General features: G+C 46.6%; 1 protein-coding gene and 1 pseudogene across 3 annotated transcripts in view; one reads left to right on the top strand and one right to left on the bottom strand.

Annotated features, from left to right (window-relative positions):
* The first annotated feature begins 48,013 nt into the window (after positions 1-48,013).
* Positions 48,014-68,559, top strand: LOC311246311 (ataxin-1-like). Of its 2 annotated transcripts, none has more exons than XM_084336461.1 (3): positions 48,014-48,129; positions 60,177-62,318; positions 62,762-68,559. In XM_084336461.1, the coding sequence occupies exons 2-3, from the start codon at positions 60,525-60,527 to the stop codon at positions 63,425-63,427; spliced, it is 2,460 nt and encodes an 819-aa protein (XP_084192587.1). In that variant the 5' UTR covers positions 48,014-48,129; positions 60,177-60,524; the 3' UTR covers positions 63,428-68,559. The 2 variants fall into 2 exon arrangements, with proteins under 2 accessions (XP_084192587.1, XP_084192586.1); XM_084336460.1 differs by lacking the exon at positions 48,014-48,129 and adding an exon at positions 49,113-49,482.
* Positions 68,560-70,606: 2,047 nt separating this feature from the next.
* LOC311246546 (GMP reductase 1-like) overlaps positions 70,607-72,089 on the bottom strand; it is a 22,771-nt pseudogene continuing 21,288 nt past the window's right edge. Inside the window, exon 10 of the transcript in view lies at positions 70,607-70,787. The product of the transcript in view is annotated as a GMP reductase 1-like (transcript). The remainder of the gene's footprint in view (positions 70,788-72,089) is intronic.

The following is a 72,089-nucleotide window of genomic DNA, read 5'->3' as shown; positions in this document are numbered from 1 at the left end:
GAGGATTGGTTCATTCCCCACCACACGCTCCGCTCCTTTAAGGTACTGTGTTGATTGATGCATTCCCCGCCACACGCTCCGCTCCTTTAAGGTGCTGTGTTGATTGGTGCATTCCCCGCCACACGCTTTTGGAGCAAGTATCAATTCCAGCGCGCACCTGTCATAGTGTTTGATTAGCGCCCCAGAGGCTTTTTATACTGGGACTTCCCTTCAATCGATTAGAGGGGCACCAATAGGGCACGTCCTCTAATTCTTTTCACTCAAAAAGGCACTTTTGCCTGACATTATTTAACCATCAGGGCACATGGTAAAGTTTAACCATTGGAGGGGCACCAATGGGCACGTCCTCTCATTTTCGCCACTCAAAGGGGCATTTTAGTGCAATGTTTTCAACTGTGGGGGCACATGGTCACGTTTAACCATTAGAGGGGCACCAATAGGGCACGTCCTCTAATTCTTTTCACTCAAAAAGGCACTTTTGCCTGACATTATTTAACCGTCAGGGCACATGGTAAAGTTTTACCATTGGAGGGGCACCAATGGGCACGTCCTCTCATTTTCGCCACTCAAAATGGCACTTTTGCGTGACATTATTTAACCGTGGGGCACATGGTCAAGTTTAGACCATTGGAAGAGCACCAATACGGCACACCCTCTCATTTTCGCCACTCAAAATGGCACTTTAGCGAGCGTTTTTCTACCGTGGGGGCACCCCCCCCCCCTGCCCCCCTCCTGAGTCCGCCAGTGTGAGATTGTGTGCAAAATAAATTGGCTGTTGTTTTTTGGTGAAATGCCCCTTTAATGTTTTGGATTGTGTGGCTAGTACTGAGCTGGATTTGGACACAGAAAACCACCCTGCTTTGTTCTGTTATTCCCATGACAAGGGCCCTGTCAACATCTATTAAAAAAACGACTGAGCAAAAAAAATATATATATATTCTTGGCCACCTCTATACCCTCTAATTATGGCTATTCCATTATTGCATTATCACAGTTATTATGACTTTGCCGCCCACCCCGAAACCCCCACTCACTCTCGGCCATCTTTGAATGAAGCATCATCCTTTATTTCTCATTAACCCTTTCACTACCACACTACCAAAGGGTTAACCCTTTCACTGCGACAATACAGAAGGTTAACCCTTTCACTTCCACACAACAAATGGTTAACCCTTTCACAACAACACTACAGAAGGTTAACCCTTTCACTACCACACTACCGTCTGTACTGTGGTAGTGAAATGTTAACCTTCTGTAGTGTGGTAGACTGGTATTGAAAGGGATAAGGTGGTTATACGAATCTCATTTTCATAAATGTCTTGCACCACACCTGCACCCCATGAATAATTGATACGGCTGTCCTGTTGCAACCTCTAACAACACCTTTCTGGAGGAGAGGGAGAGATGGGATTTCAAGGTTTCAGACTGACATGCTGTACCTAATTGGAAACCTAAAAAAAAACCACATGAATTGAGCATAGATTGAGATTAATTTATCCAGCGTCGTTAGACATTTATTTCATCAATGGCATTCAATTTTATTATTATCTATTTAATCAATTGGGTTGACTTTTGCTTGAAGACACAGGCTTGGTGTTATTTGAAATATATGGTCATTCGTCGATGTGATTTTTCTTTAAATAAAACCAGTCCCTGTGTGATGTACCTTTTCATAAACTAATCATATTATTAATTATTTTGATTCATATTTTCTTCTGCCCATAGCGTTGATTGTTGGCATGTGTTGCCGCGCCGATTGTGTTTGGCCCCCGCTAAGTGGCAGCTTCAGCTGACAGCCACAGATGGTCCTCCCAGATTATAGTTCCTCCGCAGAGCGCCCCCCCCCCCCCCCCCCCCCCCATACTGCTGCTGCCATGCACCACGCCATTACTATGGCAATGAATGGAATAATAGTGTTTCTCAACTGGTGGGTTGCGACCCAAAAGTGGGTCGCAGGGCCATTTTGAGTGGGTCGCGGATGTGTGTGAAAAAAAAAAAAAGTCAAAAAAAAAAAAAAATCTTTTAATATAATCTTTTTTTTTGCACTACCTATCTTTGTGAAAGTGGCTTCTCAGCTCTGGTCCAGCTGAAGACAAAGCAGAGGAACAGATTGGACATTGAGCATGACCTCAGAGTTGCTTTGTCTACCATCACCCCAGACTTTGAGACTCTTGTCAGGAGCAAACAACATCTGCAGTTATCCCATTAGTTCCCTGGGATGTTAAGCTAAGAAGTCTGCTAAGAAGCATATATTATTTATTATTATTTTATTTCATTGTGTTTTTAGCCCTAGTTGCACTTTTGTTGCAACCCCAGTTATCCCATTAGTTCCCCCAAACTTAGGTATGTTATGTTAAGCTAAGAAATCTGCTAAGAAGCATATATTATTTATTATTATTTTATTTCATTGTGTTTTTAGCCCTAGTTGCACTTTTGTTGCAACCCCAGTTATCCCATTAGTTCCCCCAAACTTAGGTCTGTTATGTTAAGCTAAGAAATCTGCTAAGAAGCATATATTATTTATTATTATTTTATTTCATTGGGTTTTTAGCCATAGTTTTTGTGTTTATTTCATGTTTTTAACAGTGCATGAAAGATTGTGTATTACTGCAAAAAAAGAAAATTGAAATAAATCATAGTGGTTAAAAAATTTGGGTCGCGACTTAATGACTAAGGAAAATGTTGGGTCCCGAGGCTAGACCAGTTGAGAACCACTGTAGACCGCTGCACTTACGCGTTACATGGAGCTTGTGGGGGGGGGGGGGGGGGGGGCGGAGGGATACAAATGAATGAATGTTGATTAGAGCCTTAGCTACAACCACGTACGCGTCTATACTTTCCGTAGCCGCATTTCTGGCAAGACGCTCTCTGATTGGCCGACGCCTGTTTCTACACTGGTTAAGCTTAGGCACTCTAGAGCATGGCGATAGAACGCCAGGTAGTTTGCAGGCTGTTCGACGCGGAAATGGGCAAAGACACAGCTTGTCACGCGATTGGGCAACAGTGGCCAATCAGAGAGCGTCTGCCAGAAATGCGGCTACGGAAAGTATAGATGGCTTGAAGCCTTTTTACAACGCATCCGCGTTTCCGGGTTCCCGTTTTGCGCTCTGATTGGCCAGGTCATGTGACATGAGCGCCAATCGTGGGACGGCAAGTTTCTACACTGGTTAAGCTTAGGCACTCTTCGAAGTTGGTTAAGGTTAGAGTTTGTCTTAGAGCGTGATGGCAAGTTCTTTCGCCGGTTAAGCTTAGGCACTCTTTCGAAGTTAGTTAAGGTTAGAGTTTGTCTTAGAGCATGGCGATAGTTTGCAGGCTGTTCGACGCGGAAATGGGAAAACACGCTATTGGGCGCAGTGCGCACATGTCACATGACCTGGCCAATCAGAGCACCGGAAACGTGGATGCGTTCCCGCCCACCTCCTCCCCAGCTCTCTCTCATGAGCTCAAAATACCGGAAGTGTTGCGGTGGTCTAGATACCTATACAGCTCGCGTGTATGCTTTCCGCAACGCAGTTGTGTTTCCGCGTTGATCTGATTGGCCGCATGAGCCGCGACAAGCCCCTCAGCCAGGCAGGAGTACTAAGCTCCGCTTAACGCAATTTATACAAATGGAAGTATTGATTTCGCCGTAACGAATCATTAAAAAAATATACCGTTAACTGGAATATGTTGTTTCTTTACACATATGTTGGATTATGTAATTGGTTTGTCATGACAAACCAATAAAAAATCGCGAATTAACCGGTGGCTACAACAACAGTGCACAGTAACGTTAATATAATTACATGCATCATTGTTTACAATGAACGGTGGGGCTAATCGAAAGGACTGGACACGGACAAGTTAAACAGCAATCAATTAATTTAATATAACAGGTAGTTCGAGCTGCATTTTCGTGCCTACAACCACACCACAGCCACAATAGCTATGGAGGGATTCGCCGAGCAACAGACCGGCCGTGGGTGGAAAGTGAAACTTAGCTATCCTTCACAAAAGGCATGCAGCGCTAAGTTACAGTACGGATAAATGTATTTCCAACCGCTCTCAAAGAGCACCTACGGAAGGCTGCAATTCGAAACTGCCCCCTGTAAATATCCAACCCCCAACCAACCCCCTCCAATGTAGTTTATTCCCCCTCAAATGTATATACTGTAGCGCTGAGATAAAGGAGTCGGAGGCGGTGTCTCGAAGTTGAACCTAATCCCTTTATTATTCAGCAACATAACAACATGTCAACGCAGTCGAGTTGATAGATACAATGAATGACCGTGGCAGGAAGTGCCACACACAATATCGTCAGGGGGGAACTACTATTCCCAACAACAGTTCTGTGTGAATTATGTACAGTCACTACACAAGCCCCCCCAGAATTTACCCATAGTCAAAATCCCCCCGGCGTGGGGGAACAATTGCCCGGCCTCGGCGTGTGCGGAAAACCGGGGGCGAGGAGGGCGGAGCGGTGTAAGCGGCCATACCCTCTCCGACACCCGGGGGCACTGGCATCGGTGAGGCTGCTGGTGGCTCCGTGGGAGGCGGCTCCCGGGGCAACGGTGGACGACCCCTGCGGGGGGGAAGGGCCAACTCCAAAGGTTGGGAAACGTCCACGTGAGCAGGCTTGATCCTGTCTATTGACACGGTCTCCGTCCTACCGCCCATGTCGACCATGAGGTCCTTATCACCGTGTCGCAAGACCCTAAACGGGCCATCGTAAGGGGGGCGTAGGGGCCCACGGTGCGCGTCGTGGCGAACAAAAGCGTACTCCGCCATGTGCAGGCTGCGCGGGAAACGGGGGTACCATGCTGCGACGTGGGAATCGGGGCGAAGGTCTGAGCAGCTTCCCGCAGGGTGGAACGTTGGCTGGCCGCGGACCAAGGGGTTGTCGCGTCCGGAATAAAATCCCCCGGGACGCGCAATGTCTGGCCGTATAACAGCTCCGCGGACGAGGACTGCAGGTCTTCTTTGGGGGCACTCCTAAGTCCGAGCATGACCTAGGGCAGCTTATCCACCCAGTTGCCGTCTGTCAGGCCTGCGCGCAGCGCTGCCTTCATGGACCGGTGGAAACGTTCGCATAGCCCGTTGGCCTGAGGGTGGTACGCGGTGGTACGGTGCAGCTTAACCCCAAGGCCGCTGGCGACTGCGTTCCAGAGCTCCGAGGTGAACTGCGAGCCCCGGTCGGAGGAGAGGTCGGACGGGGTGCCGAAACGTGCAACCCACGTGCTGATAAAGGCGCGGGCCACGTCGGAAGAAGATGTCGAGGCGAGGGGAACGGCTTCCGGCCATCGGGTGGTCCTGTCCACCATAGTGAACAGGTAGGTAAACCCGTGAGAGGAAGGAAGCGGGCCCACGAGGTCAACATTGACGTGGTCGAATCTCCTCTTGGGAACTACGAACGTCACAAGCGGGGCCTTGGTATGTCGGTGCACTTTAGCCCGTTGGCAGGACACACACGCGTCGACGCAGGTCAGCATGTCTTTCTTGAGCCCTCGCCACACACATTTCTGTGACACCAACCTTCCTACCGGGGTGAGACAGGTCGTGCACCGCCTCGAAAGCCCGCCTGCGCCAGCATATAGGGACCAGCGGCCGGGGGTGCCCGGTGGAGAGGTCACAGAGCAGGGACGCGCCCGAGCCGCCAATCGCGACGTCCCTGAGGCACAGACTCGTATCCGCTGTCCTGAGGGCCTGGATGTCGTGGTCGGAGGCCTGTTCCGAGCCCATGGCGACGTAGTCGAGGCCCAGTTGCACAGCTCCGATGACGACCCTGGATAGGCAGTCTGCGACCACGTTGGCTTTCCCTGCGATATGCCGTATGTCTGTAGTGTATTCGGAAATATACGAGAGTTGGCGCTGTTGTCGCGCGGACCACGGTTCAGCCACCTTGGACATGGAGAACGTGAGGGGTTTGTGGTCGACGAAGGCCGTAAACTCCCGGCCCTCCAGCATGAAACGGAAATGGCAACGAGGATGTCGTCCAGATAAACAAAAATAAACGGAGCGTCGAGTCCATTAGTCTCTGGAAAGACTGTGCCGCGTTCTTAAGTCCGAACGGCATCCGTAGGAACTCGAATAGTCCGAAGGGTGTTACCATCGCCGTCTTCGGGACGTCCAAGGGGTGTACCGGCACTTGGTGGTAACCGCGTACCAGGTCTACTTTTGAAAAGAACAGCTTACCCGCCAGGTGCCCTGAGAAGTCCTGGATGTGGGGGACCGGGTAGCGGTCTGGCGTGGTAGCGTCGTTGAGGCGCCTGTAGTCGCAGCGCGGTCTCCATCCCCCGTCAGCTTTGGGCACGATGTGCAGCGGCGAGGCCCAGGGACTGTCCCAGCGTCGGATAATCCCCAACCTCTCCATGTTGGCGAACTCTGACCTAGCGACTGCTAGTCTGTCAGGGTTGAGCCGGCGGGCCCTAGCGTACACGGGAGCTCCTTGAGTCTCGATGTGATGCTCGACTCCGTGTTTGGTGGTCGCGGCCGAGAATGTAGGCTGTGTCAAGCTGGGAAACTCCCGCAGTAGGCGTTGGTACACGTCACCTTCTGCGAGCGAGCTGGCTAGCCCGCTGTATACTACCTCATTGCGCATACATGTCAATGAAGCATATGTCTGGGCGTCTACCAGGCGGCCGTGCCTCACGTCCACGAGGAGCCCATGTGCACAGAGGAAATCCGCCCCGAGTAGTGGGAACGAGATGTCGGCCGTGACGAACTCCCACGTGAACCGCTGTCCCCCAAAACACAACTCCACGGTCCTCGTGCCGTAGGTGCGGATAGGGTTACCGTTGGCGTCTCACTCTTTCTCGTGGACATCCTTCCTTTTCTCTTATGTCTTTGAATTGTCACCTTTTATTTTGTTTTAGACAGCTTTACATCCCTTTCTTGATATTATTTGACCGGGAGCTCTTTCAGTGATCTCCTATCCACCCGTCTCAAAACCGGAAGTCTTCAATATCCTCCTGTTACAGCAGATTTATGTACACAGCTTCAATATAAATAAAATAATAATAATAAAAACAGCTGTATGTGTAAACAACCCAACCAGAAATGACTGAACCAGACTAAAATGAAAGACAACAAGCACCTGTGGACTGCGCTGGTCTGACATTCACACATTGACCTTTCTTATAATTAAATGCCCGGTCCACCACGCAGTAAAGCTGCCTCGCCCTGACTGCTGTGCACCAGTACCCTAAAGGTGATTAAAACACAGAGCACATCCAATTGTCTAGGATACTAGGATAGTGTCATGTACAAAGGTCTGATGACCACATAGAATAGAAACTGAAGCAGGCTGCACATGAACAAAAAACAGCCCCTCTCAGTAGATGCTTTTAAAACAGTCCCGGGCAGGTAGGAAACAACACAAATGCGCTTTCAAATAGTAAATTATATTTATTAGCTGTGGTAGGGATTGAAACCTCCACTTGTAGTATGAATATATATAACAAAGGGAAAAAACAACCCACAAACAATTAACAAACAGGGAGAAGGGTAAGGGGAGAACAAACAAGATAATAGGTAAAACACAAGTGTTGGCAAGGGCCAACACAGTATAAAATTCCCTTGGGGAAACAGTGGCAAAAATGGCCTAAAGGCCAACAATATATATATAACAATCCCACAATGGGGAATCCACACAAAGTGGTAATATGTACTGTGCACTATAGCTCCACACAGGGGAGGCAAAAAGGCAGAAGGCCCAATACATAGATATATATATTAACTAATTCCACATGAGTGGCAAGTGGCACAGAGGCCACAATATATATATATATATACACTTACCTGGTAGCAACAACAACACAGACACAATGCCTACCAGGCAAGTAGTGTGAACATGAGAACACACAATAGTGACAATAAGGCCAACACAAGATCAATCCACACAACAGTGGAAACAAAGGCCAACACAAGATCACTCCACACAACAGTTGGTAACAATGGCAACCCCACTCCACTCTGGTCACTGGCAATTGCCAGAATGAGGCGCCCAGACGTGTGTGTGCTGTCAGGTATTTGTCCACCCGTCCCTCTCGAGGTGATTGCCATCAGCTGTCATTCATTAGGCAATCAGCACTCTTCAGTGTAGGGACGGGCGGCACCTGACAAGAGAAAAAGAGACAGCATTAGCTATCATGCTCACACACACATCACATACAAAACATAACACATTAAATATACTAACCTGATGTTCAGATGGTGTCATAAATACAGTAATAATGGTAATGACCAACCCACGTACCCATGTACGTCACAGATAGTTACAAAGATACTTACAAACATGTTCGAGAATGAGGTCCAATATGTATGCAGCAAGTGCACATGTAGGCCAAATGCATCAGTTCAGGAGGTTAATTAAAGAAACAGTCATCAGGATCATATGATGCTCTAACATTTATTTACGCTTATTTACGCGTATTTACTCTCAAATTAGTGAAAGAAAATGTTTGTGCGCTTGTATATTAAGGGGTCCCACTCCCTACCAAAGCTCAAATCAAATCTACACCCCTGACCCCCCCCCCCCCTACGTGCTGTACCACACTGTATGTGAAGTGTCCTGTCTGGTGTGTGAATCTCCTGCTCCCACCGCTGACTCTCTGACTCTGGGAGTGCTGCAGGCACCATGGAGAGCCCACAGCTTTCTCTGGCAGCCATGTGTGTCTATCTGGTTGCAGCCACATGGCAGAGGGACGAGGCATCAAGGCCAATAGCCTGCAGTGAAACGTCTGAATTAAAGTTGCTTCAGAGACCCGAGGACACAATGGAGATACGGTCAGTCTGAGGACTGTTTTTAGAGATGCGTGTCACATACGTTTGTGTTGAAGTGCCACGAAGTGACCCTTTTTGTATTTTGACATCCTGTTCTCTCTCTCTGACTTGTGTCTCTTGTATGATGTAATATATTAAGCATTATAAAGGATTAAATATAAGTATGTATTATAAACTTGATAACAGGACGAGTAGGCCTCTGATATGACGGATGTCTTTTTGTATTCTTATATAACCTGTATAACTATATATATATAATATGCACAGTCAGAATGACAAGAGAAAAGGCCTCTGTGCTGTGAAGCACAGAATGCAGGAATGTGGTCGCAGAGCACTGGCCTTGACAGAGGCAGGGAGAGAGGCAGAGGGAGAATGATGATGATGATGTGATGTGCAGAACATATCCACCAATGTATATGAGTACTGTATTGTACATGTATACGTATGTATATCTGTATATATCTGTATATGTATATATAGGCGTGTTAGGCTATTCATGCGAGAAGGACCATGTACTGTATATTGCAGCAGTCTTCCTCGTCTTCTTCTCTTACTGTTAGTGGAGCCAGGAATGTGGCAAACATGACGTAATAGGGGCTTTCCACAGCCACAAGTAATCTGTTACTTCTCCAGTAAAAGTAACGACTAGAAAGGGAGGAGTTCATCTTTACTGAGTGTGTTATGTGTTATACGTTGATTGGATGGTAGAAATGACATCACTATATTTGGACCAATAGTAAAGAGGTCTTGATATGATGCAGGGCCTGTATAAAAAGGCCAGCTCGCTGGATCCCGGGCAGATTTTCAGATTTTTTACTTCAGACACCATTCTTATAGCGACAGATACCGTTGAGCGGTGTATTGGAACGGGATCTGTCAAGTTTTCAGGGTGGCGTCCCTAGGACAAGACTCTGTTTTTTTAGATCTCTAAATGACAAAGAGAGTTTTTGCTATGCTAGAGAAGAGATGTTTTGTTTTATACTTCTTTTAACTGAATTGGACATTTCCAATGCAGTCTCTTTTGTAACTTGCTTTTTCTAATTAAAAATAACTTTGTTATAATACCTATTGAATTCGTGGACTGCTTTCTACCGCAATGGGTCACGACGCTGGCCTCGCCCTTCTCTCGTCTGAGGTAACGGTATAGCTATATCCTGGAAGCCATGCAGATTGAATCAATTGCTGGTTACTGCTTTTCAGCTAAAGTTATATAGAGGATATTATATATATATATATATATATATATATATATATATATATATATATATATATGGCACTGTTTGTTGTTTGCGGGCTCCGGTATCTCTGTGTTCGACGGGCTCCATCGGGTTTGTGGGAAACTGAGAGTCTAGTCACTGCAGGACCGGACGATCGGTGCCACGGATCGATGGATCTGTCGAATTGATAAGGGGTACTGGAGCTTGCAAATAATGATTAAGTGTTAGTACGCTAATATTACACTATTGGCAGTAGTAAAACTTATTAAAAGAGAAGTAATATCATCAGGCTTTCAAATGAGTAGCATTACAGGCCCTTTCGTAAAATGATGATAATAATGATGATAATGATGATGATAATAATATTATTGTTATTATAGGCAATAAGAGTTCTCCCAGACATACATTCGGTTTATTACAAACAAAGAAGAGGTTAACAACTCTTCTATGCTTATATTTCATATCAACTGGATATAACTAACTAGTGACTATGAAGTAAGCTTGATAGAAATAGTAATTGACCCGAGAACTTAGCGAGTGTAGCACCTCGCTGGGGGATATCGGGCGGCCACAGGGTTATATCTCGAGTAAGTGACCTGAGATAGCTAGAGACAACCCATCGGCATTCAACAGTTTGTTATGTCTATGTTTGTTTAAAAAAAATTGTAAAATAAACAAAACTATCCTTTCAATAGTCATTTCAAAATGGCAGTTGTTGGTGTTTGTCACTCAAAGAAGTCCAGGCTCTACCCACTTGGCACTCAGGCCCACCCAATCACAGGCCTTAATTTTATAAACGAAAAAGAAAGCAAATATGAGATCACCCAATTAAGAGGAGAAGAAGAAGAAGAAGCGATCATGATTAATTGCATGATTGTCCATAGTTAACTGGGATTAATCTCACATTTCTTGTTTGTTCAAAATGTACCTTAACCTTTCACTACCACACTACAGAAGGTTAACCCTTTACTATCACACTACAGACGGTTCCCTTTGTCGTGTGGCAGTGAAAGGGTTAACCTTCTGTATTGTCGCAGTGAAAGGGTTAACCCTTTGGTGTTACGATGGGTGGAACGTTTAGATGGCATGACGGTGGTAGAGGTGAGTAGAACCCAAATGCAGACTTAGACACGAGGAGAGGCAGTGGAGGGTAAGAGAGACGAGGCACGAGTCGAGGTTGTAAATAACAAGCTTTACTGAACGTAGCAAGCGATTAACGTTACAAGGCTTGGCAGAAAACAAAAGCGAACTTCAAACTCGAAAACAAACTTCAGCAATGCTGGAAAACGTGGGCAAACAATACATGATGAACGGACTCACTGGGAAATACAGGAAGCTTCACAGGAGGTACACAAAGTAGACAGCACACGGGGACAAGGGTAACAGGAGTAATGACCCAGCAAGGAATGCTGGGCCGACAACACTTAAATACACAGACTAATTAGAGACATGAAGGTGATTGGTAAATTAGACACAGCTGGGTGAATCAACTAGCTATAGGGCCTGAGCTGGCTGTCTGGGCAGTGTTAACAGAGCGAGAGCTAGCAGTACTAAATGTGGAAGCTAGGCTAACGGCTATGCTAGTAGCGTGGACTGTGTTAATGGAGCCGGAGTTAGCAGTGCTAGCTGGGGAAGCTAGGCTAACGGCTATGCTAGTAGCCTGGACAGTGTTAACAGAGCGGGGACTAGCATTACTAGCTCTGGAAGCTAGGCTAATGGGAAATACAGGAAGCTTCACGGGAGGTACACAAAGTAGACAGCACACGGGGACAAGGGTAACAGGAGTAATGACCCAGCAAGGAATGCTGGGCCGACAACACTTAAATACACAGACTAATTAGAGACATGAGGGTGATTGGTAAATTAGACACAGCTGGGTGAATCAACTAAACAGAAAACATAACAGGGTTAAACTGAAACATGACAAGACCAAACAACACATAGATACAGACACAATGGAGACAAAACTAGATTAGACAATGGGGCACAGCACAGACAACAGATGAACAAACAACAGATTGGTGATGACAGACATGTTATTTTTCAAATGTCTATTACTCTTATCAACATGGGAGTGAACAGATATGCTTGCTTTATGCAAATGTATGTTTATTGATTAAAATAAATATCCAAAATGACAAATATTGTGCAGAAAAACAAAGGTACTGCATTTAGCATAAAATAAATATGTTGCAAATAATCATAACATGGCAAAGCCCACTAGGCAACAACAGATGGCCACATTGACCTGCTGAATGTAACATTGTTGAGTAATATGAATAAGCAAACAATGTAGTGTCCAATTTTACTCTCATAAAGGTTCACTAGAACATCCCCTGTTTTTTAAGCATTACAACCAAACAGACCTCAATGCAGACACATTGTACAACAGGTATAAGCTACAGTTCCCATTACTCAAAGATCATTCCCTGGATCCCTCACACTTCTAAAGCAAATCACACAATGTAATTGTGTCCAACCTCACATGGGGAAAAAGAATTGTCACAAAATCATCCCCTTCTATGTGGAATCAAAACAGTGTCACAAATCCAACAGAATGGAGTCCAGTGTTAATCTCTTGCCAACCTTTTGCCGACTAATATCCTTTCGTACAGTAAAAACTGAGGTTCTCTCTCTCCCCCTCTCACACAGTACCGTGTGAGAGGTTATTTTCATTGTCTGGGCAATGGGCATATTGGAGGACAGACGCATACACATTTAAATTTAAATTCTTTGTCAGAAGAAGTCGGTCACCAAAATGACATTAATTCAATTAAATAAATAACAAAAAATATTATTTATGTATTTATTTATAATTTATTTATGCATCAAAAGAATTAGTGACATTAACATCTTATTAACGCACTAATCTGACAGCCCTACTTCATTGCCGTGTATATTTCAACATATTATACGAGGAATCTCTCCTCTGCGTTTACCCATCGCAAGTATCAGGGAACAGTGGGAACAGCCACAGTCCACTGGCGCCCGGGGACTCAATCCACTTCTACTGTAATGCCATTGCCTTAATAAGTCAAGGGCAATGGTAGCAGTAAGTACATAACATGCATGTCTTTTATGGCGTGGGAGGAAACTGGAGCACCTGGATGGAACCCCAAGAGAACATGCTAACTTCACACACAACAGCTAGTAGGCGCTGGCCGCCTCAGACCTACTCCTATCCGAGCTCCGGGAGGGTCATCAAAGAGAAGCCGCCTATTCTCGGTCCTCGCTCCACAATGGTGGAATGAACTTCCCACCACAGTTACGACAGCCGAATCCCGACCAATCTTTCTCTGTCGACTAAAAACACACTTCTTCAATCAATATCTGAAAGAAAACCATAAAATAAAAAAAAACACTAACCTTCTTACTGTCTTATACTACCATGCACTCCTCCTACTATACTAATATCTTATGTCTATGCACTCAATACTGCCGCACCAAAGTTTCAGCACTGTTTGATCATTGTTACTCAGCTGAAAGAGTTCTACCCTTCCTGGGTACTACACATGTCATACATAACTTGTAAGTCGCTTTGGATAAAAGCGTCAGCTACAGTAAATGACAAAATGTAAAATGTAAATGTAGTAGGCCACCTGTCACTAAACACTGCTTCAGTTATCTTTGGTTATGTGACTATTAAACTAAGCTCCTTGTTTTTTTATTTGATAGGTCTGGTTTATTTCTCAAGTGGCGATGCATTTCACAAATGTCAGCAGCCTGCAAATGCCGCTAACTAACACACAGGCCTATTTCAAGTTCAAGTTCAAGTTCTTTAATAGTTGTCATACAGAAGTACAGAATACTTTCATACAAAATGCTTCTTACTGTTACGCTCCAGAGACTGTGCTAGACAAGATAGTATCAAATAACATAATAACATAATATAGCATGAATTTAGAAGAAGAAAATGAGGTCACAGTGTTCGGTATAGACATATGTACAATGTTCTGAGTTACCATATAATATACAATACACAATACTATGCAGTGTACTAATGTACAGTACTATCTAGTGCAAAGCAGAAATGGGATGAGGTACAATTTTAGGTACAATTTACAGTAAGGTGTACGAGTTGTAGTGCAATCCTTCATCCATAGATATAAAGTGTGGGGAGTGGGTGCTACAGTGTGTTTGTTTAAAGTGGGTGTGTGCTATAAGTGTGTGGAGTGGGTGCTACAGTGTGTTTGTTTAAAGTGAGTGTGTGCGTGTGGATGTGTGTGCTATGTGCGTTTGGTGGTTGTTGTTGTGTAGTGTTCATTCATTGTTCGTTTAGCAGCCTGATGGCCTGGGGATAGAAGCTTCTTCTGAGTCTTTCTGTGCTCGCCTTGAGACTCCTGTATCGCTTGCCTGACGGCAGCAGTTCAAAGAGGCAGTTGTTCGGGTGACTGGAGTCTTTAATGATTCTCTTAGCCTTGCCCTTGCAACGCTTGTAGTAAATGTTCTGGAGGGTGGGGAGCCCCCCTCCAATTGTGCGTTCGGCTGAACGTGTCACTCTTTGTAGTCTGCTTTGGTCTTGTGCAGTGCTATTCCCAAACCAGGAGGTGATGTTGCCGGTCAAGATGCTCTCTATTGTACATGAGTAGAAGTTCTTAAGGATCTTCTGGCTGACTTGGAACTTCCTTAGGCGCCTGAGGAAGTAGAGGCGTTGTCGTGCCTTCTTCACAACACTGTTAATGTGTGTGGTCCATGTCAAGTCCTCGGATATGTAGGCTCCGAGGTACTTAAAGCTGTTGACTCTCTCAAGCGTCTCAGAACCTATTAAGTATGATTGGTGTTGTTATCTTGTTATCTTACACCTACAGACGTATTTTGGCTGTGCCACTCATTCCAGGTGTCTTCAATTCATGATGAACTAACGGTTCTGTAGCTGAAATGCTCCAGAGTGTTGTACGGTTCCCTGTGTCTGTGCCTGTTGGTATTCCTCTGGAGTGGAGTCAGTAATTACAGGCTGGCTGGGTTCTGCCTGAGTGAAGATGTCTGATGAGTGATGACTGGGTGAGACAGACGTTACTGCTGCTCTATCCTGGAGAGACACACGGAGACAAGGGCACACGCTAGTTGTTCTCTCTTTCACACTCACTCACTCACTCACTCACTCACTCACTCACTCACTCACCCACTCACTCACTCACTCACTCACTCACTCACTCACTCACTCACTCACTCACTCACTCACTCACTCACTCACTCACTCACTCACTCACTCACTCACTCACTCACTCACTCACTCACTCACTCACTCACTCACTCACTCACTCACTCACTCACTCACTCACTCACTCACTCACTCACTCACCCACCCACCCACTCACTCACTCACTCACTCACTCACTCACTCACTCACTCACTCACTCACTCACTCACTCACTCACTCACTCACTCACTCACTCACTCACTCACTCACTCACTCATTCATTCTCACACACACACACACACACTCACACGCAGTTAATTGATCCGAGGAGAATGTTGAACAGGATGGATTGAGCCATGGCTGCAGGTCTAGAAGTGAACTTATTTTTATTTATTTATTAGCCAGTTAAACAAGATATGGACATCTGGTCCAGTGCACCGTTTTGATTTAGCGTGGCAATAAATGATAAATAAAGACATTTTCCAGTTTGTGTTCCCCGTACTGGACGAGTTATTTCTCCTGCCATCAATCTTCTGTCCGATCCGTAGTGGAGAGGAGGACAAGCTCTATTTGGTTCCAGGTTTATAAATCCATGTGGCTAAAGAGAGACAGATGACTAGTGGCACAGAGAGGATGCTGGGGAGGGGGTTCACAGCTCTATTAACACATTCCCTGCCACAGTTATATCCATCAATGTAGCCTCACTGCCACCACTCTAAGCCTATGGAGATGTTCACCTTCTTTGCAGGGCTATAACCTTTTAAATTGTATTGCTAAATTGACATTACTATGGCCCATTCAACATCGATTATCTATCGTTCAGGATGTAGGAACGTTATACTTTTTCATTCATAGATTCGTACAAAAATACCTTCTAGAATATAAGTAACCATACTATTCTACTCCAAAAGCTGGTCAATTTCAACTTCTCCATAGAGTTCCTCAACCTCTTCAAATCATACCTTTCATTCCGTTCCCAACTTGTCAAAATTGAAAATCATAAATCTACTGCCATCTGTCTGTCAACTGGTGTCCCGCAGGGCTCTGTCTTGGGTCCAATCCTGTTCAGCATGTACATTAACGATTTGTCTTCTGTGTGTGTGATGTACTGATGTATGCTGATGATACAGTGATCTTTACACACGGTAAAACCACAGAAGAGGTTGCAACAAAATTGTCTAATGTCATGGTGAATGTCACATCCTGGCTTAAGAACAGCTGTTTACAATTGAATGTCTCTAAGACTGTCTGTATGTTCTTCTCCAAGGGCCACAGAGAAGTTGCAGAGCAGGATATCTTCATCTCCGGTCAAAAATTACAGGTAGTATCAGAATATAAGTATTTAGGATTACACATAGACCCAAACCTTAGCTTAAAAAATCACATAAAAAAAGTCTGCAATAAGGTAAAGTTCAGCCTATCAAACTTCAGGTACATAAGAAACTTCCTTTCAACCGAGGCAGCAAAGCTATATTTTCATTCAATGGTTCTTTCCCACATCACATACTGTTTGATAACCTGGTCCAATTCACATTCCACCATTCTGAAACCACTTCAATCACTATACAAACAAGCAATAAAGATTCTAGACAAGAAACCATTCAGGTACCATCATTGTCACATTCTAAAAAAATATAATCTACTCAGTTGGGAAAACCTGACTCTATATCAAAACGTCTGTCTAGTTTTTAAAATAAAGTGTGGATTGGCTCCTCCTCCTTTGTCCGGTTTCATCAACCTCAAGTCTGCCTCAACCAGGAACACTAGAGGTGCGGCAAGGGGGGACTGTACAATCCCTTTAAAAAAAGTGTATTTGGCCAGGCCGTCTTTTCATACAGAGCATCCCACCAATGGAACTCAATTCCTCAAACAATTAGAGTGTCCACATCATACCATTCATTCAAGTGCATGGTTAGGGAATGGCTCATTGAAAACCAGCACTGTCAACACTGAGGTGTCTTTGTGTTTATGTGTGTGTGGATATGGTGCGTCTGTCTATGTCTGGTCTCTTAATATGTGATGTGCTCTGTCCTTGTGTCCATGACTGTATTGTGACCTGTATCCCTATCGTATGTCTATGTGCTTTTGTTGTGTTTTTATTCTAATGTTATTTATCTTGATTTTATTCTGTTTTTATTGCTAACCCTTTTTTCACACAGGATTTTAGCCTGTAACTTCTGGCAGGGGGACTGCCAATGAAAAATTTGGTGCATTTACATCTGTAAAATGTTTTATTAATGTACACTGTCCCCCTTGAACAAATAAAGTAAACCTAAACCTAGAATATAAGTATGTTTTTATCGTTTTCTGCAGTAATGCTATAACTCTGCCGAACGTGAGTTATAGGCATAAACGCATATATAGATTATCAATTGCCGTTTATTGTGAGGATTGGCTCGTTCCCCGCCACACGCTTCTTCAAGGTACTGTGTTGATTGGTGCATTCACCGCCACACGCTTCAGGAGCGATTACCAATTCCATCACGCACCTGTCGTAGTTTGTGATTAGCGCTCCAGAGGCTTCATATACTCGGACCTTCTTTCAATCGTTGTCGGGTCGTTTTGATTACTACTGCTACTGCCTGTCTTCCCCCCGTTGTTGTGCCTCGTCTACTTTCCCTCCAGGACATCTTTGGATCGCCGCTGGTGAATATCTTGATCATCCGTTTGGAGCTGCGCCTCATTGCCCGCTTTACGCGTTTGCGCTTTGGTGAGTTTTGGAAACAAACCTTTTTGGATAACACTGAAGAAGTACCGTTTTGTTTTGTACTGGACTCAGCTAAATTGTGTGTTTGGATAACACTGAAGAAGTACCGTTTTGTTTGGTACTGGACTCAGCTAACTTGTGTGTAGTTTACACCGAAGATCAAGTCACTTGTATTTCATACTGGACTCAGCTAAGGGAGGACTGAACTGCACTGCCTCTGTGTACTGTTGGACTGTTGTTGATCTCTCTCTCTCTCTCTCTGTTTCCACTCCGAGTTGGATCTGGGAGTATCTGCAGAGCCGCAGCGGCGCCTACGCCGATTCCCCACCTCTAACACCGGGAGGATCTGCAAAGCCGCAGACAACTCTGCCGAAGGCATTCTCCTTTGTTGTTGATTCAGATTTGTTATTTGGCTCTTTTTGATTCTGTAATAAATACGCCCTAGTGTTTGGCTAACTCTGAACTACCTGTCTGTGCCGTGCTGTTGAGGTTGGTTTCAAACCCTAACATTACGACCCGACCATGACGACCTCAGCCGACACAGACAGAGTCAGAACAGCGTTGGCGGTCCAGATTGAATTGACCAACGACCACAGCCTACAGTTAGGTGCGGCTGCGGCTGCTGTACAGGAGCTCCGAGCCCAGGTCCTGCCTATTCAGGAGTCCCTTGGCTCTCTGGCTACCCTGCAGACAGCCCAGGGTAATCAGCAGGCTGATATTCTTCACCAATTACAAACTCTGAGTGAAGCATTTAACGCCCTGCTTGTAACCCCACCTGCTTCAGGAGTCTCGGCCAGAGCACCACCCGCAGCCGTGGCAGGCCCCGCGTCTCCCGATCACGCACCTCGGGAGCCCCGTCTCTCCGAACCATGGTTGTTCAATGGTAACTTCGAGGATTGTGCCACATTCATCATGCAATGTGAGTTGGTTTTTCTTCATCAACCGAGCCGATTCACTTCAGAGGGAGCCCGAGTGGCTTACATGACTAACCTGCTCTCAGGCCGGGCAGCACAGTGGGTTACTGTCTCCTGGGCAATGAGGGCTGATTTTTGTTTTTCCTACCCAGACTTCGTGGCAGAGCTCCGCAGGGTTTTCCACCACCCAGCCCGTGGCCAGGACCCAGGAGCTCGGTTGGGCACCTTCCGGCAGGGCAGTGGCGGGGTCACCGACTACGTGCTGGAGTTCAGACTGGCCGCAATGGAGAGCAGTTGGAACGATCAAGCGCTTCGTCTCACCTTCATGAGGGGGCTCAACGACGCTGTAAGGGACCAGCTCGCGACCCGTGAGGTGCCTGAGTCCCTCGAGGACCTATTCAACCTCGCCATTCGCATCGACGGACGCCTCCGGGAGAGAAGGCGTGAGAGAGCCCGACTGGGACCCCCAGAAGTTCCCCAGACCCCCCGCACTCGTGACGGTACTGCGGTCCGTCCTGCTCCCACCACAACTGGTGGTTCCTTCCCCTCCCGTTCGGTGCCAGAGGAGGAACCCATGCAGCTGGGACGCTCACACCTTAGCCCGGCTGAACGGGAGGCCAGGTTCAGGTCCGGCCTTTGCCTCTACTGCGGCCGGGATGGGCACCGTATCTCCAACTGCCCCACCCGGCCAAAAGACCAGGCTTGCCGGGACCCCGGGAGATCCTGGTGAGCCGTTTTTCTCGTTCCCAGAACCGTGCACCACCTAGCCGTCTGATGAGCGTCACCCTGGCCTGGGCGGACCAACGGGCGACGGTGGAGGCACTCATTGACTCGGGTGCTGACGAGAGTTTCCTGGATTTCGAGTTTGCTACCCAGGCCAACATTCCGCTAGAGGACCTCGTGAGACCCTTGGAGGTGTTCGCGTTGGACCAGCACCGCCTGGCTGACATCACTCAATGCACCTGTCCAGTCCTTCTCACTATTGCTGGTAACCACGTTGAGAAACTCCAGTTTTTTATCACCAGATCCCCTCTTGTCCCAGTAGTCCTGGGCAGGCCCTGGCTCGCGCTGCATGAGCCCCACATCGCCTGGTCCTCCGGTACCATCAGGGGGTGGAGCTCCGCCTGTCATGCCCAGTGTCTTCAGGCGGCGTCCTGTCCCTCGCCCCGGAGCCCCCTTTGTGAGTCGCCCCCGGACCTCTCGACTATACCCCCCGAGTACCACGACCTCGAGGAGGTTTTCAGTAAGTCCCGGGCTCAGGCCCTTCCGCCTCACCGGCCTTACGACTGTGCCATCGACCTCCGCTCAGGGGCTCCCCTTCCCGGCAGCCGCCTCTACAGTCTGACCGTCCCTGAGAAGGCAGCGATGGATAGATATATCTCTGAGTCCTTGGAAGCAGGCCTCATTCGGCCTTCCTCCTCCCCGGTGGCGGCCGGTTTCTTTTTTGTTGGGAAGAAGGACGGAGACCTTCGACCCTGCATCGACTATCGCCAGCTCAACGAGATCACCATTAAGAACAAGTACCCTCTTCCTCTCATGAACTCCACCTTCGAGCCTCTCACCCAGGCTACCGTCTTTACCAAGCTGGACCTCCGGAGTGCCTACCATCTGGTCCATATCCGAGAGGGCGATGAATGGAAGACCGCCTTCAAGACTCCCAGGGGCCACTACGAGTACCTGGTAATGCCGTTCGGCCTCACCAACGCTCCGGCGGTATTCCAGGCGCTCATGAACGACGTCCTTCGTGACATGCTGGAGGAGTTTGTGGTGGTATACCTAGACGACATCCTCATTTTCTCCAAGACCCTCGAGGAACACATCCAGCATGTCCGCCGTGTGCTGGAGCGCCTCCTCCACAATCGGCTCTTCGTCAAGGCAGAGAAGTGCCGATTTCACTCCGACTCCGTCGATTACCTGGGCTTCATCGTGGAGAGTGGCTTGACCCGAGCTGACCCTCGCAAGATCAGGGCCGTGGAGGAGTGGCCGGAACCCACCTCTCGGAAGGAGCTACAGAGCTTCCTCGGGTTCGCAAACTTCTACCGAAGATTCATCCGGAACTACAGCCAGGTGGCGGAACCACTTACCAGGCTAACCTCTCCCGCCCTGCCGTTCGACTGGTCCCCAGCGGCGTGTGCTGCGTTCCCTCAAGAAGAGGTTCACCACCGCCCCGGTCTTGCTCCACCCAGACCCCAAGAGACAGTTCATTGTAGAGGTGGACGCCTCGGATACTGGACTAGGGGCTATCTTGTCTCAGCGGTCGGCAACGGACCAGAAGGTACATCCGTGCGCCTTCTACTCACGTCGTTTCCTCCCTGCCGAGAGGAACTATGACATCGGCAATCGGGAGCTGCTGGCGGTTGTGGCTGCCTTGGAGGAGTGGCGTCATTGGCTAGAGGGGGCCGAGGAACCATTCACCATTTGGACGGACCACAAGAACTTGACGTACATCCGTGCTTCCAAGCGCCTCAACGGCCGGCAGGCAAGATGGGCCAGCTTCCTCAGTCGGTTTGACTTCTCGCTGACTTTTCGCCCCCTGGTTCCCGCAACACGAAGGCCGACTCCCTGTCCCAGTTACACTCCAAGGGGGCTCCAACCACTGAGGACCCGACTCCCATCCTCCCAGAGGCCAGGGTGGTGGGAGTGGTCACCTTGGGCATCGAGGGGGTGGTAAGGCGTGCCCTACGCTTCCATCACGCTCCCGGCAATGTACCTGTTCATCGCCTCTTTGTCCCCGACTCAGTCCGGTCCCGGGTCCTCCAGTAGGGCCATACCAGCCGGTTCGCCTGCCACCCAGGCGTTCATCGCACGTTCTCCTTCCTGGCTCGTCGATTCTGGTGGCCCACCATGAGGAACGACGTCAAGGAGTTTGTACTGGCCTGCGCGGTCTGCGCCCGCAGCAAGGCCTCCCACCAGGCACCCTCCGGGCTATTGCAGCCGCTTCCCATTCCGAGCCGCCCTTGGTCCCATGTGGCGTTGGACTTCGTCACGGGTCTTCCTTCTTCCCAGGGGAACACGTGCCTACTGACCGTGGTGGATCGGTTCAGCAAGGGGGTTCACCTCGTGGCCCTTCCCAAGCTTCCCTCGGCGGCCGAGACGGCGGACCTCCTGACACGCCACGTGTTCCGCCTCCATGGGTTTCCCCAGGACGTCCTCTCGGACCGGGGGCCCCAGTTCACTTCCCAGGTATGGCGGGCTTTTTGCAAGGGATTGGGGGCAACGGTCAGTCTTTCCTCTGGTTATCATCCCCAGACTAACGGACAAACGGAGAGGATGAACCAGAGCGTGGAGTCTGCTCTTCGGTGTGTGGCTTCCGAGAAACCCGCTTCTTGGAGCCGGTTCCTTCCCTGGGTCGAGTACTCCATCAACTCCATGGTCAGTTCCGCCACCGGCCTCTCACCTTTTGAGATATCCCTGGGCTACCAACCCCTTCTTTTCCCTGCACAGGAGTCGGAGGTGGCAGTTCCCTCCGTACAGGACCATCTCGACCGGTGCCGTCGGGTCTGGGAGATCACCAGGACTGCGCTGCTCCGGTCATTGGAGCGCGCCAGTCGTGGGGCTGACCGGCGCCGGGTCCCTGCGCCGACGTACCACCCTGGGCAGAGGGTGTGGCTGTCCGCAAAGGACCTTCCGCTTCGGTCCTCGGCCAAGAAGCTTAACCCCCGGTTCGTCGGTCCTTTTGAGGTTCTGAAGGTACTCAGTCCGGCGGCGGTGAGTCTTAAGCTTCCTGCGTCCATGCGCATTCACCCCGTTTTCCATGTGTCCCGGGTTAAGCCTGTCTCTCTCAGTCCCCTGATGCCTCCTGCTCCGGACCCGCCTCCTCCCGAGATGGTGGACGGACACCCCCAGTGGCAGGTCCGCCAGCTGATGGGCGTCCGACGGCGGGGTCGGGGGTTCCAGTACCTGGTGGACTGGGAGGGATACGGCCCGGAGGAACGGAGCTGGGTCTGTGAGGATTGGCTCGTTCCCCGCCACACGCTTCTTCAAGGTACTGTGTTGATTGGTGCATTCCCCGCCACACGCTTCAGGAGCGATTACCAATTCCATCACGCACCTGTCGTAGTTTGTGATTAGCGCTCCAGAGGCTTCATATACTCGGACCTTCTTTCAATCGTTGTCGGGTCGTTTTGATTACTACTGCTACTGCCTGTCTTCCCCCCGTTGTTGTGCCTCGTCTACTTTCCCTCCAGGACATCTTTGGATCGCCGCTGGTGAATATCTTGATCATCCGTTTGGAGCTGCGCCTCGTTGCCCGCTTTACGCGTTTGCGCTTTGGTGAGTTTTGGAAACAAACCTTTTTGGATTATCTGTTTTTGTGTGTTTGGATAACACTGAAGAAATACCGTTTTTGTTTTGTACTGGACTCAGCTAAATTGTGTGTTTGGATAACACTGAAGAAGTACCGTTTTGTTTTGTACTGGACTCAGCTAAATTGTGTGTTTGGATAACACTGAAGAAGTACCGTTTTGTTTTGTACTGGACTCAGCTAAATTGTGTGTTTGGATAACACTGAAGAAGTACCGTTTTGTTTTGTACTGGACTCAGCTAAATTGTGTGTTTGGATAACACTGAAGAAGTACCGTTTTGTTTGGTACTGGACTCAGCTAACTTGTGTGTAGTTTACACCGAAGATCAAGTCACTTGTATTTCATACTGGACCCAGCTAAGGGAGGACTGAACTGCACTGCCTCTGTGTACTGTTGGACTGTTGTTGATCTCTCTCTCTCTCTCCGTTTCCACTCCGAGTTGGATCTGGGAGTATCTGCAGAGCCGCAGCGGCGCCTACGCCGATTCCCCACCTCTAACACCGGGAGGATCTGCAGAGCCGCAGACAACTCTGCCGAAGGCATTCTCCTTTGTTGTTGATTCAGATTTGTTATTTGGCTCTTTTTGATTCTGTAATAAATACGCCCTAGTGTTTGGCTAACTCTGAACTACCTGTCTGTGCCGTGCTGTTGAGGTCGGTTTCAAACCCTAACATGTATTCCCGATACACGCTATATTACAAAATTCAACTGTATATGATCCTATACGTTATGTGTCATCATGCGCGGATGAAAGGGGGGGGGGTCGTTTATAATTCCGTGATCGTCAGTAAATGCTTTATGTAGTATGGGTGATATATTGATCAGATCGGTTTGCAGTGAAAAGAATAAACAATTGGGCTGAAAATAGCGTCAGAGTCCTCTTGCTGTGCGTCAATGAGACTGGCGGTGAAAGATCCCAGGTATAGGACGTCGATCGCGTAGGTCCATTTCCGGTTTGTATGTCGCAATAAACGCCGAAATCATATTGATTATTAAGTTTATAAAGCGATCGATATGTACTATAGTGTCTGTTGGGAGCCTTGCAACAATATCTGACGGCCGGATGAATTTAATCGACGCACAACAGCCATATCCTGTTTACCAGTGTAACTTGCCCGACCATCCACCAGGCGGCGATATTGAGCCGTCGTTTTTTTTAGCCATAGGGTCCAGCTGCAGCGCCGGAGGTGTATATATGTAATTATGAATGCCATGGCGAAAAAATGAAATATTGATCTGAATATCGCTGTACAGCGTGGTTTGGCAGACAACGCATGGCCGGCAATAACGCTGTACAACGTGATTGGCAGGGAATGTGTTAACATCAGATACATACTGTATGTAACAGTCACTAAATCTCGAGTCCGAGTCGAGTCTCGAGTCCCCAGTAGTGTTCGAGTCCAAGTCTGAGTCACCAAAGAAGAGCCAGAGTCGAGTCCCAGTCGAGTCCCCATTACCCTAGTCCGAGTCCAAGTCATCAAGGTTGAGTCCACTCCACTCTGGCAGTCAAAGAGCTGAGATACAAATTTTAAAAAGCTAATTTGTAAACATAAATGACACAATGGTCACCATTTCAAAGGGAGTTTATTTACTTTGTGACACAATAGCCAAACAAATACACTAGCCATAAATAACTTATGCCAAATGATTAGGGCCTATTACAAAAAAAAGATAAAAAAAAAAAAATTATTTACAAGTCTGAGTCCTCATCTGCACCTTCCGAGTCTGAATGCAGTTAATGCTCGAGTCCGAGTCCAAGTCCTGAAAATCAGTCCAGGACTCGAGTACTACAACACTGGTATGTAATGTACAGTATTGATACATGTGTTGGCCGGCTTGGAGGCCTTTTTCCATTGTTCTTTTGTTTTGTTACATTTTTTTACTTTATTTACCCAAGATATGTTTGCTGAGCACGGATGCTCTTTTTCAGCAACGCCCTGCTTCACACTCGCACAGTTACATACTGTACGTTCGCACCTGGGAGCTGCCCAGTACAACCACACTCTGACACTGTTGGCCACTGAGTAGTTGGGGGGGGGGGGGATAGAACCGGTGACGTTACGATCACAAGTCCGCTTCTCTAACCTTTAGGCCCCAACTGCTCCTGTCCAGAAAGCCAGAGATCAAGCTAGTTTTGAAATCTATCTCTATTTCTAGCTTCCTCAGGCAACCTTCTGTTTTAAAGGAACACGGCAACATTAGTCAGACAAGAAGATAGATACCAATTTCCTCTCTGTGCGTTCAGTAGTAAGCTATCCGGCTGCACGCTAGCCTAGCTTAGCACAAATTAATGGAAGCCGATACGGACCACTAGCCTAGCTTAAAACTCTGGATGAGGTGGGTTTTGGCCCAACAGCTAGGCTAGGTGGTCCGTATCCGCTTTCATTATTTTGTGAACTTGCAGCTGGATAGCTCTCTACTGAAATTGGTATCTATCTTCTTGCCTGCCGCTGGAAAAGATGGTAAGCGCATTTCCCATAATCATGGAGTGTTCCTTTAAGGATAATGAAAGGTCTGATACACACATGAGAGATGAGGAAGAAGGGGGGTGGAATGTGTGTGCGTGCGTTGCTACTAATGGCATCGTCCTGCGATCTGCTCGTCTGCCTCATCACAGCCAGCTCCTTCCTGCTCAGCGAGGAGGAGGAGGACATCACTGTTCCACTTCACCACTGACTGGAACCAAGGAACCGCTGTGAAGAAACAGATCCGCCCGGCAACAGTTCCATTGTTTACCAAACAAATCACCAAGACATTCCCAAAGCTTGGGTCAAGAGAACTCTCTTTTCCACCCTATGCATACAGTAGCATAGACAGAGAGATGAGGGTGGTGGGGTGCTTGGAATGGTGGTCACGGATCACAAAACCTTCCATACCATATAGTGATATAATAGACATATTATTAACAAACATATCATTAAGTTTGTCACGTAGATGGGTAGGTACTTATCCTTGGTCTGAGTTAAACTAGAAATAGCTCCAGTTTTCAAACTCTATGTGGTAGTATACTTTTCACTGTAACTTTAGATTTGATTCTATCTATTCGACACTTTGAGTGCTGACGACATGTATTGTCGTCTTATCATGCCCCCCGTTGAGTGCCGACGACATGAAATGTCATTTGATTTTTTTATTAGCGATCTGAATTCATATTTTATCAACCGAGTCTCCCATTGGTACAGCAGACCCTCTAGGAGCTCAGATGGGAAAATACCGCCCCCTATCATCTATCCCTGTGTAACTGCAGGTCATTCGATTATACTGCTGGATCTGTGGAGGTGGAGCCAACTGGCTCCACTGTGCTGGCAAGCCGTCTGATGAACATGGAAGTGATCACGAGATGGAAAGCAGCGTGGAATATATATTTACAGCAGCCAATAATCAATCAATAAACGCGATCGATATTTGGAATGGCGATCAGGAATTGGAATAATCTTTTTGGAGAACATCTGATCTAAGGTAAGGAGTCTATGTTACCAGTTTTAGGATAATCAGAGCTGTATTCACTGAGATATCAGCATGTGCCGTGTGTGTGTGTGATCTTGAGGAAATGAGAGAATAGATTTTTCAGCCCGCTTCTATAGCGTGCATAAGTACACATATACTATCGATAATCTAGCGTTTATTTGAAAACGATTCATAAATAGGCCGACAAATGACAACGTGTCTAGTGTATTCGAGAATATTCCAATAAATGCCGTTTATGGGGGAATCTTTAAATTTTCCGGAAATGTTCGAGAGAACGATAGCTTTTCGAAATGCTATAAAAAAGATATGAACCGATTAAAAAACAATCAATTTCGACAATGTTGACTGCAAACAAGTCATTGATAAGCGACGGGCAGATTAGACACATAGCCATAATTTAAAACATAGATTATGCGCTTTTAACGCTAACATTGAAGTGGATGATGGCATTCAAGGGGGTAAAAAGGAAAACAAGGCCGGCACTGATAGTGTTAAGCAGGAGCACTTTTGGTGTGGAAACCAAATAGTAGCCCAAATGTCACCCTCTGTTGTGCAGCACCGGTACTGAAGCCTGAGTGGAAACAGGGGGAGGTGGAGGAGTTCATCGAGGTCAGTGAGATTTCGTGCGATTGCCATCTCCCTGAGGTTTGGGATGTTATAGCACTGGCACAGCGTTTTGAAAGGAACAGCAAATGCTCATTGATGACACAAAAGAGTTTCACAAGCTGCTTATGCTACACAGGGGTATAACAGATAATATCCTCCTGTAATATGAGCGAGCCCTGCGTGGGCTTCATGGGCTGACTAGGAGGATCTACATGTAGTATGGCTTAGCGGTAAAGAGGCTGGCCAGTAACTGAAAGGTTGCTGGTTCGATCCCCGCCACTGACAGGAGGGTGTATTCCAGCTGTGAGCTGGTGACTGAAGTGTAGCTAGTATTACAGCCTCCTGAGCCAGGGCCACAGGTAGAGTGGTTGTCTGGTAATCAGAAGCTTCCCGGTTTGATTCCCACTCCTCCCAGGCAGCATGTCAAAGTGTCCTTGAGCAAGACACTTAACCCCTAAATACACCCTTGCATGGTTGGTGTGTGAATGTGTGAGTGCATGAATGGGTGAATGTGAGGCATAAGTTGTAAAGCAGGTGCCAGGTACCTGCCTAAGTGCCCTTGAGCAAAGCACTGAACCCCAAAACTGCTCCAGGGGTGCTGCACTGCCCTGCACTCTGACATGATGCATGTGTGGGAGATTGTGTGTAGGTGTAACTAGGAGGAATATGCGGAAAATACCAAAAAGATTTATTGCCTTGTGTACATTGACAATAAAGTAATCTTCTTCTTCTAACCTCCAAACAGACAACAGACACTTTTTGCTTCCTGAACGTTTTTGGAAACCAGCGGAGAGAGAAGATCACGCTGCTACAGCCTGTGCCGTGCGTGCACTGCGTCACCTGCCTCTTCATTAACAGCACAGTCAGTTGGCCACAGTACGAGGCGTCCACGTCACGTAGGGAGAGTGAACTCTTCAGAGTTCCTTTGGAGGCTGGATTCCTCCTCTTTGAATAGCTCACACCCATTCTTCCGGTTGCCTAAGCTACATTCTGGAGATAATGTGCGTAAAAGCAGCGGCTTGCTATTTTGAGTCTTTTGGCACTGGGACACGTGGGATGAAACACGTTCATTCTAGACTGAAGTTTATTTGCACAGTTAGTACATGTAGCAGAGTTGAAGACGTCTGCTAAGCTATTTCCTCTACTATCCTGTTCATCCGGGAGCCTGCTTTTGAATTAGCTCGATTCTGGTGATCCCTTTCACTACCACACTACCAAATGGTTAACCCTTTCACTGCGAGAATGCAGAAGGTTAACCCTTTCACTGCCACACGACAAAGGGTTAACCCTTTCACAACCACACTACAGAAGGTTAACCCTTTAACCTTCTGTATTGTCGCAGTGACAGGGTTAACCCTTTGGTAGTGTGGTAGTCAGTGTGCGAACCATAGCATAGGGGGGGGGGGGGGGGTGCGCCTCGCAGGGACTGTCGGAGGATACTGTGATCGCAGATGTTACTGTAGCCTGTAGTAGGTAGGCCTTGTGTATGTATGTGACAAATAAACCTCTTGAATCCTGTCATATATTCAATCAGTTTCAGTAACTACAGAACACATAATAGACAACTCACTTTTTGATGTTGTGGTCCGGCCGTCTGGACGGTCTGGGCTTCCTCCACAGCACATTCCATGATAAAAAAAAGTATCCATTTAGTTAGATAGATGATAGATCATCATCCAACACTGTCTACAGTATCTCGTGATTATCTCTCAGACTCCTGACTTACTAACTCCACCGGGCGTTGTCAGAGATATAATAGTCCCCACCGGAGCAGCACCAGCAGCAGGTGTAACGGCATCGCCTGTAGATGATCCCGCCTCCTGCTTCGTGAAACCAAAATTGGTTAGGCTTACTTGTTGCATTTTTCGTTTAGACATTATCCATTCCTGAGTGACCTTATTTACCTGTCAAAACTATCACTGTCAACAAGTCACAGGTTACAACGTGGGTCAAGTTTGATTTGTGCCGTGCGTGCAGGCTGCAGCGCCGCCGCGCTCCGAATGGTAATTGCAAGAATAGCATGCATGTTGCCATATTACGTGTGTGAATTAGTGCGCAAATCATTAATCATACATCCAAAATAGCATACGTTTATTATTATACACGATGATGATACAGAAAATTACAGAAAAATGAGAAATGCATGGCAAAAGTAGCATTTATTTTCAGTAATTTAGAGACCCCCCAAAAATTCGCAAATCATGTTTTCAGGGGAGCTGATGTCTGATCTAAGGGAGCCATGGCTGCCCCAGCTCCCCCGTGGATCGCACCCTGGTGGTAGTGAAAGGGTTACTCACATTTTCTAACCTATAGTTGTTTGTGTGCCTCAATAAAAAGCTAGGCTAGGGGCGCCCGAGTGGCGAACCACGTAATGCGCTGCGTCGCGGCACAGCCGACCCGGGTTCGATTCCCGGACCCGGCGTTCCTTGCCGAATGTCTTCCCCTGCTCTGTCTCCCATTATTCCTCTCTCTCTCTTTACCGGACTGCCCGGTAGTAAAAACCAATAAAAATCTAACAAAAACATAAAAAATTTAAATAAAAAAAAGCTAGGCTAACAAGTGTCAATCTATTACCACCAACCAACTTGCAACTATTTATTTGTGTTATTCTCTCCATAGAAAAGGCAGCCATGACAGAATTCCTGAGGTTAAAATCTTCACTGGCGTCTACAGTAGAACTGCTCTGCGTCGTTCATATTAGATTTGATTCTAATTTATTATACAGCACATCGAAAATAAGTTTGGCATCCAACCAGAGTGCAAATGTAACAGTAAATTGCAATAGTAATATACAATGTACATGTAGCAGGGTGGATTATCCCTGCTTTATGGGAGTGGTTGTACACGGCCACCTGGTAGCGAGAATGCAGCAGAGCTGAGTCCAGCTGGATCCCCGACTGTAGGCCAGGAATGTTGAAGTGGAGGTCGAGCAGCAGGAGTGGATGGGGCCTAGGATTCACTGACCTAGGGATGGTACTCTGGTCCTTCTTGCTTCCAGGGCGATCAGCAGTAGCTCCCCACACACCCACACTTCCCCCAATACTACCTGAGCCCTCCTACACCTGATGGCAGTAAGATGGATGATATATTCGCTCCCCAAAGCAGTACTCTTCCTTAATGATGAGTGGAGACCTTTCACAATAAACTATAGGCAGGGGGTGGGGAAAGGGTTAAACAATAATGAGCATTACCCGGAGAGAAAAGGGTTAGACGAAATGCACATTAAAGACACGCACACAGTGATCCCATTTACGTCTCCTTTACTGGAAGTCTAGTTCAATATACAAATTATTTACTCAAATAGGGAAGTTATTCCCACACTGGGCACCTAGTGCTCTCGCTCTACAATACACATGGAGGGAAGCTATTCCCACACTGGGCACCTAGTGCTCTCGCTCTACAATACACATGGAGGGAAGCTATTCCCACACTGGGCACCTAGTGCTCTCACTCTATATTACAGACACAGTAAGAACCTCTTCCCTTTAAGGGTTATCTACTGTTCCGCTTCGCGGTAGGCGAGCACAAGGTAAAGAGTAAAGGAGTTACATTTTTATAAAGAACCACGCATTATTATTACACTCAAAAGAAATTAACAGTGGGCCCACATTAGCAAATAAAAGTCCTAGCTAAAGCCGGCTTTTTCCCCAAAACAATAAATGGTTGGGGCGCCCCTAGACACTGCTGCCAGCGTTCGTTCAAAGCACCGTTTATCTTCGCCCTTAGAGAGCCTGCGCCACACAGTGAATTGTCTACCGATAACGTTTCAGCACTCGGAGCGCTGCTGTACTTATCCAAGATGGCGGGCCTACTCTCACCACCACTCGTCCGGGTGTTAAGATGGCCGTCGGGAGATCCTGCGATAACAGGCAGCGTGGCGGGGTAGACGCTGGGGCAGGTGAGCTGCTGGGGCAACGGCTTGGAAGGGCTGGAGGAGCGTGCAGTGTAGTGGCGTCCTCTGCTGGGCTGAAGAGGTGGGCCGACACGCGGGCTAAACTGTGGTGCTAGCCTAAACAAAGCTAAGCTGTGGGTCGTGGTGAACCCCCCTGCTATGACACCTATACACAGCTAACGCAAGGTGGACAATATCTACCACCTGGTCTTCGGCGATGCTCGCCTGTTGGTTCATTCACAGTGTCTCTGGCACATTAACCAAACGCTAAGCTACCGCATACTTCTAGGATAACCCGTTGTGTAACTGAGTTTATCTGGCGCATTAACCAAACGCTAAGCTACCGCATACTTCTAGGATAACCCGTTTTGCTGAGTTTATCTCTCGCTTGCTGAATCTCCGGAGCTCCCGTTCCGTGTCCTTCTCCCTCCATGGAAAACACTGAAAGGGAAGCCCCTCCCTCGACACCGCGCTCTGAGCCCGTACTTCTTCACCTGTGCCTCCCTGCCCAGCGTGACCACCAGCGCCCCTGGCGGCAGCTGTATCCTGTCCCACTATGAGGCGTCAATGTTAGGATAGGGAGAATCAAAGAGCACAGCAAGTTAAGTGTCAGTGTCGGGGTAGGGATGATCAAGAGCGGTCAGCCGGTTACACAACGTCCTCGCGAACACAGGGAATGCAAAAGATTAGCGTTAGACACCTTGAATAATAGTCATACATTTTCGGGTGTCTACATACAGATGATTAAACTGGGTATAAAATATATAAATTAGTACTACTGGGTGTAGTGCTAATCAGTATGTACAGAATTGTAGTATTAATATGTACAGCGATACAACAGGTATAAAGACAGTTGTGGTAGTAAGTCATACTGGCCAGCAGCGTAACTAGTAAGAGTAGGTTAAGGAGAGGTAGGATATGTACAGATCTGTCATGACATAATATCTCCATTGTGTGAGCTGAATTACATCACTGTGCTTTCCCCTGTTGTTGCCCCTGGTAACAAGCGAGTCCTGGCAATCTAAGGCTAAGCCGACCATGACCTTATGATAACCTTCATGCAAGTGCCATATTGATAATGTCTCCTCTTGACACTTTTTTACTTCTCAAAGGAACAGGGCGAGATCGGTTTGTTCTCAGAGCTTCAACACAGAGACTTCATTAAATTCCTCCGTGCAGCGTTTAAACGCAGCCGGCCTTCTGATCAAGGTCACTTTGAGCTCCCTCGCCGCGGACGGTTTCTCCACCGCATTCGAAGCCACAATTTAATGACGATTATTACTCCTCCGCCGTGCAGACAGTTTGCAAACCCACGTGTTCAATAAACCCACATAAAGACCCAAGAGAGCGTATAGTTTAAACCAACTCTTCACCCTCTGCAGTGTACCGAATCGCCCCTAAATCGAGAGGTGAGATTAGTGGCACCTGCCCCAGACGGATTTGTTGGCCCTTTGCTCTTTTCATTAACTGCTGAATTCCCAGGCTCTCAATAGGCTCTTTCAGAGTGTCATGCTACACCACCATTGAGCTGGAGACACCCATCTTTCTTAATGGGGACTGTGGAGCAGCAGCCTTGTTGCCATGGCAGCAGGTGCTTTCACATTCTCCCCACATACTGTGGAGTGTGCGCGCTGCTCCCTCCGAACCAGAGCGCGCCACAACAGAGACTGGTCTGCTCTCAGAGGGGACCTAGCCGGGGCTTTTTACATACCGTTGAGATATAAGATGGCCTCTTAATCCTGCCACCCACATGCCACTTTCCACGCTGTTTATTACTAATGCATAGTTTTTCCCATATTGAGCTTTTCTCTCAGACTCTTTGTCTGTTTCATGTATTTTCCCAGGCTTCACGGTAGTTATTCAGAGAAAACAGAGACATTTGGGGCTTTTTGGGACCTAAACTGGCCTCCTTCTCAATACGCTAAAATAGGCTATGTCTAATAAGGGGACAAAGTGATTCAATGTTTTACTGTACACTTTACTGTATATTTTTGGCTGTATATTTTAGAATGTATACATATTTTAGAATGTATATCCTTGACTGTATTTCTATTGTTATTTGTGATTTTTGACTACCTAAATGTTTATTGTGAGCGATCTGTAGTGCTGAATTTCCATCGGGATCAATACATTTACTTCTATTATATTCTATTCAGTGGGTATTTATATACGTCTGTGGGTCCAAACCAGCCACTGTGGGACATTGCACACATCCCTGTGTGTGTACATGCTACCCTATCTTGTGTTTACATGGGGATCTGTCAGTGCAGCATGTCTGGACATGTCTGCTATATTAGCAGTGCCTCACAGTGTCCTGCAGTTGAGTTAGAATACACACACTGGGAGAACTGAGGGTGATGCTTATAACTGTTAACTGGACACTGGATACTTTTAAAGGTATCTGTGTTAATTGTTCGTTTATGAGCTTATATATGTGCATTGGGACTCTGGATTTACAGTGTAGCTGTGCTATCTTTAGAAACACCCAGCACGCACTCTGGTGGCATACTGTATGACTGTAAGTATTGCTCTCTTTATATTTATGAGGTGTGAGGTTGTTATTAAAACATTCCTACAAGAACTTAAATTGTGTTTCACAGTGTGGCAAAAGGTCACATTATATAACCTGCAGCGACTGGAACGCCCTTAGCCATAATTCTGAGGGGTGGGGAGGGGGGATACCAAAGGCATGGGAATTGTTTTGGGTGTGTTTTGCTGTGCTGTCTGGCACTTTACCTCTTAATCAGTCTCTCTCTCTCTCTCTCTCTCTCTCTCTCTCTCTCTCTCTCTCTCTCTCTCTCTCTCTTTCCAACTTTGCATAAATTCCATTGCACAAATCCACATAAAAAGACTATATCCACAATGCAAACGGATTTGAAGAACATTCCACATTCCAACATGGTAATAGCTGCATTCTCAAACACAAGGCATAGGAAGCAGCAGATTCCAAAAGGACTTCCTAACTGTCTCCAAGTTCACTTCCTGGGTCCTCCGCACGACTGATCAACATTCAACATTCACCTAAAACGGCCGTAAAACATGAACTGTTTGTTTATATGAAGGGACAGCATTTATACACAAGTGCTGTGTGCTTACCTGCTGTTGTTGCAAGGTGATTTCATCCTGCAACTTCTGGACGAAACCAGTACCATAGAGAAAGAGGGTGTGTGACCTTTTGAGGTATGATCTATGACATAATTAGAAGAATTAGAAGAATATGTTTAGAACGGGTACAATGTGTCTGCCCTTAGCTTTTGGTGTTGAAGGCTAGGAGAGAGTGAGATAGAGAGAGTGAGAGAGAGTGCACTCTGTTGTCTAGAAATACCACTGTTGTCTAGAAATAGAAGAGCACACACCCACCAGACAGTGTATTGTTTGGTTTCCTGCATTGACTACAGTGAGTTGGTTGTTGGTATTATGCTAACATACTTGCTGTAAAACGAATGACAATGTCTTTGATCTCTCTATCGTCATAGGCCATGTGATTATGCAATGTGAGAATAGCTGATACAAGATAGCTGATACAAGATACAAGCTAAATTACATACATACAGTACTACATACATACATACAGTACATACAGTACACACATACATACAGTACATAGTATACAGTACATACATACATACATACATACATACATACATACATACATACATACATACATACATACATACATACATACATACATACAGTACATACAGTACATACATACTACATACACACACACATTAAACATCTAGTTCAGGGGGCGACAGTGGCTCAAGAGGTAGAGTGGTCGTCTGGTAGTCGGAAGGTTCCTGGTTCGATTCCCACTCCTCCCAGGCAGCATGGTTGCTTCCGCCATCGGTGTGTGAGTGAATGGGTGAATGTGAGGAACAAAGATTGTAAAGTGCTTTGGATAAAAATGCTATATAAATGCACCATTTAGTACATTCATGTTTTAATTCAGTAGTAAATAGCTTATTGTGGACTGTTAATGTCACATATCCTTTCTTCAGCTTTAGAAGTATCATTTGATTGGTTATAAGTGTTTAAGTGCACCCTCTCTTGCACCCTCTCTGAGCGCAGCCAACTCTCTGTAGGCTGAGGGGGGCGTGGCCTTCCGTTCACTAGATACTATAGAGATGCTTGAAAGCAGGACAAGGTTACGTCACTCAGCTAGATGTGATAGTAACCCGAGTAACCAGAGTATATGTATTGTAATATCTTCAAGGAAGCAGATTGGATATCTGAAATGGCTTGATTCTGGTGATATCCATGGGGATAGAGATCAAAGAGATTAAAATCGTTATTTTCACAACAACAGTTCTAATATTTGGGGTAATTTTACATCAGCATACCTTCGGTAAAAAAATGGAACGAGGTTCAAAAACATACATACATACATTTATGAATTAAATATAAAATAAATAAAATAGGATACAAATAAATAAATACACAAATGCCCTCCCCCAAAACAAAAAAAATATATAAACCAAACCAAAACCAAAACCAACTAATAAATTAAAGAAAACTCTGGTCCTGCCATTCACATTCTGAAAAACATACTTTTCATTGTATTGGATCTTTATTCAGTCTGTAGCCCTTAACCCTCTACTTACATTTACATTTAGTCATTTAGCTGATACTTTTATCCAAAGCGACTTACAAGTTCTGTACGACAAGTCAGCAGGAAGGGTACATCTCTTTCAGCTGAGTAACAATGTTCATCAAACAGTGCTGAAACTTGGGTGCTGCAGTGTTGAGTGCATAGTTAAGCATTACATCGCGCGCAGGAGTGTGTTATACTCATTAGATCACGCCTAGGGGTGGTTGTTAGGCCCTACCCACAGCTGTAAAGGAATGTGAATCACTACCCACTTTCAAAACCAAAAGAGAGCACCTACGGGAGACTGCCTAACCCAATAATACACGAGACCCTCTTCTTGGGACCAAGTAAGGTTTCGTTGATAATCCAATGTACAGTTACCCCCCCCCCCCCCCCCCCACGCCTTCCCACCCCCCCCCCCCCCCCCCCCCACCCAACCACCTCCAATGTACAGTTATATATCATACTGGCCATCGCGTCTCGCTCTTTGCCATTATGAGATATCTCTTATCTCCTAGCACCTACTGTGCTCACGAACAAACAATTGCATTCACATGCAAGTGACCAGGCCACGCCCCCGCGTCCTGCTATAAGACGCCGGAGATGGTCACACTATACCTTCCTCTTTTTTTGTTTCCAACACGGACGTTGCAGTGCACTCCATGAACTAGAGAAATTACACAATGTTGGGTTTTCGCCGGAGGTTCACCAGCCCCTGGAATCTCCTCTGCACATCCTAACAGCGCATCGGGCCTGTCCTGGGGGCGTGTATCACTTCCGCAACGGATTTGATTTCCGGGGTTGGCCTGATTGGCCGCGAAGGCCACGTGACACGCTGCGGCCACGCCCCGCGGCAGCGGCCGAGGCGGCAACGCCAGAGGCTGCTGTGTTTCACTGCCGCTTTCCCACTTCAACGCCGCAGCAGCATTGTCGCGCCTAGCACAGTCTCTTCCAGCACACCACACTTTCAGGAGCTAAACTGGCTTCCTGTGGAGGCCAGAGTTACCCAGCTCAGACTGAACATAGTGCACAATATTATAAACCAAAGGTCCCCTAGATACCTCCAGAACTACTTCACCCCGGTCAACGAATCCCACAACCACAGAACTAGAGCAAGCATAGCAAACCTGAAGCCTGCTTCTTTCCGATCCAAACTGGGCCAGTGCTCCCTTACTTTATCTGGAGCCCAGGATTGGAACAAGCTGCCTATCCCCATCAAGCAGAGCTTGAGCCTCCACAGCTTCAAGAGAAGCGTCAGGAAGTGGCTCATGGACAGAATAGAGGAATAGCCCCCTATAGTTCAATCAGTTTTTAGTTATTGTGGGGTATACAATTTTAGCGATAGGTTAGTCTTATAATGTTTTAAATGTATGTGTTTTGTGTTATTGTCGTGTTTTGTTGTGGCCTAACAGCCCTGGGACCATGACGGAAATAAGGGTTTTACTCTTTCTCATGTTATCCTTTGGATCCGTGTTGTGTGTTTTTAATCCATCAATAAAATCAATCAATCAATGTCCAGGTGTGTCTTGTTAGTAATTAGTCTCCCTATATATTCTGTCTGTTCCTGTCACTCCCCTGTCGGTTCGTTTACCTATCCTGTCACATTCATTGTAATCTGCCAGCTTTTGCTGAGGTACTGATTATTGTTTTGTTGTTGTAGTTAAAGCCTTGTGAAGAACAAGTAAAGCCTTTTTTCAACTACACCCCGTTGTGTCCTGCCTGTCTCTCTCTCTCTCTCGTTCCTGTTATTGCTATTGGGTGCACACCAACAACGAATCCTTACCTGAGGAGCCTGGGGAGAGGAGAGAAATGCGACTGTCTCTGCTCCTCTTGACAGTGTGTGGAAGTCTTTTGAGTAAGACACTGAACTCCCTCACTGCTCCCTCTGTGCTCGTGGCAGCGCACTTCTCCTGCTCCTAATCCTAACCTCCACCACCTGAATCTCGATCAACCTTTTCCTGACTGAAGACAGGCACTGTTTTTGTGCTGTGTTGCAAAAGCTATTCACTGGTTTTGCACACACACACACACACATGTAGCGTGATGAATTCTGCGTTGTGTCTGGTGTGAGGTGGACGTAGACACTCAGACAATGGTACCCATTTGGTGGTTGTTTATTTGGCAATCCTGTTAATCAAAACAGCACGTACACAACACATGGCGGCGTTAGCGACCGTCATCAAAGTGCACTCCACCTCTTGCTCTCGTCCTCAACAAACACAAAGAGAGCGCGGGCGCGCACATTTAAAACAGCGCGCCGTCTACAGTCACGACCATTAGATACATTTAGCTCAGTGCAAGTTAGCTTCAGCAAAAACATACAAAACAATATGAAATAAAAGACAGTGTGTAAGCATTAATTAAACCAAAATACAAAACCAACGGTTCATACCTGTTAATCAAAACAGCACGTACACAACACATGGCGGCGTTAGCGACCGTCATCAAAGTGCACTCCACCTGATATTACCAAACAGAATACTGAGTTAGTACACGAATGTACTATGGCTGTTTTTCACAGGGCGAATTAATGTCATTACACAACAGGGTATTTCAGTACCAAAACCAAAACCTAAATCAGTTTTACAATTTATACAAAGCAGTTAAATCCAATATTAGATAAACGGAAGCGCATACCTCTTGCTCTCGTCCTCAACAAACACAAAGAGAGCGAGCACTTCCGTCAGCGTGTGTCTCGTCAACAAACCGGCGAAACCATTTTATACATTAGTTGAACGTATTTACAATACAACAGATATTCAATGGAAAGATATCCTATCTTCTCTAAACCCATTATAAAAGACCCAAAAGGGATTTCGTTTGGAGAATTGGTAACTCAATGTGAGGAAATTAATATGAAGTAATAATCAAGACACCCCTCCATAACACTAAAGTGGGCTCGGTCCACTTTGTTCCACTTTGTTCCTTCAAAGTAAGAGTGTTTCCGTTTTGACCTACTTATTTAAGATAAAGTATAACAGTTTCTGTCCATGATTCTAGCATAACAACTTCACTCTGCTACATACTCCCCCACTGACTTATGCCAGAACATGGACAGTGTTCCCTTCAATCAACTCAACAGCGTAAGTATAAACCAAAGAAACAGAAAATAATAATAAAAATCACAATGAATCAACGCGTCACATGTAACTCAGTGTATTCCCTTAATTCTAAACCTAGAAAATAGGTTGACCAGCTCAAAAGCTATCCGATAAAGGATCAGGAAAAATAAAGGGTAGCGAGCCCCTCACCTAACCACAGGCAAAAAAACATGCCATGTACATATTCATACCATGGAATACACCAAAATTACCAAATCATGTCTAATGCAATAGACAACCGTAACCGTATGACCCAAAGAAAATCAAACAGCAAAATCAATGAAAGGAAAAAAAAATTATGAATAAAAAGAATCACCAAAAAAAAAATTTGAATCACCTTTTAAGATGACAGCAGAGTCCTGACTCTCTGTACAGCCATCGTCTGAATGAGCCTGTTAACTGGCCTGATGAACCTCCCCAGCCTAGTGTAAACCCCTTGAGGTACCCCAACTACACTCGGTTTGACAGTGACAATGGCCGACCCCGGTTCACACACTGGAACAAGTAAGGATGAGCTACAGGGGGCCTTCCCCGGAGCCATCATGTCCTCAGTGCCCGACATAACCGACTCAGGTTCACACACTGGAACAAGTAAGGATGAACTACAGGGGGCCTTCCCCGGAGCCATCATGTCCTCAGTGCCCGACATAACCGACTCAGGTTCACACACTGGAACAAGTAAGGATGAACTACAGGGGGCCTTCCCCGGAGCCATCATGTCCTCAGTGCCTGATTCCACAGTCGTCGTGTCTGACGACTGATCACTGTCCTGATAAACAATTACAGAGTATGACTCCTCTGATTCAACATCTGCATCTGGTCCCTCCATCCAAAAGTGGCGTGGTTTCTTCAGTTTACACTCCTGCTCCTCACCATTATGTGACTCAAGTGTAATTCTATGATGTTGATCACTACTCATGCTCCCCACCTGCTCCTCTGCTGGCCCTGATACACCCATCCCTGTCGTGGTATCTACTACCCCCTCCACACTGGACTCAGGAAGATGAGCAACCCACCGGGCAGTTCTCAGCTCACCCTGATCAGAATCATCTGTCATTTCCTCACTCGGAACAGTGCCAGGAATAGACACCTCAATCTCTGGCTCATCCCATGACGGCAGAGGCAGGAAATTGACGGGCATAATCAAGTTCCTATGAACAGTCTTAATCCTCCCTGTGACAGGATGACGGATACTGTATACATTCAGCCCACTGTTTTTACACACTACAGTATAGACGGCACTCTCCCAGCGGTCAGCTAGCTTTTTCTTGCCTCGCTCCCCCTTATTTGCCAGTAAGACCCGATCCCCCTTCTCTACCGCATGTCCCTTTAACTGTCTGTTATACACCTCAGCTTGCCTGGTCTGTTGCTTCTCAGCATGCTTTTGAGCAAGTGCCATCGCTTCCCTTAGATCCTTTCCCAGTGACTGGACATACTTATCCACATCCACCGTATCTCCATCTAAAAGGACACTCTGAAACATGACATCGACAGGTAATCTTGGAGTGCGGCCAAACATCAAAAAGAAGGGTGGGACCCCCGTGGTCTCATGCACTGTGCAATTATAAGCAAACGTCAAAGTGTTCAACATCTGAGGCCATTTCACCTTGGAACGAGGTGGCAAAGCACGGATCATACTACCTAAAGTGCGGTTTAGACGTTCTACTTGTCCATTTCCCATAGGATGGTATGGCGTGGTATGGGATTTTTCAACCCCTGCCATCTGAAGCATTTCTGCTATGAGTGCACTCTCAAAATTAGCTCCTCTGTCGCTATGAATGCAGGCTACGAAACCATAAACAGAAACAAAATTATTCCAGAGCACTCTGGCCACCGTCTTTGCAGTCTGATTGGGACACGGATAAGCACACGCTAGTTTGGTAAAATGGTCAGTTATAACAAGCACATCAATGGACTTATTATTGGCATCCTCAGCCGACCAAAAGTCAATACACACCAACTCCAGTGGTGCAGTGGTGACTATAGATACCAGCGGAGCCCTAGCCTCGGGCTCAGGTGCTTTGCTCAGTACACACCTCTTACAATGACTCACATATTCTTTGACATCCTTTTCCATGGAGTCCCAATAGAAACGTTGTCTAGTGAGCCACAATGTGCGCTGCTGGCCCTGATGCCCGGCCTCATCATGTACCCCTTGCAGCGCCTGTCCTCTCAGAGCGCTCGGTACAACATATTGAAAGACCTTCTTCCCACTCACAACGTGTTTTGAAACACGGTACAACACTCCCAATTTTGTTGTGAGTTTTCCCCACTGTCTCAGTGTGCGGTTTGTTTCTTTCGACTCATGAACTCTCTCTCTTCGAGATGGGCGGCGGCCTCTATCTACAAAGAATTTGACTCTACCAGTGACAGGGTCCTGGCACTGTTTGTCGTACAATTCCTCATGAGTGAGGACAGGCAATGGGCTCTGTCCCATGGACACCAACCTTTCTAGCTGCTGCACGTGAGAGACTGCTCTCATAGCTGCGCCATCCTCCCAACAGCGATGTGTGTGGAGTACAGCAGATACCTCTTCACGAGATATGCTCCCACTGTCACTACCCACCTCACCACCGGCCTTAATGGAACTCTGAATGGACAATCCTAGGCCCTTCCTCCTCACCTCTGGTTCCTCACAGGTAAGACGGAACATGTTCTGTACGTCATCCACCTCTAAACCTCTAGCCTCCCTCAACAAGACATCATACGAGGTCCTTGTCAGCCTGTGCATCACCCTAGGTTTAGCAAACGGCTCCCTGCTCAGTGCATCAGCTACTGTATTTTTAGGCCCAGGAATGTACTGAATGTCAAAATCAAAAGGTGCCAGCTTCGCCACCCATCTCTGCTCGCATGCATCGAGTTTTGGCTTTGTGAGGATGTACTTAAGGGGATTATTGTCTGTCCACACTGTACATTTATGTCCTCGCAGCCAATGGCTAAACTTGTCGTGTATAGCCCATTTCATGGCGAGAAACTCAAGCCTATGAGCGGGATATTTAGACTGAGCATGATTCAGAGATTTACTAGCAAAAGCTATGGGCCTGGCTGTGCTACACCCTTCCTGCACTTGTGAAAGCACAGCTCCCAGTCCACTAGTGGATGCATCTACAGACAATAAAAATGGCTGAGAAAAGTCAGGGTGAGCCAACAGAGTTTGTCCCACCAATGCGGCTTTTAACGCCTCAAAGGCCTCCCTACACTCCACAGTCCAGTCTGCTGCACTAAGCCTACGAAGGGGGGCAGCTCTCTTGCTTTTTACTTTGCCTCTCCGTGGCTTCTTCACACCCGTGGTCAACTGAAACAGTGGTCTTGCAACTACAGAGCAGTTCTCAATGTAATGCTGATAATACACCATCATTCCTAAAAATGACCGGATCTTATTGGCAGACGGGGTGACCCCATCCGACTCCATAATATCGCTCTCCGTCACACCCACTATCGCCTGCACCTTATCGGGGTCTGTGGCTATCCCCTCCCGAGAAACAATGTGTCCCAAAAACTTCAGTGACTTTCTCAGAAACTTCAGTGACTTTCTCAGAAACTTCAGGTTGTGTTCTCGTAAACGCTGAAATACCATCTCCAGCCTCTGCAAGCTCTCTTCTTCCGACTTGCCAAAGACCAGAAGGTCATCTAAGTAACAAAGAAGACTCAGTGAGTTCTGATCACCAAAGATTGTGAGCATCATTCTCATGAACGTAGCTGGACTGTTACACAGCCCCTGGGGCATACGGTTATATTCATGTAAACCGAGAGGAGAGGAAAACGCAGTGTATTTCTTATCATCCTCATGCAGTGGGACATTGTAGTACCCGGATGTCAAATCCATGGAACTGAAAAAGGCATTGCCTCCCAACGCTGCAAGTACATCTGCTTGATGAGGTAATGGATGTGCATCTTTCACGGTACGAGCGTTTAACCACCTGAAATCTGTGCACAATCTCAATTCCCCATTCTTTTTCCAGCAAAGAACAAGGGGGGAGGCATACTCACTACTCGACTTCCTAATTATCTCCCTGTCCTCCATCTCGTTCAGAGTCTCTCTCAACTTCTGGTAATGGGCGGGGGAGAGCCTCCGGTAAGGTAACTGGAAGGGCCGATCGTCCGTCAGTCGGATACGGTGACAGAAGCCACCAGCCTCACCACAATCCAACCGGTGTCTAGAAAACACATCCTCATAGTTCTCAATTAAATCAGTCAGTCTCTCTTTCCAGACTGATGAGACCTGACAGTCATCAACTGACAGGTTCTGGAGCCCTAGACTAGCCAGTCTATCATTCCCCCTAGCTATATTGTTGCTATCACAACTCCTAGCTGTCAGACTGCCGTGAGAGCTGCCACTACTCACTCTACCGGCATTCTGGTGGACTGAAGTGTCCGTATCATTGTCAAAATCTTCTAATGCAATGCATGGATATACGTCAGCCACTTTTGCATTTCTTCTCAAGGTGATAGCCTTATTAGTCGGATTGATAATCTTGACAGGAAGCCACCCATCCCCCCAGAGAGGTGTAACTACCCTGCCAACTAGTATGTTACGGTGCACACAACGAGAGGCGCTGGGCTCAACGATAACAGTACTTCCCATAGACAGTTTTGTCTTGGGTGGGAGACGACCCCACACTACATGCTCACTCATTGGTTCAAGTGTTACGGCCTGTTTCAACTTGACTGTTCCCACTTTGTCAGGAATTTCCTCCCCCCTCCATCTCTCAAGATTGGCCATGAACCTGATAAACTGACTGTTTTCGTCCTGACATGGTGACTCAGCTTTTCCCAGTATGCGCCAGTAGGCTTCCGTGGATTTGAACTGCCTAATTAAGGGCTTCATCACATTGGTGCCTATAATGAGCTCATCTACCTGACCCTCCACTATTAAGACTGGTACTATGTATTCAAAACCGTAAAGCTTAAGTTTCAGCTCACACGTTCCCACCGGGCTAGTTTGTTTCCCACCACACCCCACAAGAACAACATTGGTGGTCGATATTAGATCACCCGTCACTACTCCTGCCTCCCTCAGCCGAGGAACCACATCAGCGCGCAGAGAAGTAGCCATGGATCCACTATCTAACATCCCCTGTAACTCAACCTTGTCTCCTGTCAATACGGTGGTGAAAAATAAACTGTCACTCTGGGATGTTCTGGTCACATTCTGCATAATTACTGTCTTGTCTTTGGGTGCTGCTTCACAAACAGACGTATATACAGACTGGATATCATCATTGCAATTGGAGGAAAAACCATAGGGGCCCACATTGTCCTCCTTTGAACGAGGGCCGGCTAGTTTCCCTGGGGAGGACCAGCCTGTCTCTGACCAGGGGGCTGTCTAGGAGGGGTCTGCCCACAATAGATACCAATATGCCCTGGACTCAGACACTTGAAACACAGCCTGTGCGTCCTGCAATGTGTCCTAGTATCGTGCTCCGAACTGCCACAAACCAGACATTCTTGAGAAGGTCTGGGGAGCTGTCTATGGGGGCCATTTTGTACATAAGGACCATTTTGTACAGACTGAGTGTTGTTGCCTAACGCCATTTCTAACACTCTCAGAACCCTATCCATTGTGTTATTCTCAGCTACAGGCGTCAGCTGCTCTAGCTCTGGACTACTGACAGCCACAGGGGACGCGCTTTGTTCGTGGTTAACAACCACCCTCTCCTGTGATGACTCAATGGCGACCACTTGTTGTGTCAACCGACCTCGACTCGCTCTATGTTCTCTCAAATATTCATCCAAATGTCCCTGCACCTCACCTGCTGTCCACTCACGAGATGGCTTACTCTTGAACACTAAGGACAACTCCTTATCGGGGCAGTTACGGATGAACATGAGAACTAGATGCTTGCTCAGGCTGGTCTGAGATTCCCCCTTACTAAGAAGACACTGCTCTGTGGCTTCTGCTGCTTTGTTAAGCCTAATCCAATAGTCAAGAGGATTCTCGCTTGTATATGCTTTGACTGCATAAAAGTCAGCTAATGGAAGATCTGAGTGAATAATATCACCAAAATGTTGTCTCAAAATGCTAAAAATAACACCCACCTCACTGACAGTTGAGTTACTACGCAGCCATACTTTGGTAACGTCCCGGGCCCTCCCCATTAGCTTGTTCATAACCTCCTCAACTTGTTCAGTTCCAGTACAGTTATTTTTCTTTCTGAGATACGTCCTCATGAGTTCCTCCCACTCAAAAACAGAACACTTATCCGTGCTGTCCCCTCTAAAATAGGGTGGGGCATTTGCATCTGAACGTAACACAAGGTTCATTTTGGATGCATCAATCACAGTATTCCCACATTGGTCAGGTTGGAACGTCTGTTGGGGATTTTGAGAAGCTAATACAGGTGAAATCCCCGTGATTGTGTTCTGCATTAACGTAATACCTAACCTAATAGCTTCCCCTATTTCTGACCCAATGGATCTTATCAAATTGGCCATTTGACTGGGGGATGTTTCAACACTAGTGTTGTTGATTTCACCAGGTGAGGGAACAACCGGAGTGAAAAGTAACGATTGGGCATTTCCCTCTAAGTGACCCTCTACACTCCTCCTTTCAGGACTAGAGGAACCTGAGCCACCTTGACTCCCCGGAGTAGACTGCATAACCGGTGTGTAATCGAGAACCCCTCTCCCTCTCCCCACATTCAAGTCCCTTGTAGGAGTGTTTCCTTCATTCAAAGTCATTTTCAATATCAAATGGTACTTTTACCGTTTTACTCTTCAGTGTGTTTTGGGTAACACACTCGAAATCAATAAACTTGATTAGAGACTATCTTTTTCAAAGGATTCAGTGCTCTCCAGCCTCCTCAGGAACAGACCTCAGGACCAGGCGGCGAATGCAGCGTCCCCGTGACTAGGTCGCGCCAGCAGCATCCACGCGTCTAGGCCGCCCCTGAAGCCTCCACGTCTCTCCAGCTACACCGGTGGTCGGCCTCTGCTGACCAGTTGATCCGGTTGTCTCGGCACCAGTTGTAGCGTGATGAATTCTGCGTTGTGTCTGGTGTGAGGTGGACGTAGACACTCAGACAATGGTACCCATTTGGTGGTTGTTTATTTGGCAATCCTGTTAATCAAAACAGCACGTACACAACACATGGCGGCGTTAGCGACCGTCATCAAAGTGCACTCCACCTCTTGCTCTCGTCCTCAACAAACACAAAGAGAGCGCGCACGCGCACATTTAAAACAGCGCGCCGTCTACAGTCACGACCATTAGATACATTTAGCTCAGTGCAAGTTAGCTTCAGCAAAAACATACAAAACAATATGAAATAAAAGACAGTGTGTAAGCATTAATTAAACCAAAATACAAAACCAACGGTTCATACCTGTTAATCAAAACAGCACGTACACAACACATGGCGGCGTTAGCGACCGTCATCAAAGTGCACTCCACCTGATATTACCAAACAGAATACTGAGTTAGTACACGAACGTACTATGGCTGTTTTACACAGGGCGAATTAATGTCATTACACAACAGGGTATTTCAGTACCAAAACCAAAACCTAAATCAGTTTTACAATTTATACAAAGCAGTTAAATCCAATATTAGATAAACGGAAGCGCATACCTCTTGCTCTCGTCCTCAACAAACACAAAGAGAGCGAGCACTTCCGTCAGCGTGTGTCTCGTCAACAAACCGGCGAAACCATTTTATACATTAGTTGAACGTATTTACAATACAACAGATATTCAATGGAAAGATATCCTATCTTCTCTAAACCCATTATAAAAGACCCAAAAGGGATTTCGTTTGGAGAATTGGTAACTCAATGTGAGGAAATTAATATGAAGTAATAATCAAGACACCCCTCCATAACACTAAAGTGGGCTCGGTCCACTTTGTTCCACTTTGTTCCTTCAAAGTAAGAGTGTTTCCGTTTTGACCTACTTATTTAAGATAAAGTATAACAGTTTCTGTCCATGATTCTAGCATAACAACTTCACTCTGCTACACACACACACACACACACACACACACACACACACACACACACACACACACACACACACACACACACACACACACACAACTGGACAGAAAAATACTCCTTTCTCTACCTTGAAAAGAACGTGAAGATTCTTGGGTCTTGCCCCCTCAACCTACTACACTACAGCATGGCAATAAAATACACAATAGAATACAATACACAAAAACACAATAAAAACCAGCATAATGATGTATGAAAAAGTGCAACCGTAGAATACTGTAAAGTACTTAAAATACATAAAATATAAATACATACAATAAAATATGAATTATTATAGTTTTCATGAGTCTGATGGCTTCTGCAAAAGAAGATCCTACAAAAACCTTCAGGTATGATCCCGAGATGGCACAGACGTTACTCCGTGACTTCCTGTCAGACCATTCCCCCTCGTTACGCGCACAGCAGCACACTGTGGAATGTGACGCTCTTAAGGGTAGAGTTGTGTTTGTGGAATAAGGGAACACATCTGCAACTGGGTCAGTGAGCCAGCCCTTTTCAGTTCTACTACAATGATCACCCACCCCGACACACACAAATCCATTCAGGATACAAACTACGCAGCTATCAGAGTAACAGAGTAAAGTAGCCTGCTCCTTTGACATTTCGGGGCACACTTCTCCTGTCGCCGTCTCTCTGTGTGGTTCACTTCAGGATAGTGCCTCTCTAGTTCTATCCATTACCTTGCGCTGTAGGGACCGTGTACTTCCACTGGGGTGGGGTTGGGTGTGGGGTGTGGGGGGTACAGGGTACATTGCCATGGTTGCTGCTCCTCACAGGAGACATGAGTCACAGCGGCAGGGCGGAGCTACAGCCCTGCGACAAGTTACACACACAGCGAATGGTTTTCTCAGGTTCCACGACTGGGGAAACAACATCTCCTCACCTCGTGTTATTATTCAGTGTGTGTGTGCGTGTGCGTGCGTGCGTGTGTGTGTGTGTGTGTGTGTGCGTGTGTGTGTGTGCGTGTGTGTGTGTGTCTGTGTGTGTGCGTGCGTGTGTGTGTGCGTGTGCGTGTGTGTGTGTGTCTGTGTGTGTGCGTGCGTGCGTGCGTGTGTCTGTGTGTGTGTGTGTGTGTCTGTGTGTGTGTGTGCGTGCGTGTGCGTGCATGCATGTGTGTGTGTGGAAGACTGCACGTGTGTTGGTGAGTACGGGTCATGTGTCTGTGTCTCAGTTTAGTTCCCTCCCGGACGACGGCCACTAGTGACTATGCAAGAAAAGCAGGAAGTGAATATTTGTGTATTTTCTACCGGTATGTCCTCGACGTGGCTCGCCTCCATGCTTGGACCAAACAGGTACAACGTGTCCCAATGCCTTTTGCGACTCTATAGTGCCGTCGCTCCAGTGTTTTTCCAGCGGGTCCCATGGTCTCTCCCCCTCGTCTAGGTGGAGGCCTTGCACACGCGTCCGGGCCGGACAGGAGCGGTAAAAGAAGGGGGAGGTGAGGGGTGCTGTCTCTCTCTGCAGGGCAACTGTTGCTGCTGTGCTGAGAAGGATAAGGAGGAGGAGGCCTGGGGCCACTAGGGCCCCTGTGCCAGGGGGAGGTGAGGGGTGCTGTCTCTCTCTGCAGGGCAACTGTTGCTGCTGTGCTGAGAAGGATAAGGAGGAGGAGGCCTGGGGCCACTAGGGCCCCTGTGCCAGGGGGAGGTGAGGGGTGCTGTCTCTCTCTGCAGGGCAACTGTTGCTGCTGTGCTGAGAAGGATAAGGAGGAGGAGGCCTGGGGCCACTAGGGCCCCTGTGCCAGGGGGAGGTGAGGGGTGCTGTCTCTCTCTGCAGGGCAACTGTTGCTGCTGTGCTGAGAAGGATAAGGAGGAGGAGGCCTGTGCCAGGCCCAGGCGACTGGGCGGGGTGTTTATCAGGCCTGCTTGCGGTGATAAATGCCTTGGCTTGAGATGGTGGGGCGGGGGCCGGTTACACTGGAGGGCGGCGATACAATATTATAGAGGCTGGAATGACCCAGTGATTGTGGGTCGAGTCGACCCACTGGGCAGATTAGAGAGAGAGAGGAGATGTGTCTCCACCAGGAGAATGCATATGAAAATTAGCAAGACCGGAGCAGTGTGTTACAAACAGCTTTGACGCGCTGCTAACATGCCGGACAATTGTATCCTTCATGGGTCTGTGTGTGTCTGCATGTGTGTGTGTGTGTGTGTCTAGCTGCTAATGTGAGTGTGAACTGGGATGCTCACATAATGTCTAGGTAAACCCCTTGCTAAATCTCTAGCTCTCCCTGTGCTGTTCCCCCCTCCCCCTCTCCCTCCTCCCCCTCTCTGTGAGCGTAGTCTGGGCGCGCAGCCAAGTAGAGTGTGTTTTTTGAATGAATACCTGATGCGGCTGGCTGGGGGAGGAGCTGTGTCAGTGGAGTACTGAGAGAGAGAGAGAGAGAGAGAGAGAGGGGAGGGAGAGAGGGAAGCAGGGAGAGCTGGCAGTCTGGTGGCCTTGCATAACACACGTTGGTGGAGCAGCGTTGCACGCAGGACTTCATGTGAGCTTCAGCGGAGGGGAACTTCCTTTAACGTCGGCCCCGTTGCTGGGGCAGATTGTGAGACGGAGCGGCGGTGTAGCGGGACACACGGAGCCCGGAGGAGGAAGGCTGGACCGGAGCTGAGCAGAGGGAAGCAGCCACTGGCTCCCAGCGAACAGAGAGCGAGAGAGAGAGAGAGAGAGCAACACAAACACAAAGAAGAGATTCAGGAAGAGGAGTCCCAGGGAACACGACTCCAGCACACACACACACACACCAGCACGAGCAGGAAGAAGCTGTGGCCATGCTCTGCAAACAGGGGAGAGACTGGTGAGCTATTCTTAGCACTCTGGCCATAGGGAGTGTATGTTTTCTTTGTGATGTGTGGGCATAGTAGTATTTTCTCCCCCCTTCTTCCTCTCCCACTCATACCCTCATCATCACTGTCATTCTAAAGCCCCCCCCCCCCCGGAGGCTACAGTCATCACAACATCTGTCCATCTCCGAATCATAGTAGTGAGAAGAACGAGACCATTAATCCTGCTTACTACTGGTGGAGATGCGTGATGTTCACAGATAGGGCTGCTGCTGTGTACTATATAGTATCTCTGCTTGTGTGTGTGAGCAGGGCAGGATGATTGAGCAGTGATGCAGAACTCTTGTCTGGAGTCATTTGTGAAGAAGACAAACAGCCTGAGCTCTCTGCCTGTTCTTGGTGTCTGCCTCAGTCTGCCGCACGAGCGACCCGCCTCTTAAAGGGACAGGCGCCGGCATCGTAGAGAGAGAGAGGCGGGGGGGGGGCTGGAAAATGGCTCATTTGGGCATTAGAGAGAGGAAAATGCATTGTACAGATCCGTCTGTGGTAAAGGAACGAGGTTTGTTAGTGAACAAGGTGAGATCCTATTTATTGCATACTTATGTATGATGAATTGAAAATGGGGGACCCTGGTGTAAACAAGACGAAAGTCTTTCTCTGGTCTGCATCCCCTTAACAATTGTATGTATTGAGATGTACTGTACTGTACCCATTCTGCAATCTGTTAATAAACTTTTCAATCAATCAATCAATATGCATTATTTGAAGATTTACACATAGGACGTTACCTCCCATTCAGTGTCACACAGGAACTCTGGCTTGCTAATGTTTTTGTTCTGTTTATAGCCTTTTTTTTTTTTTTTTTTTTTTACTGTATAATGGTATTAATTATGTTTACCGGTCTGATGTGTACAATCCGAGGCAGAGCAGTTTGCGTACTATGTCCGTCATCGGACTTTCATTCTTGATAACAATCAAAGTGCAGAATTTGTCCCGTTTGAGTTTGCTTTATTTTGGAACAGGGGCAATCCTTAAGCATAATCCTGATCTACTGTCGCTAGACAAATCGGTAAATCATGTTGCCTACGGGTTTCCCCAGGCTGGCTCTGTTGCAGGGCTGCCGTTAGTGTGGGGCGTGGGATCACTGTGAGGGGTTAGCAGCTGTGGGGAAATGAGAGGACTAGCTGTCCGGAGACGGGAGCAGCTAGAGGCAGAGGTGTGAGAGGACCAGGGGGGCCCCTCACCTGGACACTACGGAGATCTATATATAGGGAGGTGTAGTGGTTACGTCATTACTGTTTCCCCGCACGGTCCACCCCTCTTGAAATCGCAATGTATTTCCAATGGACCCATTTTTAAATCGTCTCGTTTAAAACAAATAAAGCGTGAACATTGACAATCTATAGCTCAACATGAAAAAAAATCGAAATTAATCGTAAAAGTAGCAAAATAACAACGTTTATGTTTTCGTCCACTGACAAACTACACTTAACTTTGGCGCCGCTGGCTGACGTCACCACAGCCTAGACGACACCTGGCTTTAGTCACCCTGACCCAACACACACGAGTGCTCTGATGAACCATGTTACCATATTTGTATTTATAATTTAAATCGTATATAACGCTAAGTCACTGCATATTATATCACTGTAAATACTAATGTAAATCATTGTTTCGTTGTACATTATTGTTTTTCACGCAACGTTAGTAGCCAAGTGTGACCGGTGTAAATGGTTCTGCGTTGTGCAAGGGACAGCCAGGACTCCACTTTGTTGAACACCAGGTTTATTTCTTTCTCTCAGCCTGTACAATTGAGCAAACAAACGCACAGGTTGAGTCAGCAACGGTGCTCTAAGGCCGTGCAACAGTGGCCTTTCTGTCTCATCAACATGACAAGAGAGCGTAACGTAGGGCTGGGCGATAATGACCAAAAACGTTATCGCGATAAAATTATTAAATTATTTTCATATAACTCGATATAGATAATTATCGTCGATATAATGTCTGTCAAGTTTAATTAACTTATTATGCCCGGCGCCGATACGCGGGCTGACTTGTTTTGCTGCTGTGAATGTCTCGAGAGTCGAGTTGATGTCGTCATCAGTCCGCGCACGTTAGCAGTTAGCCAAAGCAAGCGGAGTATCTCATGAGACAATGTACTAAAAAATTACCCTAAAATACTCTGTTCCGCCCAATTCATTGCAACGACGTCCACCGTATACCCCACACTACTATAACAGTTACCCTCAGAATTCAAAACACACACCAACTCTGCAGGTAACCTGTGAAATAGCGCCGTGCAAGCTAATTAGCCATAGCCAGCCTCGTTTCCGAGCGGAGTATTTCATGACAATGTACTAAAAAATGACCCTAAAATACTCTGTTCCGCCCAATTCATTGCAACAACATCCACCGTATACCCCACACTACTATAACAGTTACCCTCAGAATTCAAAACGCACACCAACTCGGCAGGTAACCTGTGAAATAGCGCCGTGCAAGCTAATTAGCCATAGCCAGCCTTGTTTACTGAGTCCTACCTCCGCGCCTCCTTCCGGGTCTCCTTCCGCTATCGGCCATCTCCTTCACTGATTGGTTGTTAGTGCGTGTGCTCATATCCAAGCTTGGAAAATCGATATATCGAAACTTTGCGACCACGTTTCATGTTTATTTCGAGGAAATAATTTATCACGATATAGTTATCGTTATCGTTTTATCGCCCAGCCCTAGCGTAACGTTATATATACAGAATTTCTTTATACAATTTGACTGATCTGAATTTCTACATTTCACTGTCTTCGCTCATTTAAAATATTCCACAACACATGCAAGTGACACGGATTGCAAACCTTTTTACACTCACCGAAACATCTCATGCTGGCCCTGACCGATCCGGTAAGCTCTGCATACAAAACCTCCTCTACATTCCTCGATTTAAAATGGTTCTCTCCTTTTTTTTTTTTTAATCTACTTTTTCTCCCCATTTTCTATTTTTCTCCCTTCCCCAATTTCGTATTGTCCAATTCTACCCTCCCCTGTCTCGAACGCTGTTAGGCCATGCCTCCCACAAGCCGGCTGCAATGTGGACGAAGCCTTGCATCACGTGTCCCCTCCGGTACTCGAGGAGGCAGCCGTCGCATCTTTTCACCTGCACAGCGCGATCTCTCAGCGGTGAGGGTCTGCGTGGGAGGGACACGCCGCCCCCGCCGCTTCCTGATTCTACTGCGCAGGCGCACCAACCGACCTGTAGGAGTCGCTGTCCACAACATCCGATCCCCACCCACCAGCTTCCCACCCCCTAATACCAATTGTATTAGTATGAACGACCAGCCAAGCTGGTAGCAACGCCGAGAGCTGGGCTCGAACCCAGCATCTCCTGCGTTGGTGGCGAGCGTCTTGCCCACTGCGCCACCTAGCCGCCCTGGTTCTCTCCTCTTTGTATACTTTTGTCCTCACCAACAAAGTATGCTGCCAGGGAACTTATGGACACGATAGTAGACATTGCGAACGTCTAGTTACGTTTAGCTAGGTAACGTTAGCTATGGGTAAAGTTAACGTTAACGTTCGTTAGCTTAGTATCAGTGCAACTGGCCGTGACGTGTATTAGGCGACAGCACTGAACGACAGGCGCTCTACTGGTAAGTGTAGTTCTTTTTTAATGACATTAATAACATTATAACTACCTTTTTTCAACCAAAAATGCTTAAACAATGTTAGTGCTAGAAGGGAACTCAATTTGTGCAAAAATAGAAAGCTTGCCAATGTTCATGAGGCAGAATTATTACAATAGCCGATAATACATTTTCCCAATGATAAATCCCTATACGGGTGGACCTCGCGGGAAACTAAAGTGACGTCAGACTACACCTCCCTATAGGGGCCCCTCACCTGGAGACCACAGAGATCTATAGGGGCCCCTCACCTGGAGACCACAGAGATCTATAGGGCCCCTCACCTGGAGACCACAGAGGTCTATAGGGGCCCCTCACCTGGAGACCACAGGGATCTATAGGGGCCCCTCACCTGGAGACCACAGAGATCTATAGGGGCCCCTCACCTGGAGACCACAGAGATCTATAGGGGCCCCTCACCTGGAGACCACAGAGATCTATAGGGCCCCTCACCTGGAGACCACAGAGGTCTATAGGGGCCCCTCACCTGGAGACCACAGGGATCTATAGGGGCCCCTCACCTGGAGACCACAGAGATCTATAGGGGCCACTCACCTGGAGACCACAGAGATCTATAGGGGCCGCTCACCTGGAGACCACAGAGATCTATAGGGGCCCCTCACCTGGAGACCACAGAGATCTATAGGGGCCCCTCACCTGGAGACCACAGAGATCTATAGGGGCCCCTCACCTGGAGACCACAGAGATCTATAGGGGCCCCTCACCTGGAGACCACAGGGATCTATAGGGGCCCCTCACCTGGAGACCACAGAGATCTATAGGGGCCACTCACCTGGAGACCACAGAGATCTATAGGGGCCCCTCACCTGGAGACCACAGAGATCTATAGGGGCCCCTCACCTGGAGACAACAGAGATCTATAGGGGCCCCTCACCTGGAGACCACAGAGAGAAAGCTGAATGAAAATCCGATCTGTGCTCATCCGAGCATGAAAACAACACGCCACTACAAAACGCTCGCCTATTTCTGTGGCCAGAGCTGCTTTTGAGTGGCAGTATAAAAGAGGTTCACAGGATGAGGTCACTCTATCATTCTGTCTGAGCGGAGTGCTAGTCAAAAGCCCAGTGTTGATGATGAATGGCACGGAACAGAGTGTAGCCTCTTCTGTTGTCATCCTTCCGCAGAGGTGACGGTCTCGGGCCAAGGAACTGATAATATAGACTGACTGGCTGGCTGGCCGAACGACCGAGGGAGCCTCCCATACTTGTCGGCGCTCTTACGTGACGTGTTTTTTGAAAGCTCTCCATTGTCCTCCCGTTAGTATCACACAAAGGTGCGTATTCGTCGCGTTCAGTGTTGTTCTAATAATAGGCTCTGTGGTGGAAAATCTAAAGTCCCGGTGGCCGGTGAGCTCTCCACGCTCTCTCTCCCGGGCGGCGTGACCATGTGTGGAGGACGGTTGTCGCGGCAACTGTCCCCAGGTGGTCTGCGAGTGCTTGGCCAGCGTTGGAAGCTGGAGAGGCGTGTGTTTTCCACTTGTCACGCAGCGTGCTGCTGATGATGGACACATCACGTATGTTCAGTGCACAGTAGGTGACGGTGTGTTGGTGCGTTGAAACTGGGGCACGCCGGCTTTTGTTTTCCCTGACGATACAGTATAACCGCAGCTGTTGTGGTGTGCTCCCCTACAGGTGATGTCATGGCTTTCGGCGTTGTAACAGTGTTGTCACAGTGTTGCCGGGTTGCCATGGCGTTGCTGCGTGGTGTAAACTGTGTGGCAGTGTAGCTGTGTTGCTGATCGGGGATCTCTCGGGGAGGCGGGGGCTACGGCGCGCCGATGCTGCAGGCGCCACTCAATGTGGGTCAGGAGAAGCAGCCCTCTCTCTTCTCCTCCCCATACTCCCTTTCTTCCTCCTCTTCTTAATCTCTCTTCTCCGCATCCCCATCCTCCCTCTTCCTCCTGTTCTTAATCTCCCTCTCTTTCTTCCCTCTCCTCTCACTCTCCTTCTCCTTCTATTCATCCTTTGCCGTTTCAGTAGCTACCGTCCCGCTTCGCCTCTATTTGCTGTCTCTCTCTCTCCCTCGCGCGCGCATTCTCGCTCGCTCTCTCTCTCTCTCTCCTCCCCCCCTTGCCTCCCCCCCTTGCTCTCTTTCCACCTCCACTGCACTTCTCTCTTTTGTTACCTCTCTGGTTAATCTACCAGGCTGTGTGGTTTAGATAAATTGCATGGGAGGCTTTGCTGCTTCTGTGCCTTCGGTACGCGGTGGTGACCTTGTCAAGGTCACAGCAGTGTGGATGGAGAGGGTATACAAAGAGACTGACGAAGGTCTCCTCTCATGTTTTCCTCTCTCTCTCTCTCTCTCTGTCTTTATGTAACATGCATGGTCGGCCACCCGACATAGTGAACCTTTTTGTAGCGTGAAAAAAAAACATTTTCCTAACCCTCCCAAATGGAATGTCACAGGGAGCGATGAATGAACGGACGGACGTGTGTGTGTGTGTGTGTGTCTCATACTCTCCGTCACCGTGGTGCCTCTAAGCTAATGAACAGAGTGAGAGCCTCGTGCGCCTGAACCTCAGATAAGCGGTCGGTAGGGAATGGTCAAGCGGGGAGAAAGGAAAAGAAACAAGAGGAAAAAAGAGAGGTAGAAAGCGACCGGGAGCGGGCGAATGTGTGAGATGTGTGTTTCTGTGTTTGTATGTCAGTGAGTGCACGTGTTCTTGCATGTTTCGAGGTGTGTGTGTGTGTGTGTGTGTGTGCGTGTGTGCGCGCGCATCCGTGAGTCTGCATGTCAAACGTTGATAGTGGCTGATGGCTGCTCTGCCCGCGCCCTGTTGACACAGTCTGCCTCGTAACCCACGTTCTACTCTCGTCGGTTCCATCCACAGCCCCAGTGACCTCCTCCTCCTCATAGTAGGCTGGGAAATAAAAAGAGCTTTATAATGAAAAGCTCATCTCTGTTATTCAACCTCGGCCTTAAAGGGATATTTCATTTGAGTAGAATGTGTCAAGTTTCAGCAGTTGTTGTCTCTCATCTTAAAAGATATCTGCGTGGATGCAGAATCCGTAGGCGAGGGACGGGATCGGAAGTGTTCTGGTTTCCTTTTGTAATCATGAGTGCGGTTGACCGGTCACGCTCTGAGCGGGGATGGTGCCGTGCCGATTTCTACAGGGTCATGCTTTGGCTGCGCGCAGGTAACACAGAGGCGGAACACATCGGTCGAAATGCCGCTTGATTGATTGATTGATTTATTGAAAACTTTTTTAACAGATTGCAGAATGGGTACAAATACAATACAGTACGGCTCAATTGTGGGGATGCAGACCAGAAAAAGACTTTCGTCCTGTGGGTCCCCCATTTTCAATTCATCGGGACATTTATGACCTACGTGACATACGGATATACAGTACTGTTTATGAGAGAGATCATAAAAAAAAATATATACATTTGAGGGGGAAGAAATCTGGGTTGAACTGAACATGATTTGTGGAGCTCCCTCTGGTGTTGTGGAATTCACTGACCTTTGGGAAGTATTTCGACATGTGTACATGGGTACCTTGGTCGTGTAGTGTATCTTGTAGACCAGGCCCATTGCAAGTTGCTGTACTAGTCTGTCGTCTACTCTAAGCCATCCTAGGTTGTCAAAGTGGGCAGGGGTGAGGTGGGTTCTAGGAGTAAGGTCAAGCAGTAGTCTGACCAGTTTGTTTTGTGATGTTTATAGTCTTGTTTTTAGGGCCTTTGAGGTGCTTTGGTACCATGAGGTGCAAGCATAGTCGTAGTACCCTTGAATGAGTGCTCCTGTTAGAGTCTTCAAGGGTATTCTTGTTTACCAGAGAGGAGATCCGGTACAAGAATCTTGTTCGTTGGTTGACTTTTTTGATTGGTTCCCATTTTGTCACAGGAAAGATTTGCCTCTAGGATGGAGCCCAGGTAGGTAATTTCATCTTGCATCTGAAACACCTACAAAAAGTATTGCTGTTTGTGTTTTGTGTGGAGAAACGTTTGACTTGTGTAGTAAAAGCAAACAATTGCTTTCAAAGTCGGATTACACAATTGGCTTTGAAATAATTACAGGAGTTGGTTGCTAATCGCATTGTAAACAATTACCGGTGCACGGAAGAGGAAGTCTTGGCCCAGATATTTGGAATCAGAAGCCAGCAGCTACACCGGAAGCGCCAAAACATTGGCTGTTTCCTCCAGAGGTTTAATCATTGTCAGTAAAAAAAAAAGAAGATGATAGCTGATGGGTTCAGAGATTTGCATCTATCTAATTCTAAAGTCATCTACAAGTAAGCTAGCGACCACTGCTGTCCTCGTCGTCTGCTGTCAACACCACCATTCCTCCCAGGTGTCTAGCTCCTCATTCACTTCCATACATTTTGGGGACCTAGTCTAAATATCATACTTCTGAAGTATAAACAAACTGTTGCTGCTGTGCAGATTTGATACAACAAACGGACCACTCTGATCCAAAGATACATGGCATTTGATGTGTCTTTTGAGGTTTATTACCTTTGAAAAAGAAAAAGCGGATCCTGTCTGTTTGTTCTAGGTTTGAGTGTGCTGTTGTAGGGCTGTCTTAAATACTTTGAAGCTTCGAAGCTTCGTTCGATGGGCATGGGATTCGAATATGAAAATAAAATTTGATTATAATAAAAAAAAAATATTAATATTTATTTTGAATTTTTTGCTAAATCAACTCTGCCTCGTTGTTAATTACAACAAGCAATGCTGTTTGTTATTTAAGATGAGGTCGGACTCGGCACTGACAGATTTGTGTTCATTGTGCTGTTTTTATAAAGCCTCAAATGACGGCTTACAATATTTCATGAAAGCAAAGTGTTTCGTTTGTCTAAGATTTTAAAGGTTTAAACTCTACAGCACTGACAAAGTTGAACAAAGTGCTGTACAAGTCACACAACATAAAAAAAAATATTAAAAAAAAATATATATAATTTTATTTTTTTTATATTTACATTTTGTTTAATTTTTATTTTATTTCGAAGCTTCGAATTAAAATCTAATTTCGGCCCCGAAGCTTCGAATTCCAAAAGAAAATTCGAAGGTCAGCCCTGTGTGCCTTGCCTGACATAGAATGTTTGGGGAGTGGTTACCATGGTTACCTGCTCCCTTGCTGGAAGAACGATTCCAAACATTCAGTTAAAAAAAATAAACCAGTACCTGACAGAAAAATATATTGGAGAATAATATTACTGTATTGTTTGCTTATACTTCAGAATTATGATATTTAGACATGGTCCTCAAAATGTATAGAAGTTAATCAGGAGCTTGACACCTGGTTGCTGGTTCTTGATTCAATATGTACTGCTATGCTTTGCTTGCGTCATATCACAGCTGGGCAAATTAACATTGAAACCCACAACACCCAAATTAACTTTAGATCTCCCGCCGGGTGACATTATGTCATGTCATTTTATATTACTTACTCCGAAGCATTTTATATTACCTAAACATTTTATTTACCCCAAAGTTGTTGAAATGGTCCTGAACTTCTCAAAATGTCATTGGAGAGTCTTTCTGTTCACTGGGTGCCGTCATGATGAATCTAATGTGACTTGGAGTGAAAATAAATATAGATGCCCCCAGTAAACAGACTGAAACTTTGAGAAGTTGGACCATTTCAACAACTTCGGTGTCAGTGTTTGACAAATAAGTGGCCCAGATTTAATGTTTAGGTTAATATAAAATGCTTCTGAGTAAGTATGATATGATATGCCATTGCCCGGGAGATCTAAAGTTAATTTCAGTCTATGTTAATTTTCCCGGCTGATATGAAGCGACCAAAGCGCAGCGGATATACTGTACAGTTGGGGAAACAGCAAGACACCTTGGATGTGCTGTGATCTACAGGGTCAACAGTGGCCGCTAGCTTACTTGTACTGTAGATGGCATTTACATTTAGTCATTTTAGCTGACGCTTTTACCCCAAAGCGACTTTACAAATTCTCATTGTTGTTAAACAGTCATACAAATTATGTCTAGATAGAGGTAAGCCTGCTAAGTTCTACCGAAGTGAAATATCCCTTTAAGGCCACTTCCCACGAAAACAAACTATCAGAGGACATGCTGCCCCATTTCCCCATTGTATCCCTTGGACTTGGACATATCATTTGACACGGGGTAAATAGGAGGAGAAGCGGTTGCAATCTTTTTTAGAAAGCTACACTGATGGCAACAAGAAGAGAGCCTCGTGCTGCGTCTGTTACACTGTGTTGACGAAGTGAAATACATTTCAAGCCACTTTGCTTTTTTTTCCAGATGTACGTAACCCACTCACTCCCGAGTTCCTGTTGGAGGGTGTAGTGGTGTGAGGCGTTGCCGCCGGGGTGTTAGAGGAGAGACAAAAACACAACCTCCTCAGAGACTGCTGTTGGTTCACTCCTGTTATCTCGGTCTCTCTGCTCTCTGTCCTGGAGCTTGATAACATGGAGTATGATAACAGCCAGCAACAGCGGCACAATTACTAACACACGCACCCGCGGACACACACGTACCCAGAAGCATACACGCACACACAGTACGCAAACTTAAGTATCTGACCTGTTAATTTGAACACACACACACACACACACACACACACACACAGAAGAGTACTGCAACACGTGTGGAGCCTTCCCGACATTATGGAAATCATGGCACAAGAAACAATGCAGTGTATATTTTCATCTCTCGTTGATTCATGGCATATTATACAATGTTGATCCTGGAGGGGAAATAAAAAAAACAGTCGTTGGAGAAACATGCATGCAGAACGGCCTCGTCGTTGAGCTTGGTGAACATTTAGGAGCGTTCAAAAGCAGGATTTATTTTTTTAAGAGTGGGTTTGAGCTATTTTGCACTAGAATTAATAGCCCTGTGGTAGCATTTTACAAGAACCACACTGGGAATAACACAGTGGTACAGTCTGCGTTCACTGTGCCAAGTGCTCGCATGCACCCAGCATAATTAATTTTAATTGAAAGTTGATATTTATACATTATACAATGTTTGTTTGCCTAGAGCCAGAGCACGGCCTGTGTTTCTGATCTGAGCATCTCTCTCTCTGCCTGCAGATTTCTACGGATGCCGTAGAAGCGGGGAGGTCATTCAGACATGATTCCTCATGAAGTCCATGGAGCTCATTCATTGGGCCGGCATGTCTCCATCCTCTCTACCCTGAGAGCTGGAGCCATCCACCAGTGAACACCGACGGAGCCTGAACCACACGGCACGGCAGGAAGGCTGGCCCCCGGACCTGATCACTGACTGGAAGAGAGAGAGAGAGAGAGAGAGAGAGACACACACACACACACACACACACACACACACACACACACACACACACACACACACACACACACACACACACAGAGGGATAGGAGCGGAGCAATCACCAGGGAGCAATAATCCACATCTACACCATGAAATCCAACCAGGAGCGGAGTAATGGATGCCTGCCGCCTAAGAAGCGTGAGATGCTGGCTCTGGAGCAGAGGCCTGTGGTTGTGGCAGCAGCACCAGCAGCTGCATTAGTAGCCGATAGCCCCCACACTGAGAACCTGGCATGGCTGGCTAGCGTGGCCAGCGAACGCTGCAGATTCCGAGACACGGAGAGCCCCAGGTGTCCGGTCTCCTCCTCTTCCTCCTTCTCCTCTGCCTCTTTCTCCTCTTCCTCCTTCTCCTCTTCTTCCTCCTCCTCTCCTGCCACCCCTCTGTCCACCGTGCCCCTGGCCTCTCTTCCTGCTGTGTACCCCACCGCCCTGCCCCAGCAGAGTGGGACTATCCAGTACGCCCAGCTGGGCCCCAACGTCCAGTTCATCAGCTCCGGGCCCTACGCCGGCTACATCTCCTCTCACATCATCCCCGCCAACCACCACCACCACTCCGCCCACAACAGCTCCGGTGCCACAGGCCAGCGCCACCCCCAGCTGGACGGCTACACCACTGCGCTCATCTCCCCCGGCCACAAGGGGGAGCACCAGTTCCAGATCGGCCTGTCTCCCGCAGACCTGGCCGCCGTGTCTCTGTCCAACTCCGCCCAGGTCACCGGCCAGTACATCCACCTGGACGGCAGCGCCGCTCTGACTGACTCCCACCTCCAGCTCCACGCCCACCCCACCGTCCTCCCCCACACCCTCACCCTCGGCCCCTCCCAGCTGGTGGTGCAGTACACAGACAGTTCGGCTGGTAAGAAGGTGGACGGGCATAGCAAGGGGTTTTTGAACGGGGAATTGGAGGTCGTCAAACACACTAAAGTCTGTCAGCCAGTGAACCATCATCAGCAGGTTCAGAGCTATGAAGCCAGACATATCCTCCTCCCCGCGGAATACACTCAGAACCCCTCGGGGCTCCAGACCTCCTTGGTCCTGGTGGCCCAGCCCAACAGTGGAGCTGACTCTGACCACCATAACAAGGTCTCCCTGTTGCAGACCGAGAAGGGAGGCATCTGCCTGGGGAAGCCAGTCTCCAGAGCCTCCTCCTTCAGTTCCCTCTCCTCCACAGAGGCCCTCAAGTCCTCCACCCAGCACACGGTCATCCAGACGACCCTGTCGCACGAGGAGCTGCCTGCCAACCTCTATTCCTCCACACAGCCACCCATCATCGGCTACATCGCCAGTGCGGGACACCCGCACGCCGTCAGCTACCACGCCACACTGCCCCAGCACCTGGTCATCCCCAGTGGCCAGTCCCTACTCATCCCCGTCAGCGCCACCACCAGCGCCACCGCCATCCCCCATATATCCACCGCCATGCCCCACGCTTACCTGGCCACGGCCCTGTCCAAGTGTGAGGTGCTGGGTTCAGAGGGACACCAGCCACACCCTGCCGTCTCACAGGCTCCTGTGCTGTCCATCCTGCCCCCGCACCCAGCTCCTGCAGTGGTGGCACCGCCCTACCCTGCTACAGCCCCTACCCCTGCTGCTGCAGCCCCTGCTCCCGCCCCCCACGCCCAGATCTCCATCCAGGCCTCCCCTTCTCCCTCCTCTTCCGCCTCCCCTGCGACGCTCCCTCCGTTCTTCATGCGCGGCTCCATCATCCAGCTGGCGGACGGGGAGCTGAAGCGCGTGGAGGACCTGAAGACGGAGGACTTCATCCAGAGCGCCGAGATCAGCAGCGAGCTGAAGATCGACTCCAGCACCGTGGAGAGGATCGACGGCGGCCAGACGCCCAACGCCGTGGTCATACAGTTTGCTGTCGGAGAGCTCAAAGCCCAGGTAAAATCAGTCAGAATCACGGATAAGAGAGAAAGAAGTGTGATGTTATTATTATGGGAGAGTGAGCAATTAATTAGTTAACATGGAATGACTTGACTTAAGAATGAGGTGCAATTACCCATATGTACCGTGGTAGTACTGTAGGCTATATATGGGTAGCAATTGTTCACATGTACACACTGCAATTTCTAGGATACAATACACTACATGAATAACAAGTTAAGACTGCCTCTCTATCTCTTTCTCACTCACTCTCTCCCTCACCCTCATCAATAATCCGTTGAAGATTCATTTGAAAGTGTGATTAAGTGAGAGAATGTGATTTTAATGACATTTTGGTCCTCCTGTTGATAACACCCGGTGAGCAGCCAGTTGGATTACAGGCGATGTCTGTACAGAGAGCGGACCAGGCTGACTGTCTCTCTCTCCGTGTGTTCCTCAAGGTGTGCGTCGAGGTGCTGCTGGAGTATCCCTTCTTCGTGTTCGGCCAGGGATGGTCCTCCTGCTGCCCGGACCGGACCACGCAGCTGTTCGAGCTGTCCTGCGCCAAGCTGTGTGTGGGCGACGTGTGCGTGTCGCTGACCCTGAGGGGCCTGAGGAACGGCTCTGTGACCAGCAGCCAGGCTCTGGAGACCAAGCTGAGGACCAGCCACAACTCCTCCTCCTCCTCCTCCTCCTGCCCCCCCCACGGCACGGAGCCCGCCGTGAGGAATAGTACCGGTCCACACGCTGCAGGCAGCAACAGTGGGCTCCTGATGAAAGCGGCGGCCGGTTCGGACAGGCTCGAGAGGGGCCAGGCTACCGGACCGGGACCGGGGGAGGCGGCGGTCTACGGAGGAGCGAGGGCCGCCTCTGACACGCCGCCCCCCGCCTCAGCCGGTGGACTCGCGGGACGGGGGCCGGTAAAAGCGGACATGCCCCCTCCTCCCTCCAGCACACAGACTGGAGACCCGGACAGACCCGCGGGTCGTAAAAGACGCTGGTCCGCCCCGGAGAGAGACCAGACGGAGAGGGCCGAGGAGGAGCCCCCCCTGACTCTCCCCAAGCCCTCCTTCATCGTGCAGGAGGTTAAACTCAGCATGGAGGGGCGGGCCAGTACGGGGAAGTAAAGGGCCAGTACGGGGAAGTAAAGGGCCAGTACGGGGAATTAAAGGTGCTTTGACAACAACAAAAAAACTAAAGAGTAGACTTATGAAAAGACGATAAGAAAGTGAAAATCACCTGTTTTGGTTGGTGTCATTGTTTATTCCCTTCTATTTTCTCTATATCCCGACTACTGTAATTATAGGCAGAGTTTACACAGTATTTACATGTTTGGTTCCGTATAGGCCTGCTATCTACAGCAGCGCAGTACAGTAGAGCACCTTCATTATGTGGTGTCACACCCGAGATTTGTGCAATCAACGCTGAAAGCAAGCAAGTGTGTGTGTGAATGTCGAGTATGAATGAACGGGACGACCAGACAATCGAGAAGACGTCCGACTTCTTGTGACACCAATTATAAGCTGGATCCCCCCCCCCCCCCCCTGTGTGTTTTGTTGTGGCATAACATGTTAGATAACAGACCCAATAATTATCCGAACCACTTATCACATGAACAAGCACAGACCCCCCCCCCCCCCAACCCAGCTCGTAGTAGTATCTGTATCTGGGTAAAACACATTTGGCTTCCCATGTGTCCCTCATGCTATTTGTTTACTTGGCGCAGCCTGGCCCTAGGAGTCGTATAGCACAAGGTTGGACGAGAGATACACCACTAGCCACAGATCAGAGCAGCTGTGGTGTCGGATGTCCTGTGCATGTCATGATATGAATGTTTATTTAATTTTTTTCTTTAAACAGACTCATTTACATATCATCACAGATGTTTTAGTTCATTTTATTACTTCATTGTGTAGCAGATGGTCTTATACCACTTGTGTGTGTGTGGGTGGTGTTAGTGGGGGCTATCAGAAGGAGCACAGGTGTCTGTGTAGCGAGTGGGAGGAGCCTTCCAGTGACATCACAGTGACCAGAGCACGTGCTTAGCCTGGGGGGGGGAAAAGGCCTGAATGTACTTCACCGTGACATTGTCCTCAAATACTGACCTACAAAGTTATGCATGTGATATATTTGTTATACCAATAAATAAAAAAGTAGCCTATATTATATGCTGAGAGATTGATACAGATGATGTTACGATATTTGGGTCACAGCACATACAGACATTTGGTGTGTTGCTTTGATGGAGGCCCTATGCCTTACTTTGACGTTATGTGTCGAGTCTCAATGAGAGGATGGGATGACAATTCCCCCCGGATGTGGCCCCTGTTTGGCCCTTCGCCACAAAAATGAACTATAGTAAAGCTATAGCGTTCCTGTGGCTTATGTCCACACACGCCAATACTACAGTCAATCACTATGGCATTTCTATGGTAAATCTTTTAGTGATTTACTATAAATGTCTATAATATTCCACTACAGAAATACTTGTGAATCACGACTGTATTTCTGTGGTGCATACTGTATATTGGTGTGTATGAAAAACAAGAGGGATACTATTGTTTACATTTTTTTTTTATACTATCATTAATTTCCAGGTGGGCTGCTGGCCGTGTGCAGTATTTAAAATCTATACTGAAGTGGAAAAGCCGCAGCCCCAATAGCTTTGAATTTATTCTTCTTTATTTATAGTCAAAGCTCATCCTAGAATATATTGGGACATCAATTCCACAAATGTCTATTTTGTTACCTTCATCTCGAGCACATCACAAAATAGTTCTGAACTGATCAAAACATGTTTCCTCCCTGCCCTGTGGCCGCCTTTTTTATAGCCCACAAAAGAAGATGGCCGCCGGGTGAACCAATCTTATATGGCGTATTTAGCAACACATGATTGGGTCCATATGAGAGCACACTGCTCCGAGACATTTAATAATAACAAATACAACAATTCAACCTCACTTATTGGAACCCGCAACCTTTTATATAGATGTCACACGGTCACATAATGAACATGCATGATAAATACATTGATGGACTATTATGCCTAAGTGAGGTTGTCCTTAATCATTGTATTTATCACACGATTCCATTACTCCTAATTCGTTATGTTACCTGTGATGTAACGAGCACACCCGAGGAAGACCAGAAGTGAGGTGTCTGTATTGTATTTGTACGTGAACATTCTTATTTCCACGATTACGTAATGTCTCGGAGCGGTATGCTGTTGCACGGATTTGAATAATTTTTAGCTTTTCCGAGTTCATACAACTATACTCTCATCAACACATGGTTTGGTCTCTGCCTGAACACTCCCTGAGAATTCCAATATGTTATTTCCATGGTCTAGGAAGCAGCTTCTGGCTTTCTACGTAAAAACATCACGAATTAAGAGTTTTAAGGACACTCGCTTTTGGATTTGGGAGAGGGTTGTTCATGTTCAATACTATTTTTGGACTATGGTCTTAGACCATTAGAGTAACATGTATGAATTTTGAAATGGGGCGTAGTACCCCTTTTTAAAGGCTATTTCATTAACAGCGTGTCCTTAAAGTGTATTTCCTTGCTATGCGTCTCGGTCCATACCAAGAAATACTTTAGTTGAAAAAGTTAATGAAACGACTCTGTCTCTGTTCTAGTAGTGGATAAAGTGTAACTTTCTTAGAGTATAGCCCAAATAAATATTTTACAGTTCATACTCAGGAATGATTTGTATGCATCCGTTTGTGAGTAAGGGAGGTATTCACTCTGTGTGTGTCTGTCTGTGTGTGTGCATGTGCGTCTAACCCAGCAGAACTTTTCAGAACCATTCGATGGGAGTGGTGGTTCTAAGCGAAGGAGGTTCTTTCCTCAAGTCCTACAGCAGATAAATATGAGAGGAATCAACAGAGACGTCATAATAAAACATATTCCTCATTGTTGCTCATCGTGCAGGGGTTGGGAACAACAGGGTGGAAATTAATCCCAATCTGACATAAAAGCAAAATGGCCACTGTGTGATTATGGTCAATGAGGCACAGAATCCGATCACACATTAATCACACTTTCAAATAAATCTTCAACGGATTATTAATAATCACCATCATATGAGGGAGCGAGAGAGAGTGGTGAGAGAAAGATAGAGAGAGGCGGTCTTAACTTGTGTTATTCATGTACAGTGTATTGTATCCTAGAAATTGCACAGTGTGTATAGATACATGTGAACAATTACTACCCATGTATAGCCTACTACAGTACATATGGGTGATTGCGCCTCCTTCTTAAGTCATTCCATGAGCTCACTGATTTAATATGGTCCTACTATGATTTCTGTCAGTTCTAATTTTGACTTAATGTACATGAATGTGTTGGAATGTTTTTCTTTTTTTTGACAGCATCTATATAATTATTCAAATTGATTTTACTTGCACATTGTAATCTGTAACATAATTGTTAATACCTGCAGTTTTTCATGATAGCCATGCATTTGTATATATAGAGAAAATCAGACTCTTGAACTCATCAAAGAGGTCTATTGTTTACCCAGAATGTTGTTAAAGGGGCACTTCACCAAAATAAACTACACAATTTATTCTGCACATAATCTCACACATATAGGCTCTAAACAGTTTTGCACACATTAGTTTGGTTTGACAGTTAAGGAGTTTGAATATCTCCTCCTGAATCACGCTGAATCAATGAAATGATGTAGATGAAAGAATTGAGATAAGAGGATTGCAATAGGGATTGCTATTTTTTCATCTACATTCTATTGAGCTCTAATTTACACAACACAGGGATTCAGTGTCCTCTGATGACATCACCTGTGGCCATAGTCAAACTCATTAACTCTCAATAACTGTCAGACTAAATGTGTGCAAAACTGTTTAGATGGGATACGTGTGAGATTATGAGCAAAATAAATCGGCGTTGTTTTTCGGTGAAGTGTACGTTTCACTGCTAAGGTTGAACACTGCTCACAGACTGTTCTACCCCAACCTTTTAACCTTCACCCCAACTAAGTGTGTTCTGATGATCTTTGATGTTACAAAATATTACAGTTTCTCTTGTGTTTTATAATTTCCATTATTCAGATAGACCCTTCTTTCGGAAAGATACATGCAGTCACAATATACGAGTGGGATGAATGCTTATTGTATGTTAGCCCTATAAATAAACCTGTTGGAACAGGCTACTGTGTTTTTGTCAATCGATGTGTTAAAGGGATGATTATCGTTGTCTCAAGTGATATTTAGACGGCTTTAAGAGTCGTCTAGGAACCGTATAAAAGGGGAATGTGTCGTTTGGTTCTACGGTAAATGGCGGTAAATTATGGTAAACGCTACGCAAAAAGCGAAATGTAGCCAGATGCTACAGACGCTAATGCTAAGTGAATGGGAGTTATAGGGGCCATTGTATCGTAGGGGCTGAAGAGTAATTTCAATATACATAAAAGAAAGCTGAAATATAGACGGAATAGCACTTTGACCTGTGAGGTTGGTGTGAGAGTGTATGAGGGTGTATGATAGATGATATTTTGAAGAATTGTACAGCATGTTTGAGAGAAACGTACATATGTACATATACTGTAGCCAAAGTCTTCCATGAGAAGGACATGACCCTCTTGCCATTGAACAGGGAGGGTACATTACATTTTGGGTAAACACTGACATTCCATAACCCCGCGAGGACATCAGAGTTATTTTTGTGAAGTAAAAACAGAAAAGTGTGAGGCTGAGGCATCTTTGGCACTGGAGTTTTATTTCAAATATTCATGTACATTGATCTTGCATCATACAATATGTTGGCTCCTCGTTCACATAACACTCTCATCTGCACCAGCGCAAACAACTGTGAAATTATGGATGTGAAATACAATTACAAAAGACTTTGTAATTGGGGGTCTGTTTGCTGGATACATCTCAAATCAGACGTGTCCTGTACAAAGTATACTGTATGTATTCAAAATGTTCCCTTATTTCAATGGTGTTGAGGATTGCTAGCAAGAACCTGTTGTATCCTTTCTTCAAATGTCTGACTTTACATTTGATCACATCTCTTCATAGAAATAAAGAGTATATACAAATATATCGTCTGATTACTGGTCTGTCTGCAAGAGAAGGTACAGCTTGGAGTGCACTCACTTTGTTTAAAGGCCCAATCTGTAATTTATTTTACCACAGGAATTTTGGCTGCATGCACATGTATATTATTTTCCTACCTTTATAACTCATCATAACTCAAATATATTTAGCCAATGTTTACAAACAAATGTAAACAAAACTTGGACAGCATTAAAGTTTATGGCGTTGCGAGCATCCACAATTTGAAGTATTTCCAAATGCAACAGACCTTTAGGGTGGGGCGGGAGGTAGATTTGATTGACATCCCAAAGTACCCGCCCATTGGAGGACGTTGGTTCAAAAATCGAAATGTACTGGATATAATTTGGGGTGTTGGCAGAGTGACACAACTCAAGGATTAGGTACTTTTTCCAGGAATAGAAAACAACAGATTTCTTTGGATTAAAATAAAAAGGAAATAATTTTTGTGACTTTTTGGCACATAGTGAAATTAGTGATAAATAGATGAGAACTTAGGTGCAGACAAAGTCTGTACATTTCTTTTTTTTTATCTTTAAAACTTTAGTTAGGTTTAGTTGGCACTGTAGAGCACTGTAGACTAGCCTAGTATCAAGAGATCACCAAATCAAGTTAAGAATTAAAACATCTCTCCGATTCCATAGTTTGGCTTTCAGCGGTGAATGAATGAATGAATGAAAACTTTATTTAACAGATTGCAGAATGGGTACAATACAGTACGGCTCAATACACACAATTGTTAAGGGGATGCAGACCAGAGAAAGACGTTTGTCTTGTTTACATCAGGGTCCCCCATTTTCAATTCATATTGACATTTATGACATACACAACATACATGACATTTATGGCATAGGGACATACAGGTATTTAGTACTGATACATTTGTGACATAAACAGTATTCAAATATACAGTACTGTTACTCATAGATCCTGACAGAGTATATACATATGATGGGGAGGGGACTGTACATTAGGAGGGGGTGGGTGGGTGGGAGAGAAATATACATACGGTGGGGAGGAGACTGTACATTTGGAGGGGGTGGGTGGGTGGGGGAGGAGACTGTACATTTGGAGGGGGTGGGTGGGTGGGGGAGAAATATACATCCGGCGGGGAGAGAACATGCGGTGGGGAGGAGACTGTCTATTAGGAGGGGGTGGGGGGTTTGGACATTTACGGTGGCCAGTTTCGAATTGCAGCCTCCCGTAGGTGCTCTTTAAGAGCGGTTTTGAATGTGGGTAGGGATTCACATTCCTTTACAGCTTTGGGTAGGGCGTTCCACATTGATGTGGCATAATTGCGAAACGTGTTTAGTCCCTTGTTTGAGCCGAATCTGGGTTTAACATGATTTGTTGAGCTTCCTCTGGTGTTGTGGTCGTGGTATTCACTGACCTTTGGGAAGTATTTTGACATGTACATGGGTACCTTAGTCGTATAGTAGTATAGTGAGGTGAACTCCTCATTTACATTTGTATTACAGATTGCACCTTTTTTTATTTTTATTTTTTTTTATCTTTCTTCCCCTCCTTTTTTCCCGATTTTTTTCCCATCCCACCCTTCCTGGTTGTTGCGTACTTTCCCCTACTGTTGGTCCGGGAGACCGGAGACTGTCACATGCTTTCCTCCGACGCATGTGCAGCCTGGGGCAGGCCAACCTGGCCGCGCAGGTTCTCACCGGGGAGAGTGTAGCGTGTGGGAGGCCACACTATCTCTCCTTAGTTCCAACCCTTGCTGAGCAGGCGCCCCGACCGAACTGTAGGGGTCGCTGTCCACAACGCCCAGGACCCACCCTTCAGCTTTCCCACCCCCTGATACAGCCAATTGTATCAGTGTGAGAGGCCAGCCAAGCTGATAGCAACGCCGGGAGCTGGATTCGAACAGGCGAATCCAGTGTCTCCCGGTGTTGGTGACGAACGTAATCTCTGTGCGCCACCTGCCCCCCCAGATTGCACCTTTAAGCACCATAGTTTATGCGCAACATATATTGATCACATGACACCAGCAATTTCTATTGAATTGCCATTCTTCAAGCGAAAACATAGCTTTGTGTGTGTCACTGAAATTCCGTTGATAGGTAACAGTTTGGACCCAAGTGTATTTCTTGTCAACTATTAGATTAGCAAACATTGCAACAGGAAATAAACCTGGGTCTGTTTAGAATGTTTATGTTGTCAAGATGAAACAGTTAATATCTGTTTGTGTGTGTGTGTTTATTCAGTGGGGTACTACTATGTGAACATGTGGTTTGCCTGCTGCGCGACTCTGATGAAGGTGGACCTGCGACTCAGCTCCTTCAGTTTAGCAGCACCCACGTAGGTACAGGTGGAGCGCAGCCCACCCAGGACATCCCTGATGGTGTTTTCAACATCCTCTCTGTAGGGCACCTCCACTGTCCGACCTTCAGATGCCCTGCAGCAGCAGACAATGGTTCTTAAAGGTATACTGACATGGTTAGGACATATTCCCAGTGACATATGTATCCAGAATATCACTTAGAACACTTTGATGTGTGTGTATGGTCACTATATGATCATAGCACAGTGATTTTGAGAAATGAATGTTTCCAATGATATTCATGGTATTCACAATGGCCACTGTTATTAGAGGCCTTGCTCGGAGTATTGTGTAGTTCTCTTTGTTCCAGTGTGGCTGCCTGTAACCATTGGTAACCACTTTCAAAAGAACATGCCTAATCTTAACTATAATAAGATAATAATCTTAACTACCCACCTCTAGTCTACCCATATACCCATATATGATAGTATGTACAACAGCGCCGTATATACTCCATATTTACACTTATATTTTTATATTTACCACACATATATATATATATATATATATATATATATATATCCATATTTGTCTGAATATACCTGCATATAACCCCTCTATATACCTATACTTATTTATACACCTGAAATACATAAATAAAATACTTTGTAATTGGGGTTGTTTGTTGGATACATCTCAAATCAGATGTGTCCCGTACAAAGTATATATTGTATGTATTCAAAATATTCCCTTATTTCAATGGTGTTGAGGATTGCTATTCATGATATTTGAATATTTATTCATATTCTTCTTTCCCCGGGCTGCGCCCCGGACCGATGTAAAAATTGGCTGGGGGCTCATTATAAATGCAAATATCATATCATATCATATTCACAAGAGGCCTTGCACAGAGTATTGTGTAGTTCTCTTTGTTCCACTGTGGCTGCCTGTAACCATTGGTAACCACTTTCAAAAGAACATGCCTAATTTAATCTTAAATATAATAAGATAATAATCTTAACTACCCACCTCTAGTCTACCCATATACCCATATATGATAGCATGTACAACAGTGCTGTATATACTCCGTATTTACACTTATATTTTTATATTTACCGTATATACTGTATATACTATAATATATAAATAATAAATATAATATATATTTTTGATATATGAATGTGACCATCACACTGACGTCATATGATGTAATTTATCCATATTTGTCTGAATATACCTGCATATAACCCCTCTATATACCTACTTATACACCTGCATATAACCCATAGCTCTGTATGATAGCATGTACAATAATGCTGTATATACCATATACATATATTTATTCTCACCACACACACATATATATACACATCTGTCTGTACTTATACATGTACATAATCCTTACAGATCTGTATCTTGCTGATATTACTTTGCGGT

The sequence above is a fragment of the Notolepis coatsorum genome (genome assembly GCF_963971535.1).
Source record: "Notolepis coatsorum genome assembly, chromosome: 19".
NCBI classification, from domain to species: Eukaryota; Metazoa; Chordata; class Actinopteri; order Aulopiformes; family Paralepididae; genus Notolepis; species Notolepis coatsorum.
This window is presented reverse-complemented; position numbering and strand designations above follow the sequence as displayed.

Bases quoted from the DNA above. Each gene is read 5' to 3' on its own strand.
- LOC311246311 (XM_084336461.1), top strand. From the start codon at position 60,525: ATGAAATCCAACCAGGAGCGGAGTAATGGATGCCTGCCGCCTAAGAAG. The intron at 62,319-62,761 runs GTAAAATCAGTC...GTGTTCCTCAAG, and splicing joins TCGGAGAGCTCAAAGCCCAG to GTGTGCGTCGAGGTGCTGCT.